Raw genomic sequence first — 72,089 nt, 5'->3', positions numbered from 1 at the left:
ACGGGCGGATCACGAGGTCAGGAGATCGAGACCATCCTGGCTAACAGGTGAAACCCTGACTCTACTAAAAATACAAAAAATTAGCCGGGCGTGTTAGCGGGCGCCTGTAGTCCCAGCCACTCTGGAGGCTGAGGCAGGAGAATGACGGGAACCCCAGAGGCAGAGCTTGCAGTGAGCCGAGATCCCGCCACTGAACTCTAGCCTGGATGACAGAGCGGCCTTAGGTGACAGAGCGAGACTCCATCTCAAGAAAAAGAAAGAAAGGAAGCCCCAAACTAGATAAATTTGATTGCTTCACTACTCATTTGTTGAGAGAAAGAGAGAGATCCTCATATGTAGCAAAATATTTTAAAATTATTTGTGTAAATTCAGGGGTACAAGTCCAGTTTTGTTGCATGGATATATTAAGCAGTGGCAAATTCTGGGCTTTTAGTGCAAGTATCACCTGAGTAGTATTTCAAGAGACAGAAAATTCAGCCTCAAGTGAGAAGGCAAGATCCTTTACCTTGGGGGAACTTACAGTCTTAAGGTACACTTCATAGTTTAATATTTCCAACTAGACAGAATGAGGTAGTATACTTTATAAACTTCTCTTAGCTTCACAAATTTGACAAAAAATACTTGCTTAGAAAACCTGCATTATATTTTCATCAATATTTTATTATAAGGATATGTTTTACTATAATCTTTGTAGGTGAAGGAACTATTTTTATTGTATTATTTTCCAGCTTTATAGCATACATATTCCATACACATATAGTATGTTCAATAAATGTTCCAGAATCGTTAGACCCTGTGTATAAGTAACATCCCTACACAAATATAAATGTTGCTCATCACATACTGTTATTACTAGTTCATTTGTAAAGTTGATTGCCAAAGATGAATGTCTATGAAATGATATTAGTTGTGGTAATGTTTTCTTCATTTCATTTTATGTTTTTAAATTGTGGTCATTGAACATTGTACACATCTTGACTCTCTAATGGGTAGAAGTTAAATAAATATGCTCAAATCATTTACTTTCCTGTTCAATCCAGAATTGATGTGTACATTTGCAATTCATCAGCCAGTATTGTTCAAATAGGGATACAAACACCAAGGTTTGTACCTGAAGTGGTTCATTTTACAGCGTGATGCGTGGGTGACTACGTTATTTTCCTTTGTCCTATATTTAATAGCTTTTGGTTTTAAAATTTGAAAGGCATATTACAGATGCTTTTAGCTTGTGAAGTTTCTTAATATAAGTTATAAAGTTTAATAAACTTTATTAAAGAATATTCTTCTATTTCTACCTGATGGATTTGATAGCAAGTCAAAATTGAACATCTCTAGGATGCCCAGGATTTTACTTTTTTAAGAGAATTTTTAAAATAGTGACGCCTTTATTTTCCTACTAGAAAGAAAAATCAATGCAGACAATTCCATATTATTCATATTTAAGGTACAAAACAAAGAAAATAATAACAAAATAGTTTACTCAGGAGGGAATCAAAACATGTTTAGCGTCAACTTGATAAGCTTCTTCAGTTTCTTTCTGTATCGCATTGTTAAACAGATAACATCATTCTAAACGAACAAACCTGCCTTTTCTTTATTCTCTATGCCTGTTGATTCTTACATACTACAGAAAAGATATTTTTATTTTATTAATTTGCTGGTGATGGGGGCATTGTCGTTGTTGTTGGTTTGGTTCATTTAATAGTCTCATCTGCTAGTGGTTTATGGCAAATTTCCTGTTCTTATCAATAAAATATTAGTTAACCTGACTAATTTTTAATCTCAACAGAAATTGAAAGTGTGTTATAACAGTGCTGGTAATCTGCAGAAACAAAATTGTAACTAATGAAAATCCAATTAAGATGCAAAAAGCTTCTCAACAGCCTATTGACCAAAATATTCTTCAACTCAGAAAATTAATATATAATCCATGGCATAAATGACAATGCTTTGCTACGTAGGTATGCCAAAATGATAGACTATTTTAAATGACAGATTCTGTAGTTACAGTGTGTTGACTAAGACAGTATACAAGCCCAGGAATTCTGACTTCACAATCTATCAATGAAAGCATAAGCTGAGTATTTTCTAACAAATTATTTAATTCCGTATTCTGAAACAATTTATTAATTGAGTATTCACAATTTTTAAAATTACCTGTCTCCTGATTGTAAAATAAGGATATTAATTGTACCTCCTTTTAAAGGTTATTACAAAATAAGAAAATATATGTAAATTTATAGCAGCAAGTATACAAACAATATTAGATATTATTGTTATTACAAGTTTTTTTTTTTTTTTTTTTTGAGACGGAGTCTCGCTCTGTCGCCCAGACTGGAGTGCAGTGGCGCGATCTCAGCTCACTGCAAGCTCCGCCTCCCGGGTTTACGCCGTTCTCCTGCCTCAGCCTCCGGAGTAGCTGGGACTACAGGCGCCCGCCACCACGCCCGGCTAATTTCTTTTTGTATTTTTAGTAGAGACGGGGTTTCACCGTGTTAGCCAGGATGGTCTCGATCTCCTGACCTCGTGATCCGCCTGCCTCGGCCTCCCAAAGTGCTGGGATTACAGGCTTGAGCCACCGCGCCCGGCCGTTATTACAAGTTTTTATGCATTTGAAATAATGGCATAGTATATTCAACCTTCTCATGCTCCTTGGAATCTGGAGAATTAAAGAAAAGGGAAACCCACGCTTCAGACTCTGCCTATATAATCCATATTAGAATAAAAGTTTGCTGCTATAGTTTTTCTTGTGGCTTTGGCATTTTTAATACAATATCTGGGTTTCTAACTGTCAGGCATGTGAATAGGCATCTTTTAGCTTTGCTGGCTAGGGTGGATACGTAAGATCCATCATACTATTTAATAAATTTCTGATATTAATTTGGTAGAATGGTGGTTAAATAAACAGGGGCAGATGGGTCAAGATAATTCTCCAATTAAACTTCTCTCACTGTTGTGGCTGGGAGAGCTAGAATCATTTAGATAGTCATTTATTTACATTTTTCTTGATCAGCATTATTATTTCTAAACAGCCTATAAACGAAGTCTATGACACAGCCTTGATTTTATGCCTCAGAAAGAATTTCTCCTCATATGCATCATTTTGTACTAATAATTGGCATTTTATGCAACTCTCCATGAATCTGTTGAAGAATAAGAGCAGTCAAATGAACCCAACTACTATAACGAAGAAATATCCACAGGTTATTATCAGTTTGTTAGTGCAATCCTAGATTTCTAAAAAATAATATGAAAATATGCCTTGCTCTACCCAAGTAGACCAAGTAAACTTTGAGGTAATAGAGACCTCAAAGTTTAAAAACTAAGGGGTAGATTCACAAGAATATTTATTTTCTTTGACGATAATTACGAATTTACTTATTCCTTTCTTGATGACTCTCCTCCCGGCTTACTTGTGTGTAGAAAGAATTACACTTTGGATAGAGTTAAAACAGAACAGCTTAGCAAATTCAGACTCAAACAAGCACATCTAATTTACATTTTGATTTGGCTGTTGCTTCTCTTCTTGTAAGAGAATTTGGTTGCTCAATTTGGTTTTCACCTAGCACAAGGTGTTTTAACTGTCAGTCATACAAATAAGAGTCAGGAAGGGCCTATTAGGTCATCAAGTCGATTTTTTCACCAGAGTGCGATAGATTACTAATGTTACTTTTTTTTTTTTTCCTCTGTTTTCCCTCAGGCTAGAATTGAACATGATTCTTGCTATGTCTTGAGGGCATAGAAGATAAAAATCAATAATAAAAGTATATGTGCGTTTAGGAGAACTTGTATCTTAGATGGGGAGGGGAATTTCACTTAAGCATTGGTTGAGAACTTTTCATTCCACTGGATAACAAATGATTCCGCCTCCCTCTTTCTTTTACTAGTAAAAAACAAATAGACATTTTATCACTAAGCCAAAGTCAGACCTAGAATTCTATCACAGGCATATGTATTTACCCAGAGAAATAAATCTGCCACAGAATTCCCCTTATCTGATGAAAATCCTTATAGATTTTTTTGTTTAACAGGATAAGAATATTGGATTTCCACATTTGTCTATGGAAGTGTGTGTGCGTGCGTTCGTGTTTGCGTGTGTGTGCCTGAAGTAAGTACAGCATCCCGTATGTATGTGTGGGAGCAAGACACTGATTACTTTATAATAAAACATGATGATGGGTTTTTATTCTCCCAAGAAACATTAGCACTGTAGTAATACTAGGTATAATTTAACCGAACTTTCGTATTTTACAGGGAGTCTAAGTTTAAATTGCTCAATGTCACTGAGGTACACAAAAGATGATTCAGGACTAGGCCAGACTTCCTGATTTCTAGTTAGCTGTTTCTTTCTCTGTGCTACTCTGACTCGATTATTTTTTATTTTCATTGAGAAGAGTCAAATTTCTGAATTATAAATGGGATAGCCTGAAGCCTAGAACTCAAAGAATAAGACCAGAACAGAGAAAAACTTTGGCATCTTAAGTTCAGGTATGCTTTGCTAAGTTCCGTGTTCTGCAGAGAATATTCTTTCAAGCCAGGCATAGAAGGGACTGACATGTTATTTAAATGCCCTTTTTGTGATGTTAGACATCAGGCATTTTAGTAAAGATATAGAAACTATAAGCAGGCGCACAGTTTTAAAGTTATGTAATTTCTTATTTACAACATCCTATCTTGCTGAGATTCTATTGATTAAAACATTAATAAAACTCAGTTTTGATCCTAGATTGATTATAATGATAAATGATATAAAAATAAAATAATGTATGTATTAATAATGTAACAAATTGCTCTAGACTTTGATTCATCTAAACCTATTTATTTAAAGTTCAGTAGCCAATACTGCTGAGTCTCTCATCATATTTTGTTTTCTGTAATAAACAAGCAAGAGAAGATTTAAATTAAAAAAAACTTGTATCTCTAACGGCAGGATAGCCTCAGGATTTATCAGAGTGATGATTCATCCTAGACTTCAACATTATCCTTCCTTATATATCTTCTGTTACAGGAGTGTTCTTTTAACAAGGTATTTTTATCTGATTGTGATTGGGAATAAAATTTTTGATTACTGAGGATAAATTATGAGCAGTTACAAAGACCAAAACTACTGTTTTGCCTAAAAGCACTATAATAACAAAAACAATGATTGCAAAACAAGGGCTTTCCACTTATTGAGAATACATATGATTCCTGTCTTTGTTTTTTAAATGAAGAAACGAGGCTTAGAGGGTTTGTTAACTTACCTGAAGTTGCACACTTAAATTATACAGTTGGCTAAAAACCGATGTAAGTTTAATGTCAAAATCCACAGCATTAAGCCCCATACTCTGTGTTTGTGTGTGTGTTTGTGTGTAAGTATATGGGTGTTCATGTGTTTATGTGTAGAAGAGGGGAGGCAATGTGAGGGAAAGGACGATGAGATTAGCAAGTGGCAGAACAGCATATCTCTGGTCAAAGTTTTCCTTTTTTGATGTTATTGAATAGAAAGCAACAGACTGTGTGTAGTTGGATGACCAAATGGGAAGGTTGATTTATATTATTAATAGTATATTATACCCTCATTTATAATATTAACCAATACCAACTTGCTAAATAACATGATTTTTACTACTTAAACTTTTCCTGTGTTTGGTTGAGTTAAAAAAATATATATAAAGAAATAGGTCTCTAAAATACTTTAATGTAAAATGTTAAGAACATAACTACCATATGTGAAGTGTTTACATTTCTCTAGTTTTTAGCCTATGGAGACTACATTTTCACCATCTTTGGCAAAGGTATTTGACAAAATATAAAATAAAATACTGAAATAATCTCATTTTGAAAAAAATTAAATGGAAATAGAGCAGATGTCATTTTGTACATGGAGAATAAAAAGGTAAAAAGGTTTTTGTTTGTCAGCATATTAAAAGTTTAAACTAGTTTTACTTCATGAAGACAGATTTAAATGATACGCAATTACAGATGGGTGGGAGTAATACAGTTAAATTTATTACAGTTCTAGGGTGACATTTATAGATTTAATGGTTCATATATTATTTATTTGCTAAGGTGACACATTATGCAATTAAAGCTATTTTTGTTTTTCAAATTCTGTATTATGCTACATTTCAATAAAAATTCAGACAATTTAGTCTGTGCCTCTATTACAATAGAGGATAACAGGTGTCTGACGTATCACATAGGTGCTTTGATGTATTTCCAGCTTATTTCTTGATTAAAATATTGAGAATGAATTTTCAATTTATTCTAAAAAGATATTTAAAAGGTATGTATCCAGACAAACTCATTCTCAAAATAAACATTCTGCACCCTCTCCCCCAGATAGTGCATTTTCTGCTACTGACATCAATGAGACTTTAAACAAATACTGAAAGAAATATTTGAGATTTTTAATTATTTGACAACATTCAGTTGTCAAAATCTGCTCCCCAAATGCACACCAAAATAGTTGACTCTGAAGGAGGAGGAAGGTGGCAGAATAGAAGCCTACACCATTCATCCTACTATACCTCCCTACTTGGACACCAAATTTTAGCAACTGTCCCCACCCAGAAAAACACAGTCACAAGACCAAAAATAAGGTGAGCAATCACAGTACCTGGATTTAATTTTGCATAATGGAAACCAGCATTGAGTAGGGCAGGAGACAGTCTTGAATCGCCAGTGCCACCCCTTTTCTTTCTCCTGGCAGTGGTCATGTGCAGAGAGAGAATCTGTGCACTTTGAGGAGAGAGACCGCAGTGACTGGGGGACTTTACATTGAACTCAGTGCTGCCTTGTCACAGCAGAGAACAAAACCATGCTGGGTTCAGCCCATGCTGGGTTCAGCCCATGCTGGGTTCAGCCAGCACTTTCACACAAGAGAAGCACTTGGATCAGCCCTAGCCAGAGTGGAATTGCCCATCCCAGCAGTCAGAGCTTGGATTTCTTAGCAAGCCTCGCTACCACAAGCTGAAGTGGTCTTGAAAGGCAGTAAGCTTGAAACGCAGTTCAGGACACGAGGGCTGTAATTCCTAGGCAACTCCTTGTGCTAAACTGGGCTTGGAGCTAATGATCTAGGTTGGCGCATGAGCTAGGGCAGACACCAGCTGGCACAGTTAAGGGCGTGCTTGCACTATCCCTCTCCCAACCCCAAGCAGTGTGTCTTGCAGAAATTAAAGTACGCCTTCTTTCTGCTTGAGCAGAGGAGAGTAAAGAGGACATTGTCTTGCATCTTGAATACCAACTGAGCCACAGTAGAACCGGGCACGAGGCAGAGTTGTGAGGTCCCCCTTCCAGGCCCTAGGTCCCAGACAACATTTCTAGACACACCCTGAGCCAAACAGGAATCTTTTGTCTTGAAGAGAAGGATGGAATCCTAGTAAGATTCATCACTTGTTGACTAAAGACCCTGTGAGTCCTGAATAACCACCAGTAAATACCCAGAGAGTACACTGTGAGCCTTGGGCTCTGAGATGTGCTAGCTTCAAGGGAGACCCAGCTAATTTACAGCTGTGGTGGCTATAGTGAAAGACTTCTGTTTGAGAAAATCAAGAGGAAAAGTAGAAGTGACTTTGTCTTGTACCCTAGACACCAGCTCATCAGAGTGATGTAAAGCAACAGCAGGCTCTTGGGATCCCCAGATCCAGGCATAAGCTTTTGGACTGCATTTCTGGACCTGCCCTGGGACAGAGGAGAGCCCTGCCTTGAAAGGTAAATCTCAGTCCTGGCAGTGGAATATTCACCAAAAACTGACTGAGGAGCTTTGGGGATTTAAGTCAACATTGGCAGTGGATTAGCAGAACCCCAGTGATGCCTGGCAGTGGAATAGGGACTGTGGTGGCCACAAAGAGAGGTCTCCCTGCCTGTGGCAGTGGGAGGAAGAGCAGGACGAACTTCGTATTGTGGTTTGAGTGCCAGCTTAGGCAGTGTAAAATAGAAATCAAGTAAATTACTAAGGTTTTTAATTCAAATCCCTAGCTCCCAGTTAGTATCTCTGGACACACTTGGGGTGTGGGGTAACTCACTACCCTGAAGGGAAGGAGCCTTGGGCAAGACCCAGTGCTGTTCTGGCTTCAGATCTGAACCAGCACAGTCCCTCCCAGTGGTGGTGGCCACAGGGGTGCTTGCATTATCTCACCCCCAGTTCCAAGTGGCTCAGCACAGAGATGTGTTTGGGAGAAAGTAAAATAATAAGAGTATCTGCTTGGTAATCTAGATAATTCTTCCAGATCTTATTCAAGACCGCCAAGATGGTACCTCCATGAGTCTGCAAAAAACAATGCATTGTTGGACTTGGAACCCAAATCCCTTTGAATACCTAGAAATCCTTCCCAAGAAGGACAGACACTAACAAACCCAGACTGTAAGGACTACAATAAATACCTAACTCTTCAAGGTCCAGACACCAGAGAACATCTACAAGCATCAACACCATCCAGGAAAACATGATTTTGGCAAATGTCATATATAAGGCACCAAGGAGTAATCCTGGAAAACAAAGATATACAACTTTTCAGACAGAATTCCAAGTAACTGGTTTGAGGAAGCTCAACTAAATTGTAAGATAACACAGAGAAAGAAGTCAGAATTCTGTTAGATAAATTAAACACAGAGGTTCAAATACTCAAAAAGAACCTCACAGAAATTCTAGAGCTGAGAAATGCAAGTAACATGCTGAAGAAAGTATCGAAGTCTCTTAATAGTGGAATTGATCAAGCAGAAGAAAGAATTAGTGTGACTGAAGACGAACTTCTTAAAAATCAAGTCAGAAGGGATAAAATACAAAAGAATTCAGCATACCTACAAGATTTAGAAAATTGCCTAAAAATGGAAAATCTAAGAGTTGTTGGCCATAACGAGGAGGTATAGAAAGATATAAGGTTACAAAGTTTATTCAAAAGGATAATATCAGAGAACTTCCCAAACCTTGAGAAAGATAACAATATTCAAGTACTCGAAGGTTGTAGAACACCAAGCAGATTTAACCCAAAGAAAACTACTTCAAGGCATTTAAGAATGAAACTCCCCAAAGGTCAAGAAAAAACAAAATAACCTAAAAGTAGCAATAGAAAGGAAACAGATAATATACAATGCAGCTCCAGTGCACCTGACAGCATATTTTTCAGTAGAATCCTTATAGGCCAGGAGAGAATGGCATGGCATATTTAAGTTGCTGAAAGATGAAAACTCTTACCCTAGAATAGTATATACAACAAAAATATCTTTCAAGAATGAAGGATAAATGAAGACATTCCCAGACAAACAAAACCTAAGGAATTCATCAACACCAGAACTGTCCTACAAGAATTGCTAAAAGGAGTTCTTCAATCAGAAAGAAAAGGATGTTAATGAGCAAGAAGACATAATATGAAGGTAAAAAAACTCATTGATAATAGTAACCACAGAGAAAGTCACAGAATATTATAACATCGTAACTGTGGTGTATAAACTTCTCTTGATTTAAATAGAAAGACTAAATGACGAACCAATAAATAATAACTACAAAACTTTTCAAGACATAGACAGTACAATAAGACATGAAGAGAAGCAACCTAATGTTAAAAAACAAGAAGAATTCAAGTGTAAAGTTTTTATTAGTTTTCTTTTTGCATGTTGGTTTTTTTATCCAATGAGTGTTAAACTGTCATCAGTTTAAAGTAATGGGTTGTAAGACTGTATTTATAAGATTCATAGTAACCTCAAATCAACAAAAACACAAAAAAATAGAAGAGAAAAAATAAAATATATAGCCAGAGAAAATTCTTTTCTAAAAGGAAGACACAAAGGAAGAAAAGAAGGAAGAGAAAATTGCAAAGGAAGCAGAAAACAAATAACTAAAATGGTGGAAGTAAGTCCCTACTCATCAATAACATTATTGAATATAAATGGGTTAAACCCTCTCCAATCAAAAGACATAGACTGGCTGAATGGATGAAAATAAATACAATACCCAATGATTTCTTGCCTACAAGAAAACACTTCACCTATAGAGACACACATGGACTTAAAATAAAAGCATGAAAAAAGATATTCCATCTCAATTGAAACCAAGAAAGAGCAGGAGTAGTTATACTTAAAAGAAATTTCAAGTCAGAAACTGTAAGAAGAGACAAAGAAGGTCATTATATAATGATAAAGGAGTCAACTCAGCAAGAGGATATGATTTTAAATATATCTGTACCCCAAACTGGAGTACCCAGATATATAAAGCAAATCTTATCAGAGATGAAGAGAGAAATAGACCCAAATACAATCATAGCTGGAGAGTTTAATATTCCAATTTCAGCATTGGACAGATCTTCCAGGCAGAAAATCAACAAAGAAATATTGGACTTAGTCTGTACTATAGAACAAACAGACCTCCTAGATATTGACAAAATGTTTTATCCAATGGCTACAGAATACACATCTATCCCCTCAGCATATGGATATATTCTCAAGGATAGACTGTATGTTAGGTCACAAAACAAGTCTTAAAACTTTCAAAAATTTGACATTATATCAAGCAACTTCTATTACCACAATGGAATAAAAAAACAGAAATCAATAACAATAACCATACTAGCACATAGAAATTAAACAATATACTCCTGAATGACCAGTGAGTCAATGAAGAAATTAAAAAGGAAATTGAGAAATTTCTTAAAACAAATGATAATAGTAACAATGCATCTCAAAACATATGGGAAACAATAAAAGCAGTAATAAGAAGGAAACTTATAGCTAAGGGCCTACATCAAAAAAGGAGAAAAATTTCAAAAAACAACCTAATGATGCTTCTTAAGGAAGTAGAAAAGCAAGAGCAAATCAAATAAAAAATCAGTAAATAAAAGAAATAATAGAGATCAGAGCATAAATAAATAAATTTGAAATGAGAAAAACAATGCAAAAGATCAATGAAACAAAAGTTGTTTATTTAGAAATATAAACAAAATTGACAAACCTTTAGACAGATTAACAAGTAAAGAGAAAAAACCAAAATAAATAAAATTAGAGATAAAAAAGAAGACATTACAACTGATGCTGCAGAAATTCAAAGGATCATTAGTGGCTGCTATGAGCTACTATATCCCAACAAATTGCAAAATCTAGAAAAAATGAATGAATAAATTTTTAGACACATAAAACCTACCAAGATTGAAACATGAAGAAGTTTAAAAACTGAACAGACCATTTACAAGTAATAAGATCAAAGCCATAATAAAAATCATCCCAGTTTAAAAAAAATCCTCAGACTTGGGGTCTTCACCACTGATTTCTATGAAACATTTAAAGAACTAATAACAATCCTACTCAAAGTCTTCCAAAAAATAGAGGAGCCAAACATATTTACAAACTCATTTTAAGAGGTCATTATTATCATGATGCCAAAACCAGACAAAGACATATCAAGAAAAGAAAACTACAGGCCAATATCATTGATGAATGTTGGTGCAAATTTCCTCAACAAAATCCTCGCAAACCAAATTCAACAATACATTAAAAAGGCCATTGATTATGTCCAAGTGGGATATATCCCAGGAATGTAACTATAGCTCAACATATGCAAATTAATCAATGTGATACATTGTATTAATAGAATGAAGGACAAAAACCATATAATCATTTCAATTGATGTTTTAAAAAGCATTTGGTAAAACTAAATATTTCTTTATAAAAAAAGTCAAAAAACTGGGTATAGAAGAAACATATTAAAAGCTATATATAACAGACTCACAGCTAGTATCATAGTGAATGGGGAAATACTGAAAGCCTTTCCTGTTAAATCTGGAACATGACAAGGATGTCCACTTTCACTGTTATTACTTAGCATTGTAGTGGGAGTCCTAGCTAGAGCAATCAGACGAGAAAAAAATAAAGACATCCAAATTGGAAAGGAAGAAGTCAAATTATCTTTTTTTGCAGATGATAGGATATTATATTTGGAAAAACCTGAAGACTCTACCAAAATAATATTAAACTGACAAATTCAGTAAAGTTACAGGATACAAAATCAACATACAAAAATCAGTAGCATTTTTACATGCCCAAAGTGAAGGATCTGAAAATGAAATCAAAAACATAATCCTACTTACAATAGCCATACATAAAATTAAACACCTTGGAATTAACTTAACCAAAGAAGTGAAAGATCTCTATGATAAAAATTATAAAATACTAATGGAAGAAACTGAAGAGGACACAAAAAAGTGGAAAGGTATGCCATATTCATGGATTGGAAGAATCAATATTGTTGATTCTTGCTACCCAAAACAATCTATATATTCAATGCAGTTCCTATTAAAATACCAGTGACATTCTTCACAAAAATAGAAAAAAATAAAATTTATATGAAATAAAAAAGATTCAGAATAGACTAAGCTATCCTGAGCAAAATGAACAAAACTGGATGAATTACATTACCTGACTTCAAATTATACTGCAGAACTATAATAACCAAAACAGCATGGTACAGGCATAAAAACAGACACATAGACCAATGGAACAGGAAAATCCAGGAATAAATCCAGAAACTTAAAGCGAACTCATTTTTGACAAAAGTGCCAAGAACAAGCACTGAGGAAAAGATACTTCAATAAGTGGTCCTGGGAAAACTGGATATTTATATACAGAAGGAAACTAGACCCCTCTCTCTCACCATATACAAAAATCAAATCAAAATGGATTAAGTACTTATATCTAATACCTCAAACTAGGAAACTACTAGAAGTAAACATTGGGGGAACTCTCCAGGACATTGTTCTGGGCAAAAGTTTCTTGAGCAATACCCAACAAGCACAGGCAACCAAAGCAAAAAAGAACAAATGAGATTATGTCTAGTTAAAAAGCTTCTGTGCAGCAAAGGAAATTAATGCAATGAAGAGGTAACCCACAGAATAGGAGAAGATATTTGCAAACTACCTTTCTGACAAGGGATTAAAAATCAGAATATACAAGGAGCTCAAACAACTCTAGACGAAAAAATCTAATAATCTGATCAAAAAATAAGCAAAAGCTTTGAATAGATATTTCTCAAAGGAAGACATACGAATGGCAAACACACATATGAAAAGTTGCTCAGTATCATTGATAATCTGATAAATGCAAATCATAACTACAATGTGATGTAATCTCATCCCAGTTAAAATATTTTTATCAAAAATCAGGCAATAACAAATGCTTGTAAAGATGTGTGGAAGATAAGGAACACTCAAACACTGTTGGTGGTAATCTAAATTAGTACAAGCACTATGGTAAACAGTTTGGAGGCAGGTTCCTCAAAAAACTAAAAATAGGGCTTTCATATGATTCAGAAATCTCACTACTAGATACATGCTTAAAAGAAAGGAAATCAATGTATTGAAGAAATATCTGTACTCTCATGCTCATTGTAGCATTGTTCACAGTATCCAAGATTTAAAATCAACCTAAGTGTCCATCAGCAGTTGACTAGTTAAAGAAAATATCTTAGTTGTGCACGATGGTCTGCTATTCAGCCATAAAAAAGAATAATATTCTGTTACTTGGAACAACATAGTTGGAACCAGAGATCATTATGTTAAGTGAAAGAAGGCAGCTACAGAAAGACAAACATTGCATATTCTCACTTACCTGTAGGATCTAAAAATCAATCATAATCTCACTTACTTGTAGGATCTAAATCAAAATGATTTAACTCGTGGAGACAGAAAATAGAAGGATGGTTATCAAATGCTGGGAAGGAAAGTTAGGGGAGGGAGAGTAGAGTGGGGATGTTTCATGGGTACAAAAAATAGTTGGAAAGAATGAATAATACCTAGTATTTGAAAGCACAACAGGGTTACTATAGTCAATTATAATTTAATTGTACATTTTAAAATAACTAAAAGATTATAAATAGATATTTTGTAATACAAAAGATAAATGACTGAGGGCTTGGATACCCAATTTTCCACAATATGATTATTATGCATTGCGTGGCTGTATTAAAATATCTCACATACTCCATAAATATATCCACCTTCTATGTACCCACAAAAGTTATTTTAAAAATCTTAAAAAAGTAGTTGACTCTGAGATGCATCCAGCATATTCACTCTAGATCTGTAAAAGTAAGTATAAGCTTTATTTGAATGGTTATCTTAGAACCTTACACAGCTAAGAACACAAGTTAAAATTTCTAAAATTCTTATGGTCTTTCCCTTTCATAGGATTATCTTAATATTTTGGCTCATTTTGTTATTTCTAAATCATGCTCATTCAGTAACTTCAAACAAAAGCAGTTTAATAACTTTTTTTTTTCAGCCAATGATAAGTTAACTTATTTGAATTTGTGACTCCTAAGCTGTTGATTGGTAGCTAACGGACAGCGGCACGAGAATGGCTGAGATGCCCATATCCCAGCACCTTATTTTGGTGAAGATGCCTACATTTAGCTGTTCATTCACACGTATACAAATTGAGTACAATTTTAAAACTATATTTTTTGTTAGTACTCAAAAAGTACAACCTACATGTAAAACAAATCAAAACAAAACAACAAAAAGCATTTGCTAAATATGTTTTTGTGATGGTGATGCTTTTTCTTTCTTTTCTTCTCTCTTTTTTTTTTTTTTTTGATGAAGGATCATTCAACATTCAATCTTCTTTATCTTCTAGATGGTATCTGAAAATGGTAGCTGTTTAATCCATCAAAGGGTGGTGAAATTTAATTTTGGAGAAAAATTGCTACATGGACTCAAAAATTGTTATTATTTTCTTGTTTCATATCTAAGAGTTTATCTGTAGTCCTAAGTTGTTATTTTATAATTCAAAAAAAGTATGAGAGCTATTACCAGAATAGGTGGTCTGCCACAAGTATAAAACATAGTTTCTACAGTTGTTGTTTGTTTTGTTTTTATTTTTTACTAACAACTAAAACTGAGCTTATGTCTATATCAGATAATGTATGTGACAATAGATAAGCAATGTGATAATGGCAGGAATTTATGGAAAGCAATCCAACACATAGCAGAGTCCAACACTCCTGTTTCTCCTCAAACAATTTTATTTCTATTTAAAGGAAATTGTCCTTATGTAACTGGGTCAAAAGTGCACTACAATTGAAACATTTGTACAGTGAAAGACAGATACACAATATGCCACCCTTTAAACTTGCCAGACTCAGAAGCAGGAGGATGGGAAGAGAGAAAAACATTGATGATATCCACAATATTTTACCCTACCCTGTAGTATATGAGGTGCATCCTCTACCTCTCATGATTTTAATCTCCTCAAAGTCAGAGATTTGGTAAAAGATATTTTGATATCCTCTCCATCAAATAGCCACTATAGAGTAAAATTCAGATATTTTATTTAAAAATTGGGCAAATGATGATCATAACAATAACAATGATAATAGAATGATTAATGGAAGTTTAGACTTTATGAGAACCTACATATACCATTCTAACAGCTTTAAATTTATTAACTCATTTAGTCTTCTTAAAAATCCTATAAGAGAGGTCCTATTTTTATTCCTACTGTACAGACAGGGAAATATTTGTCAATGTGACACATCTAGTAAGTCATGGAGGGGAGATTTAAATGCCAGCATTATGGCTCAATAGACTAAAATCATAATTAACCAGCTTGCTTTCTCCATTATTTTTGCTGTTTAATAAAATTATGATTATGGCTATTTGAGGATTGTATTAGATTTTATCATTGTTATAACAAATTGTGAAAAATTTAGTGACTTTAAAAAACCTAAATTTTTTGTCTTACATTTCTAGATGTTAGAAGTCCTAATATTAAGGTATCAGTGTATCTTTTGTCTCAAGGCTCTAGGGGATAATCCATTTCCTTAGCGAGTAGATAGTGCCCAGATTTCTTGGCTTGTGGCACCCAGTAAGCAGTTGAGTCATTTCAGCCTTTGCTTCTGTCATCATATCCCTTCCTTTAATCCTGCCTTTCTTACTTGTTTCTTAAAAGGACCCCTGTGATTACACTGGTCTTACTTGGATAATCCAGAATAATCTCTCCATCTCAAACTCCTGAATTAATCATACCTGTAAAGCCTCTTTTGCAATGGAAGATAACACATTCACACATTCTAGGAATTAGGATATGGATATACTAATGTCCTTTGAGGATATCATTTTTCAGCTTACCACAATAATTATTTAGTGAGCAAAATTTTTAGTGATATCAGTTATGGTATCACTACATCAGTCAAAGCAAAAAAAGGATAATATGCTTGTATTACCAGAATCTGAATTTCCAGATTTTATGAAAACATTTGAAATCTGTAGTATTTAAACGTTTTTCTTTTCTTACTAGTCACATATTAAAAGATGTGAACTTAATGAAAAAGAAATCAGTAATTTCTTTTTAGACATTTAGCAACAGAATTGGAATAGGGCAATTGCAAATAACTGTGAACAGAGATGCATCACACATACAAAAATCTTAAAGTTCGATATCTGATCTTTTCAACTGTTTGGATCTTACGTCACTTTTTTTGCTCCCCTAGTGTGCCTATCCAGAAGACAGCAACTAAAATATTAGTGAATAAGAAACATGAATATTAAATTGTGAAGCTACTTACAAACTTTTCTCAAGAACCCCCCAAAACCCTTAATGCTATAATTTTAATATTTGGCATTGATTATAAAATGTGAATATGCTTTAATGTATACAAAATATTCTAATGCATATTGCTTTTTTCAACATCATAATACACCTGTGAGTTCAGTTAGGTAACTACCATTTTCATGCTCATCCTCTGGTCAACAAAATTGTTTACCAATATAGACTCTTGGTAACTAGTTGATTAATCTTAATCTACAAAACCAGTTTATGATTTCTAGTCAATTCTCAAATAGATGGTGTGACCTCCTAAGAAATAACTTATTTAATTGCAAAATTCTCCAGATTTACCTTAGTGTTTTGCAAACAATGATGGATTGTTGAATAGCTATTCAATAAATGCTTACTTTAGTTAAAAATAAAATATATGAATGTTTTATAAAGCTACCACTAAACAAAGCAATCATTTAGTTAAATGTAATATAGAGGAGAATTGTGCAGTTATTAATAACACGTACACATGTGTATATTTTATATGTGTATCACACATATATACACACATATATATTTTGTATATTTATTTAAAATAATCAGATACAGAGGTAAAGCGTATATTCTTGAATGAATCATTAATTCTGACAAAATTTTAAAAACATCTAAATGCATCTCATGTTTTCCTCTATTTTTCCTCTCACCTTTTGATTTTCTTGGCTGCTTCTTTTTTAAGGTAGCCTACCATAGTATCTCAGTAGCTTGGTTTTCCCCAAACATTAAGCCACGGTTTTTCCCTTAAGATATAAAGATATTATTATTCAGATAATAAATCATGATGTGTCAAACACTCCAGCAGGCCCTGGAGCCCTGGAGATAGAAAGATGAAGAAAACATCCCCTTCCTTTTAAGAAATTATGAGCCAGAAGGTCAGATTACACATGTACACATAACTGATTACAATAAAAGGCAAAATGTAAGTACAGTATAGGTAAAAAATATACTACTGTGTTCTGTCTTATCATCAAAACATTCACTCCCTGATTCCTTGCTCTCAGGCACCTATGGAGGGGAGATTTCTAATAAACAACTTTTAGCAGTGTGTTAAAATTGTTCCTATCATGTTTATTAATATTTACTTACCTTTAAGAGAAGCCTCAGTCAAAGAGGATGTATAAATATAGTTTGATTTAATCTGAGGAAATAAATCTTACAAAATGAGTTTCAGGTTTGGTGGTGAATTTATAGTAGCCTTGTCTTTTGAGCAGAAATTCTTCCAATTCTCTTCAAAGCACATAGTGAATTTGAATATTTATAGAAGTATGAACCTTGTCTATAAATATTTAGGACATGGTCCTATAGAAAAACACCTAATTCAATAAATACAAAGCAATGAGTCTAAAATCTCATTGTTCATGTGAATCATCCTGAATGCTCATAATCAATGTGGAGATAGCAGTTAGTTAACATTTTTTAAGAGAAGCTCAGGAATATGCATCTATGACAAACTTGTAATAATTTTAATATGTGATTCAATGAACTCATTTTGAAGAAAACTGGACTGAGTATCCACATAAGACAAATAAACAAGTACAATTCTCAATTGCTCTAGCATCATGACCTTATATAACTTTATCTTTCAACAATCTCTGAAATATTCAGCAAATTGCTCAATTTGTTTAGCCACTCAAACACCTTTTATGTCTAAGTGAAGGATGAAGTCCTCAGAAACAACCTCATATGATTTGGCCCAAATCTAAATTCTTTCTTTTGAGACAAAATGATCCATCTAATGATGGATTCCGAATTTTCAACATTTGAGTTTAACAGTCACATTGATATATCTACTTATCCAGTTTTCCATTGATGTCCTAGTCAATATAAAAACATTTTTCATCTGAAAGTTCAGAACAGTCTAGTGCAATGCCTGTCTTTCCAGTTGGTTACTCATGGGCCTGACAATATTTTTTTTTTTAATTGGCAAAGTGACTTGGACTGAATTCTCTAGCAGATGGCTTAGAAGTGAGTGACATGTCACCACCTTCAGATTTTTCAATGCGTGACATGCCACAACTTTCAGATTTTGTATTGCATTGCCCAGTTTCAATAATTCATTAACTATTCATTAACTGAACTCATACAGCTAATGTTGTCCATTGTCCTCTGTATATATTTGATACCTGCGATACCTACTAGTCTTCTACTGACTGAAAACAATATATAATAAACTCAAGCAAGAAAATAAAACAAGTCATTTACAAACAGGCTAACAAATTCTCTATAATTATTTCTAAAAAGTCCACCATCAAAAACAGTACTCTGTAGCACAGATAAGTGATGAAAAGAGAGATGATAAACAGCCATTATTTTTCAATATTATTTTCATTTTACTTTTAAATTCATGTGTATTTTAGATGAATTAAAGTTTTTCTATTTTGTATTAATTTTCATTTACAAAAGAACCTCAATGATAAAAATTATTCCTAATATTTTGCTAATGAAGCTCATATTTTATATTTACTTTTGAAAAGAGCACAAATACAAAGAATGCTAAATGATTTTCAAATAGGTGATTTTCTAGAATAAAAATACGGCATTGAGAAAAAAACAAATAAACACACAAAAATAAAGTTTGAGGAGAAAAGCTACTAGTTTTTATAGATTTTCAGTCCAAGGAAATAATCTGATCTAGTAATCAGAAGACTATTGTAATTAGAAACAGAAGACCTGGTTCTTATTATTATACAACTTATGAAATCTGGATGTGTTTCAATTTCTCTTTTGAAAATAGGCGTCATAATTTCTGTACTGTCCAATTTATAAAGCTGTAGTGAGGATCACATAAAGTCACTCTTTTCTGAACTTCCCTAGTAATAAATATCGCCTGCTGTGATTGTGAAATCTGTAACTGTCCAGACTTCTCCTCTAGAGATTTTTATCTAGACGGGCAGAAGTCTGATCCCTGTATTAAACTATTAACAAAAGGTCCAGGTGGATTTTAAGTTGTAAATTTGTAAACAATACTAAATGGATTTATTTTGGAATTTTTTACTGATAAAAAGTAGTGGCCAGGCACAGTGGCTCACACCTGTAATCCCAGCACTTTGGGAGGCCGAGGTGGGCGGATTATGAGGTGGAGAACTCCTGGCCAACACAGTGAAACCCTGTCTCCACTAAAAATACAAAAATTAGCCGAGCATGGTGGTGTACGCCTGTAGTCCCAGCTATTCGGGAGGCTGAGGTAGGAGAATAAGTTGAACCTGGAAGGTGGAGGTTGCAGTGAGCCAAGATCACGCCACTGCACTCCATCCTGGGTGACAGACTGTGAGACTCCATCTCAGAAAAAAAGAAAATAAAAGAAAGTAGCAAGGGGTTATGGTATGGCTAATATTTAGCCAGAGTGCATTGGCATGACCTTCACTGTTATAATATGGAAATTAGTCTGACCCAGTTTGCCAGTAACCATCCATGGCATCAATTTGTCTCATCCCTAACTACCAAGGTCCTGTTTCCTATTCTCACCCTAAGTAACAGCTGAACTAGTTGGTGTCAAAGTAAGCAGCCCATAAAACTCAGCTTTAGACTTCAGCTGCAGTTTCTCTGTATTGTCCAGTCCCTGTGCCACATTGGTTGGTAAATGTTTATAGTGTCACCTCCTGGTCAAAGCACACGTTTTGTAAATCCATGGAGTAGTCCAATATCTTTGAAGTAAAATTGTGTGTGGTTGCTAGAGTGTCTAAATAAAGTCTAGAAACAAATGCACACCACAGAGACAGAGTGCTTACATTATTTCAGAGGTTTGGTTTGCTTGGGAGCTAGCCTTTTTCTTTCAATTTCAAAACATATTTCAAGGTAAAATTAGTAGTTATTTTCATCCCAAATAAGTGCAATAAAAATGATAATAGTATGAAAGAATCGAAGGACAGTAGATAAGAAAGTGTGGAGCCTTCAAGGTAGATGATATAAATGCTGGCATCTTAATAGTAGACAATCAGTGAAGGGGCGAGTAAAAGAAAAAGGGAGAAAGAGGGAGAACTGGAGAAAGAGAGAAACCCATTCATAAATATATAGAAATGCACAAAGCACAGAACAATGAAGTATGTGAATATTGAAATATATAGAGTATGAAGACTATTTTGCAAAAACAAAATGTATTTTTGAGAAATTGCAGCAAGAGCAACAAAGCCTTGGAAAGAATTATTGAATAAATTAAAAAGCTTTTGAAACTGTGCTACAGTATTCCATCATAAATATGCAAGACACGAATGATTACTTGCAGTAGGATTTAAAAAGCGTAGAGGTTTCCGAATATGGATCTAAACGTATGCAACACAAGGAAAAAACTGGGAATATAATGAACAAACTCTAGATAAATTAGCTGGATTTTTTTTTTCACTGGAAGTGCTGAATGATCTTGAATTGCAGAACAACGAAGGAACAAATGAGAATGGTACTAGTAATTCAAAGAAAGTATTGGTATTAGAACTTGTGGTCTTGAGACTATGGTAGGGCAGAAAGACAGGGTCCAGCATCTAAGAACACAGCTTATACGGTGCTAAGCTGGGATTTCCCCCAAAACCACGCGGAGGATAACAGATATAGGAGCTATTCTCTGCAGGAGACGTTTATAGGATCCCTCTGTCATGATCTGTGGGTATATAAACTGCTTAAATTGCCAAGAACAAATGGAAATGGGACATTAATGATCTCTTACTAACACGCTGATGAGAAGAACACAATTGTTAAAGCTCACTTCAAAATTGAATGTGTCAATGATTAGTTGAGAAGTGTAACTTAACTGCTTAGTAAATCACCTTTTAAGTTTGTATATAACATGATTAGTTTTTCCAAATCATTTCAATTTGCTTGAATTTCTAATTAAAGGAAAAACAAATTAGGTAATACAGGAAACAGAGATACTTTAATCCAAGTGACCACACAGCAATGTAACTACTGGGCTATAAGTGCCCAGAGTAGAATAACTTGATCAGTCCATTTTACATATTCTCCTTTAAATAAACCTAAAAATAGATGATTGTCAAAACATAAAGATGTTAACAGTTAAGTTCTGTTTTGTAATCTCCCTGAGGTTGAATTGTGGTTTTTCATGTTTAAGTATCTTTCTTCTATTCCTGCGACTCAGTAGCTAAATATATTTCATCATATAGTTCTCAGTTTCAAGTTTCACTACTGGTGAAACCCATGTTTACTCACAAACCTGTCTGAGAGAATTCAAGAAAGTAATACACATCCTTATGCTTAAATTCAACAATAGTCTATAAACAGGATTTATTGCTGCTGAGTTTGCAGCATGTCCACAAACCTAATTTTTTCTTTGTTTCATAGTTCAGGTAATATTTTAGGCTGTGATATATGCCTATTGAAATCCTCTCTTCTCCACATCTACTTAGTCACAGAAAATTGCTGCAGTTCTTAATTTTCTATAAACATTGACATGGCTCTTTGATTTTTTTCTCTTCAAACTAAAGTATCACCAAATCTACCGATTTCTGGCAATCTTACTTTCAGATCTGCTTAATGGTAATCTAAGTCACTTGCTTAAGGACGTTTATTTCTCTGTCCTCCAATATCAATAAATGTTTTCTCTAGAGATTTTGCCTTTATGCTAACAAATATTCCAAAGTTTCTCATATATTAAATATTTATGTTCCAAACTAATTTTTGAGACAGAATTCTGCATGGATCTTTCATATTTCTGCATGTCTTGCAAGCCCAGGCATTGATTGATTTTCTTCTGGACTATCTTTTCAATGATTTTTTTTTTTTTAATAACAAGCAGCTTTGAAAAGAGAGAGAGAGCATCTTCCTTTGGAACAAGGAGCAAGTTTCTTTAATGTACAGTGTTATAATGATAATATCTTCAATCATCACAAAGCTCAGACAAGCTTATGGACAATTATAAATGGGTTACCTGAACTCTTGACTCTTTCTCTGTAATTAAACTTAATATATGTGCATGCAAATCACCTAGCATTAGGACCCTAGGTACTGGTGCTAATATTGATAATCCACAGATGCAAAGCTATTGCCGTGAGTAGTAACATTCTCTGTTTCTCACCCAGCAGTCTGTATCTTGTGTCAGCATTCATGAAATTGTAGCAGGCTAAATTATTTTCTAGAAAATACGGTAAATTCTCAGACATTTTTTAGTTTTCAATACAAACATGGCTTCAAGATACCATCTCACATGGTTCTCTATTTTTACTACCCAAATCATCAAAGAATAACCTCCGTGCACCACTTTCATTTCTTCAAGAACCACTTATTCTCGCACACTATTACTGACATTTCTTTCTTTAACAACAGCAACAAAAGAATCCTCTTTTATTATTGAAATCAGAGTTCTTTGAACAACTAGTTGTTTTTTTTTTTTTAATCTCTCTATGGCATTTTTTAAGTTGGTTATCTTTTTTATTTGAAACTCTTCGATTACATTTCCCCTTTTAGCTATCAGTTCCTTCTCAGTCACTCTAAATGACCTCTTTTACTAAAATCTCATTAGGGAGATCATATTCCAATGTCGTAAGACCATAAAGCTCTGTTTTTGATCAGTTCTTTTCTAATAGTTTATTAGTAGTTAAACTTCTTTAGCTAAAAAATTATTCAAGTTTACCTTTCTGTAAATCTCATCTTCACATCTACATACCTGCTGATCACTTCCCCTCAACACCTTCATCTCCAGTCTCACAAACTCAGCATATACAAAGCCACACGTATTTCCTTCAACTTGAACCAAATTACCTATTTCTGAAAAAGATGGTATTATTTACTCCATTTCTCTAATTGTAATATTGAAAAAATCTGATTTTCTCTGCATATATACATTTATTGTTTTGTGGATCCTTCATTATTAAATGTTTTCCTTTGCCTCCTTGTTTAGATTCTTTATTTCATTGTCCTAATTCAGGGCACATTCATTTCTATCTTAGTAGATTCTACAGATTTTCTAACTAGGGATCCGTTCTTTTCTCTTTGATGTATTATTGAACCAGTGATAATTTAATTTTGAAAAATACCACTACATTTTTTTCAAGTTCTAGCTCAAAAAATATTTTTGCCCTTAGAATATCTTGTGTTGAGGATCTCCACAATTATATAACATGTTATTTCTTCATTTTTATCTCTTATCACTGCTCCAAATACATATATTAATTTATTCCAAAAAAACTGATTATCATCTATGTTTCAAGGACATGTCTAGAATTCAGAAAACATATTGAACAAATATATTGCTTGTACAAAATTACTATAATAAAATAAATATTGATCAAAAAATATTATAGGGCAGTGTTAAAAATGTAATTTCCAGTGATTAGAAAATATATACCAGGCAATGTTACTATACCACGCTTTCAAAGTCAAAAACCCTATTGGCTGTGTTTCCAAGCATAGCTATAGAATACCTTTGTCCACAGTCTTGTCCATGCCACCTTCGTGGTACTGAATGCCATCTTTTTTTTTTTTTTCTCCCTGTTTGTGTGTTTTACTCTTTTATTTTCAAGTTAGGTGCCTAGCTCCAGTTTCAATTCTGTATGAGATTTTCCTTCATAACTAGAACTGTATGAATCTGTGGTAGTTAATACCAGAACCACTCAATGTAAACTCAGCCTGAGATATTTTATTTTATTGTTAGTTATTTTGTGACTTTGGTTCTAGCATGTTTAAAGATTATAAATATCTTTAGGCAAGTATATTAGCTAAGACTAGGATTTGATGCTTAGTAACTAACAAAGGGTTTATTTCTCGTGTTTAACAAGAAAGCTGAAAATAAAGATACCTTGTAGTAGAGTAATCAGCTCAAGGATGAACAGGATGAGGTTACAGTGGTAGTCTCAGCCCTTCAGCTATTCTCCCCAAATAAATGGCTGCTCCGACTGTAGCAATAATGCTTTCCTTCCAGTCAATTAAAAGAAGAAACAGTACAGCAGAAGGATTATGACCAAATTGAGAGAGGAAAAAATACAGAGAAAAAAAGTTCAGACAAATTTTTATTTACATCCCAAGGACCCAAATTTTATCAGGTAGCCAACCTTACCTGCCCAGAATACCAGAAAATATAACTTTTCAACCTGAATATGTTACTCATTACAAAACTGCTAAAAAAGAAAGGCGATAATGAACATCTGGTAGGTTACTAGTAGGGTCTGCTCAAGAAGACTATTTTTGCCGTTGGATACTAATAGTCATTCATTGATATTTATGGAACTCAAGATGTGTTCTGTTTTTACTTCCCTTTACTGGTATAACTGCCTGTTTCAACAGACATGCCTAAGGTTTGCAGAACGGCATTGAGTCTATGATCAGAAAAGACAAATGGGATGATGGCAAAAATCTGTACCTTGATCCTCATGGTGGTTATGTGGAATATAAAATTGTTAAAACCTATCAAACTAATATGACTTAACGTCTGTAATTTTCCCAGATTTATTGAGGTACGATTGACACAAAAAATTATACATATTTAAGTTATGCAAAGTAGTGTTTTGATATATGCTCATAGAAACAGAGAGTTAGGAGGATGATTACCAAGGAAAGGAGGAAAGAGGAAATGGGAAAGTGTTAGTCAATGGGTAAAAACTTTTCAATAAGGTGAATATGTTCTAGAGACCTAATGTACAGTGTGGTGTCAATAGTTAATAGTAAATTATTGCATACTTGAAATTTGTTAAGAGTAGATCTTACGTATTCTCACCACATACACACACACACACACACATACACACATACACCTATGTAAGGTGATGAACATGCTAATTAGCTTGATTTTGATAGCCGTTTCACAATGTTACCTATATTTGTGATTTTATTTTATATAACTTTTATTTTGAAAACTAAATTAAAAAGATTCCTTCATCTGCTGTTTGAGGAAGGCTGTATTAATTTCCTGTTACAGTTGTAATATATTACCACAAATTTAGAAAAGTTAAAATACTGAAAAGTTATTTTCTTACATTTCCACTGAGCGGAAGACACATCAAATGCATTCACAGGTTTGTGGTCCTTTGGATTTAGAGAAAAATTCATTTCTTTGTCTTCCCGGTTTCTAAAAGCCACCCATATTTCTTGGCTCCTGGATCCTTTCATCTTCAAAGCCAGCACTCCAATCTTGAGTCATCTTCACATCTCCTTTTTCTGACCTTTACCCTGTTTCCACACTATTATAAATACCATATGAATACATTGGGAACAAGGAGATAATCCAGAATAATCTCTTTATCTCAAAACCCTTAGCTTCGTTAAATCTACAAAGTATCTTTTTGACACATAAGGTAAAATATCCATAGGTTCTGGTGATTAGGATATGCACATTTTTGTGATTGGGGATGGGGAAATATGTGGAATTATTCTGTCTACCACAGAGTCTAAATGATCAGATCAATTAAAAGAAAAATGCCCAGACTCACACTGACATTAACTGTGAAATGAAAGCAGCTGCACACAAATCAGAACCATATCTAATATTTGGATGATAGGCTCATCCAAATATTAGAAACAGGAACTGTTAGCAAGTATTAAATCTGTCTTTGCATGGATTATTTCCATGAGGTGTGATAGGTAGGCTTGGGTGCAAAAATCTCGTGACGTGCAATTCTTGCCGCATGCAGTATGGCCACCTTTAGGAGGTGAGTTCTCCTACACATGTCAGTGAGACTGCAGCTGCTCACCTTTTGGTAGGATGCCCTGCATCGAGTGGGTGCTCAATAAATATTTCACTGTGATTTTAACAAAGAGAATGACTATATTACTATTGATGCCAATTAAATGGTTCCTAGTCATCTTCAGAAGACATGAGGCTGTCCTGAGCACCTGCTTTACTCTTAGGGGCCATTTGGGTTGAAAATATGGCAAATTAACAATATTCAGTCAAGCACCAAGGTATTTTACAAAAATCAGTGTTGTCAATGTGTGATTGAATTTAATTCATTATTTGAAAAAAATAAGTTTTTTTTTTCTTACAAATCAACACTTTCTTCCTACTCGTCTTGCTCCCAAATCATTTTTAAACTATGGATACTGATTCTACAGAGGATAAGAGCTAATTATTAGCTCCCTTTTAACTTACAAGTTTATACTCAGCAAATCTTAATACTTGGAGTCTGTTAAAACAAACTTTCACAGTCACCATTTCAATTAAGCTAACCTGACCAATTTAGGACTTGCAGACACATTAGCTCCACAAATTAAAGTTTCTATTCCTATGAGTCTTAACTGAGCTGATTTATTCAGCTGGTTTTGGAGAATAGTTGTCTGTCAGTTAGTCTTCTTTAAATACATGTATCTCCTGGGGAATTTTGTCTCAGAAGCCTTCAAATATGTAATTACTTATTTTCTTTTCAGAAATACAAAGTATCTTAGTCACTTTTTACTTTTAAAACAATATGTATATTACTGCCCTAGTTTTGGCAATGACAGATCTTTAAATTCACTATTAACTATTTACATCTTTGTACTCCTCAAAATTAGTGACATAAACATTTCCAAATTACTAGAACACAACTGTTTCAAATAATATTTTTTTTTCTCCTCTGTCTGTTCTTGGTTAACCAAGAATAATGACTACAATAACTGCATCTTACGTAATTAAGCAGGTCACTGGTGAATTTAAATTGAGGACAATATTGAACTTAAGGGGTCATTTTTCTAAGAGTCGATAAAAGAGCAGTTTTTTTTGTTGTTACTTTGGGGTCATTATGATTGAGAAATCCATGATAATTGGAAAAAAAATTTCATGTGAAATAGTGGGAAACAGTTTTCTCTCTTACTCTTGGAGACTGCTTAAGATCATGTTTTATTAAGAAATTGTGGTTTGAAGGAGGGTTTTCTAAAGCAATCATGAGAACTTCTTATACATTAAGGAAGGAAATGGCTTTCATATGCCACACCTGCAATTTCATGAAAATTGGGCAATCTTTAAAAAAACTATAGAACTACAATACTGCAGATGGTTTTAAAAACTCACTTAGATCACTGTCTCTTACCCTTTGACTTCAACTTACATTACTTCTAAATAAAACTAGAGAGGCTGAAGTGCTATCCTATTTAGAGATCTTCAGAGGACATTCCAGTCTTTCAGAGTTCATCCCAATGCCTAACAGACCTCGTAATCTTTCTAAGGAATTAATTTCCTCTGGTTTTGCTACAGTGGAATTAGAGAATATTACATTAACATAACACTATAGTGAATTTCTCCAACTAGAGTAATTAAATTAGACCTTTATTTACCCAGCTAAAACTAAGTACTAAGTAACATCCTGCTTTTTCAGTCTCTTTAAACTAGATATTTTAGAAACTCTTTGAAGCAAAACAATGGCTTTAGGACTTTGCAATTTTTTTGAATTTTCTGATTTTGTAATTTTGCTGTGTGAGTTCATCTCCTTCTCAATGTATTTGAAACTCAAATCATCACTTCTTCTTCCAAATTTACTCCCTCTCCTACATTTCCTATTAACTGTCCTAATACTATCATCTTTCATATACACAGGGTCAAACTTTCATGGATATGGACACTGGATTATTTTTTGTCCCATTCTATAGTTCAATCAGTGCCCAAGAGCCTTATATATTTAATTATTATGTTATTATATAATTAATTAAGCCTTATATATTTTCCTTTATTTAGCATCATTTATTACTTTCTCTCAGGAGCTATCTTTAGGATCATGTTGCTTTTTATTGCCATAGTCTCTTAACTAACATACATTTTTGTCTCTTTTACCTCATTGTTCATTCATCTCCACGAGTTTAATTGGGCACCATGGCTCATACCTGTAATCCCAACACTTTGGGATTACAGGCTGAGCAGGCGGTCCATTTGAGGCCAGGAGTTTGATAACAGCCTGGCCAACATGGTGAAACCCCGTCTCCACTGAAAATACAAAAATCAGCTGGGTGTGGTGGCACACACCTGTAATCCCAGCTACTCGGGAGGTTGAGGTGTTAGAATCGCTTGAACCCAGGAGGCATGCTCCAGCCTGGCCAACAGAGTGAGACTTCATCTCAAAAAATTAAATTAAATTAAATTAAAATAAAATATAATAAAATAAAAGCACAGCTAAGGACATACATAGGGGACACTTGTAAAATTAATTGTTAAGGCCTTTTGAACATATTTCTTATATTTAAGGATTTTTTCTACCTGTAAATACCAGCTTCCCAAAATAGAGTCAGGAAATTGCTTTTCCAGACTCCTGTGCAGCCAGGGCATAGACAGGTGACCCAGAGTCCACTAACAAGACTTCCTGGTATAACATTTTGACTCTGAAGTAAGAAAAGTCCGATTCAGACAAGAATGCATTTAAGAAGGTAATGGAGGCACTTGGGTTTGGGGATAGCAAGGACAGCCAGGGATGTTTCTGGAACATAATTGTCACACATGTATGAATAGCAGTGTTCACAGTTAACGCTGATTTCCCGGTCCAGAAAGGTTAACCATACAAAAACTGGTAGTGCTGGTTTTCTTGTAGACCTCTTCTACAGCATTTTCTGGTTTGTTCCCAGAAGTCTACCCGGAGATTCATAATTTAGGGTCCTACACAATTCTGAGCTATATAACACATTTTTATAATAACATTTCCTACAGTTTGTAAGAAAGAATCTAGAGTATTATCACATGTAACTCCCTGCTTCAGAATATTTTATATCTTTATATCTAAAAAGCTTCTAACTTCTAATATTTCTCGAATTCTGCCCTCAAAATCTCACTTAAGTAATTGAGCTCTCTACCACTTCATAGCAATTATACATGCCAGTCAGATTGTTCTAATCGCAGTTCTTTGAAATTAATCTCACGTATCTACTTTTGCTTTTTATTTTTGCCACTCTTCCTACTTTTCTTCAAAAACCCCATTATCTCTCCTTTAATGACTAACTGAAATCCCACCATCTCTGATATGTTTTTTTTCTGAAAAACACAAATAAAAATTTCATTAACACCACTTTGTTAATACCAACTTTTCTTTATAGGTTTTTATGTCACTGATACAAATACCACATATTCTCTTAAAGTACAGATAAATTATCTAATTCATCCCAGTAGACTATTCCTACTACACCCCCAATACAACATAGCCAGGTGCTCAGTAAATATATCTCACAAGAGAAATTAGGTAATGCCTCACCCCTCATGAGGCTTTATTTAATTGGAAAATTAGCTAGCAGGATTTATTAGCATCTTGTATGTTTACTCAGCCCTCTGGAAGGGAGTTACTCAAACAGTAGCTAGATCTAAATTTGAGCTAGATGCTACTCATTATTGCTAATTTATGATGAGACAATCATCTGAATAATATCAAATTTGGTCTATCATGATTCCCAGTTCATTATCAATCAATTTATATTTGTTATATTTAGGTGACATTAGGCATTGCAACCGATCCCAGTGGCTTAACATAGCAAGTGCTTGTTTCTCATTCACATACTATCCCTTGTCAGTGGCCAGAGTTTTCCTCCATGTGGTGAAAAAAAGGGACCTATAGCTCTTCAATTTAATGTCACTGTCTTAACACTTGGTTCCCAACACAGAAAACTATAGGAATACAGCAGCCATAGAAACCTTAAGCTACCTTGGGCCACAAAGGGCATGTGTCACTTTTGTTCACAGTGCATTGATCATAACTAATCATATGAACTTAATGTAACATCATGAGAGAATGAGACGTGCATGAGAAATCATGGGATATAAGATGAGTACTGTGTCTTTATGGCACACAATTTAAAATTAGTGTGTTATGGCACACAGTCTAAAATTAATGTGCTTAATTTTTTCTACTTATAATTTGAGCAATGCCACCAACGAATTTTTCATTAATTCCCAGAAAGATGCCTTCATTCTTCTTCTGTCTCCATACTTCTCCCATAAACTCTCTATGCTACTTTTGCTCATTTCATATTTTATTCTTACCAGCTACTAATATTCTTATCCCAAACTATCCGCCTTCCATCCATGGTCTGTTTAAATCAGAAATGTACCTAATCCACAATCAGTTTTCTTACATTTATGTGGCATCTCCAGATACTTTGGGCTTACTTGTGTACCCTCCACAGATTTCTATAGCACTTAAGCCACAAAATATAAAGCTATAATATCTTATCATTACATATAAATACCAGGTACAAAGTATAATTTAGTCCTAAGGGATTAAATATGGTTATATGTAATATTTTATAGATGACAAATCATAAAAGAACTTATTAAATGATACCAATATTGCTTACCTTTGGTAATGAGAAAATTGACACAAGTAACTTGGCTATATTGTATTATGCTACAAAAATTTGTGAAAAGAAAGTTTTAATGATTGTGTGTGTGAAAGCAGGAAGGGGAAATCCAGAATCAATAGAGATATGAACACAGGAGTGAGATGTAACTACTAGTTATAAACTTGATACCAGGTGGAGACAAGATGTACTGACACAAGCAGGCTACCTGACACTGCCTACACATTTTATTAAGTACACCTGCTCATAACAGCCAGAGCTGAGAAAACATAGGTCTTTGTTTCTTTCAGGAACAGGCTAGTTATTGCAAAGAAGAGGACTGTAACCTGAGAATAAGCTGCTCCAGAAAAAAAAAAAAAAAAAAGAGTTGAGCCACAGAAATCAATCTACATATCGCTATATGACCAATTCATCGGTTAAATCATTTTTCCTTTTATGAGCACTCAGTAAGGGGTTGAGGAAATAAAGGTCCTCTCTAAAACTTTTGCTCTAGGAGAGAATTTCCCTCTCCAGATGAACAGGAAGGTGAGGAATGAATATTTCCCTTTTCAGACGAAGGTATCACAACAGGGTGGAATTGGAGTTGCTCAGTGAAAAAAAGTTGAAGTATGCATTGCCTGATCATTGCTGTAGAGTCAAAGAAATAAAGTTTGAACTTGAACAGCAATGCTTCCTTGGAATATTCTCTCCATGACGGTAAGTTCTTTGTCTTGTTTTCTCCACAAAAATCACTAGTGCCAAGAATTGTAACTTGCATATACTAGGAACTCAGTAAATTGGTTTTGAATGAAAGAAGGTAGCAGCCAGCTGGTAAGGATCTTACATTTGAAAATTTAAAAATAGAATTTTATTTTATAGAGATGCAGTACTAATTTTCAAGCAGGGTCTGACATGAACAAAATGCTATTTTAGGAACATTAATCAGGAGTCCATTATGCAATGGGTTGAATTACCAAAAGTCTAGAAGGAGGGAATTCAATTAGCAGATAATTGCAATAGCTTTAGGATGATCTGATGGTGGCTTTGATTAAAGTAGAAGACGGTGGGCCTCAAAGAGTAAAAGACAGTTATGTAAAACCCCATGGAGGAAAACGGTCATGATTTGATAAATGATTTGAAGAGGGGTGTGTGGGAGGAATGAGAGAAAGATCAACTAACTCATCATTAATTGAGCATTTGTCTTGATGGAGGACACTTGGAGGAGTACATTCAAATGTGGGACATAATTATTGTTCTTTTAGTGGAAACGCTATGTTTTTAGGGAAAAATCTCATAGAAAATAAATGATGCCAGGCCTGGATTTGGGGAGTAACTGGTATATTTGTGCAGACAGTAGCTACAAAAGCGAAAACAAATTCAGGCAAAATGTGTTTTGTAACTAAGAAACTAGAAAACAAAATAAATAATTTAGGATAGTTTATTTTGAATGAAATAGACTCAGATTTTCACACGGTTTTGAGAGTCTTGTGATCTGCTCTAAAAATATGTATCAGTAAGTATCATGTGTCAATGTTGTGTTCGGAATTTATTTCAACCACTGAAACATTCTTTATAAAATATAAATTTGAAATCATCAGATTGGCTGGGCGCTATGGCTCACCCCTGTAATCCCAGCACTTTGGGAGGCTGAGGCAGGCGGATCACAACATAGGGAGTTCGAGACCAGCCTGGCCAGCATGGTGAAACCCCGTCTCTATTGAAAATACAAAAGTATTAGCCTGGCATGGTGCCGCATGCCTGTAGTCCCAGCTACTCGGAAGGCTGAGGCAGGAGAATTGCTTGAACCCAGCAGGCGAAGATTGCAGTGAGCCAAGATCACGCCACTGCACTTCAGCCTGGGAAACAGAGCGAGACTGCGTCTTAAAAATAATAACAAACACCGCATGTTCTCACTCATAGATGGGACCTGAACAATGAGAACACATGGAAATAGGGCAGAGAACATCACACACTGGGGCCTGTCCAGGCATGCAGGGTTGGGGGAGGGATAGCATTAGGAGAAGTACCTAATGTAAACGAAGAGTTAATGGGTGCAGCACACCAACATGGCACATGTATACATATGTAACAAATCTGCAAGTTGTGCACATGTACCCTAGAACTTAAAGTGTATATATACAGAAGAATATAAGAATGGCATGTATAGGGGAAATGGCAGGTATAGAAAGATGCCTGACTCATGGCTGAGATCCAGTTCACATCAGAGAGGGCACAGCCGTGTCTCACTGGAGTTGAAGAAGTCACTGAGGCGTGGCACCAATAGTATTCACTGTAAACTAACTTTGGAGTTAGAGGAAGCTGTCCACAGGAGGTGCTTAGATGGTGACACTCCACACAAAAGTTGTTTGCTGTGGTCTGAATGTGTCCCCCAAAATTCATATGTCGAAACTTATTTACCAATGTGACAGTATTAAGAGGTGGGGCTTTATGAGGTGATTAATTCATAGAGCAGAGCTCTCATGGATGGAATTAGAGCCTTTACAGAAGGACTCAAGGGAGTTTGTTCAATCCTTTCCGTCCCTTCTACCATGTGAGGATATGGAATTTGATCCCTCCAGAGGATGTAGCAACAAGGCAGACAGTAGCCCTCACCAGACACCACACTTATTGGCATTTTGGTCTTGAACTCTCCAGCATTCAGAAGTGTGAGAAATACATTTCTATTGTTTATTTAAAAAAATAATATTAATGCATGCCCATTTTATGACATAAATATGATATTTAAATTTTAAGGTCTAGAATAAAAACAACTAAGTGTGAATATGTACATAGAATTATAAACTTGCAAACAGCGTAAATAATAGTAGTCCAGTAAAGGAACTCTGGGTACATTATAGAAGTTTTTCTTTTGATTAATGAGGTAAATTAAATTTATCTATGAACCTTCCTTTTTGGAGGTCTCTAGCAGGAGTCATTACAAATCTTAAACAAGATGGCACTGAGAGATTTTTACACTCAGAGCGAATTTGCTTTTAGGACCATCTCAGTCTTTCTACACGTGACAAGGGAGAGTGCTTCACACAAAGCTGACTGAAATTTCATAAATACTGTGATGTCTCACATTAGACATGGCCAAAGCAGGAAAGGAGATACTCAGCACATTCAATGTCATGCTGCTCTAAATATATATGCCCTATGGCTTCTTGTATACACTATACATACATGTATATAGGCCAAGGGCATTTGACAGCTGCTTTTCAAAGCAGCAGAGCAGGAGTGCTTACTTTAGAATAGCCAACAGATTCCAATGACATCTGGGTTTCAGTCTATTTTCAGTGAAGAATTGAGGGTTGGTGACAGAGTGGGTAGAGGATATGTTCCTCTCTTCTGTGATCTGAGGAATACATATGCACACAGCCTCTGTGCTTAAAGGTAGAAAAATAGGTTGAATTTTTATTATTTTAAAATTAGAATTAATTAAATGAAATGTTCTAAATTTAAATTAGGTATATGGTAAGATTTCACATTATTTATACTGGGCAAAAGTAGTGCCTTGTTGTTTCATTATTGTCATTTTAATTATTTTATAATTATGTTGTCAAACAAACATAAATCATTAAGATCCAATAGCATACATACATTAAAAGTAAAAATTTGAGCAGAAATGTGTTAATTATGATCACTGCTTTTACATCAGTTTCCAAGTTATTTCTGGATATGCCAGGGCTGTTTCTAGAAAGATTGTTAAGAGTCATTCCATGAGATGTTCTTCACTATTGTTTACAGTGCACATGGGGCTATAAACCTCTACTACCCACAAGTCTCTCCTTTTCCTTTTATCTCATCATATCAAGGCCTTTTTCTCCCGCATGTCATGAAATAAAATAATCCGATTACTAATTTTATCTCAAGGTACTACTAAATTTCAAGAAAATCCCTTGGGAAACACCAAAGTCATCTTTGATGTCTCCCATTCCTTGAGCACCTAGATCATTCACCCAGTTTCATAATTTACCAATGAAGTGCCTCAGATATCTATCAAATCACATTTTATTCTTATTTTCTGTTTCTAATATTGTTACACTTGTCTGGACCAACGTTGCATCTCACTTTTTTTTTTTTTTTTTTTTTTTTTTTTTTTTAGCTGCAATCAGTTTTCTAATCAGTTACTCAACTACCATCTCTCCTAAATTCAGCCGCCAGAGCTCTCACTCCAAATACCGCTTCGTGCTGGGTTATTTCCTGCTCAGAAATCTTTCCTATTGCCTAGCAAATTGAAAATACTCAACTATTAAGGCATTTAAAGCACTTTAAAATATGTTCTCAATCAGCTTATTTACTCTTATCTCTGACTGCTTACCTAAACCGTCCCTAAGCCTTGATCAAATTGTCCAGCTTACAGCGTTTTATCTTCGTATCCCCCACAGCTTCGGATGGTATACTCATCTGGACAGAAGATTTCAAAATAAAGAAGGCAAAGTCCTCATATTAAAAATAATATCTACTCTCACAATATGAAAATATAAGCACAGATAAAAATGTTCTCTTTTCTCTTAGAGTTGTCATTTTTTGATGAGAAGAGTTTTATAAAAATAAGAGTCATATTAGACACATTTGAAATGTGCTAAGTACTATTTTTTGCCTAGGGAAGTACAGAAACAATATTTGATAGAAAAGGTGATATTTGATCTTGGTGGTAAAGAATGGATAAAAATTTGTCAGGTAAAATTGGAAGATCAGGAGAATGGAGGAATATTTTAGGTATGGAGGTGTTATATGAACAAAAGCGAAATTATTTTAAGTGTAGTATATGTTTGGGGAATAATATTGACATTTGCATGTGTCATGTTTCCCAAAAAATGTTTCCAAAAATATCAGTCCTGTAGGAGACCCGTCCAGAAAAATTAAGGGCCTAGTGAGATCCATGCCCAGTTTAAGTTGTGAAATTCAACAACTTCCATATTTTTTTTCTTGGGACTAACAGTGAGCTAACATAGTAAAGGGTATGATAAATCTATAATTTACTTTTCTTTAATGTCTCAAAAATTTTGCAAACATTTTACCTCCCCTTTTAAACATGGAAGCTTTTAATACTGCTTTGAATTAATGTTACATAAAAACTGCTTTGGGGAATAAAACTGAACACACAAAAATTTTGGAGTTTTTTGCATTAAGACAATTGTATAAACATTATGAAAATGATTCTAAATAACAAGGACAACTTTTATACAACCTAAAACACTTGGTAGGAGCACATGCATAGTGTAGGCCTATACAAAGTGTTCTAGATTAAGAACATAGAAATTTCTTATTTACTTTAGTTTAATTTTTAGAGAAAATTTGACATCTTTTTCAGCATGGAAGGGAATGGGTTGGGGGTAAGGGACAGTTGGAGGTAGGAGGTATTAGTAACTGAGAATATACAATAAGTCCGCTGGTAACATTTTACATTAAAAAAAGAGAGAGACAGAGAGAATTACCAGCATCTTCACTGCAAAAAAGCAGAGAGTAGTTTGTGATTGCATTGCTTAAATTGCCCAGCTGTGTATCAGTGAGTACAGAAGGGCTGGAATTGGGCAATAGTGTATTATCCTGCCTTCTCATGGGTTAAGGATTCACTTGGAATTTATCCTCTTCTACCACTCAGTTAGGATTAAATAGATTTTGAAATTCTCCCGAATTATCTTCCCCCTTTTAGAGACAGGTATCACTCAGAAAAATTTTGTTTGACTTTGACATGCAGATGTTATCTGTGTTCTAGTGCAACTCATCCAACATCTGCACTAATTCCTTAGCTGGGAAACATGGGTAATTACAGTGACTACCCCTGTGGAACCTAATCACTCAACACATAAATTATGTTGTTGATCACAATCACAATGGTGATGATGTTGCTAAAGTCATGTTAAGTGAATAGGATTTATACTTTTTACTATTAATAGTAACAGTGTTTGGATTTTTCAAAACACATTATTAGAGCAATTGCAGTTCACAGCAAAACTGAGAGGAAGATATGTAGATTTCCTATGTACTCCTGCCCCCAACACTTGCACAGCCTCCCCAAATATTACCCGCCCCCACCCCCGAGTGCTACATTGTTACAATTGGTGAACCTACCTTGACACATCCTAACCACCCAAAGTTCATAGTTTGCATTAGCATTCACTCTTGGTGTTACACGTTCTGTAGATTTTGTCTCAGTTTGAAAGTGTACAGTGACATGTATCAACCATTATAGCATTATACAGAATATTTTTGATGCCCTAAAATTCCTCTGTGCTCCATCTATTCATTTCTCCACACCTTCACCCCCATTTGTAAATTTTTATATTCCTAATTGTTTGACTTGAGCTATAGTTCTCAATGAGAGCCATTTGATTTGTTTTAAGTACACAACTTTAATCTGTGGAATTACATATATTAACTATTTGTGAAAAAGAGCTTTAAACATAATTCTCTTAATTATAAATGTTAGTTAGCAAGATTATTTAGTGTCTTTAACTTGTCTGGGTCTAATTCCTATGTGTATCTTCAGTTGAAATCATTGTGTAATGAATAGATTTTCCCTGAAATTTGTCTGATGTTTCAACCCGGAAGAGAGAAGAGAAAAGAAGAAAAGAAAAGAAAAGAAAAGAAAAGAAAAGAAAAGAAAAGAAAAGAAAAGAAAAGAAAAATAGAGAAAAAAATAGGAAAACACAGGTGAAGACAATGAACAAATGGCTCCACTTTTGTAACCAGTAGAGGTTGATTTTCTTTTTGTTGCTGCAATTTAGAAATGTATAGGTCTTTTATAATTTATAAGAGTTTAGAACAAGGTACGAGAAGAAAACTAAACCCTTAGCTTAGGTTATATTTTCTGGCTGCTAATATATTTATGATGTTCTCCTTGCAAGACACAGCTAATTATTTGGCCCACTCAGGTTATGTATCTATTTTGAAATGTCAAAATATTAAGTTATCCCTACAGTATGGTAAAGAAAATCTATATAAATCCTGATGGAGGCAAAAGTTCTACTGCTGCAAAACAGGGGAATGTATCTTTCCTGGCAAAGAAAGAAAATTTGAATGAAAGATACACAGGCTTTCCTGAATATGATATGTGTAAATAATATTCTTGTACAATGGGAATTGCTTAATTCAGAGAAGATGAAGTTGAACTCAGTGTTTATTTTCTGCATAATGAGAGTGTACACATATTGGGGTCAGGATCATTGCTGTCCATCACATTGCAATTCTCTTAGCTGTCATGGTCATTCCACCCTTCATTTCCAATTCCTAGTTTTTGTTTTGTTTTGTTTTTGTTTTTTTATGGCTAAATTATTCAAAGATAAAGTACCATACCCTGGATCTTCCTTGAAAGATAGTTTCTCCCTCTAAATGGGAATTACCTTCTCTGTCTAGTTTGAAAGTAGAAAGGGTGTAAACCTTGAAACTCAGTATGGCTGTGCACCCTGCTTTATCAAACTCAGGAATTAGGGGAGAATAGAGAAAATCTAAAAATACATTAAAAATTAATAGGAAAGTTTCTTATTTGCAATGTAGTTATCCCTCAGTTATTCTATTCCTAGAAATTTGGTTAAGTAAATCCATAACTGTCTCCTTTATGAAAATTGCCACATAAAAAAATCTTGAGTAATAGAGTAATGGTAAATGAGTAGTAATTTTATGATCTATACCAGGGTTTCTGAACCTTTTCCTTTTTAGTTTCTAATTATGTCTTGATATCTATATTTACTGTAATTTGAACATATATGAGAAAAACTTACAATCAATTGAAAAGAAAGGATATTCAGTTGTCATATGATTTGCCCAGAATGTTAAACTTTTAACCTTCTTTAATTTATTATTATATTACGATTTTTTCATTGCTACTATTAAGTATATTGCTGAACTGACAATACATGATTTATTGAAAAAAATTAAACAAAATGTACTGTATAGTGTTATGAATGGTATCTATAAAATATTTTTCTTCTAAATGTAGTATTATACATATTCAAATAGTGAACACAATATTTCTCAAAGAGTATTTTAGCTCTGAGATAGTACATGTGATTCTCCAGTTGCCATGATAACTAGTTTTTATTGTACAAAAGCACAGATGTATGAAGCAAGAAAAAATAGACAAGAAAAAAGCAATTTTTCCAGAAATGGTACATTTTGTTTAACCCAAACATTGAATTTCTTTCCTTTGCAACTGATAACTTTTGAATCTTTATTACAAACAAAGCAGATAAAAAAAGATATTAAACTTTAGCTTTTGCAATACATTTTGAAATAAAAATCAAGTAAGTCTGGATGATGTACTAAATCCACTTGGCTGACATCGGAGGGTGCCTAATTACCTTATTAGCCATTTTTTTGCATTATCAGATTTTACTTTGTGCATTGGTACCTAAAGATTATGCATTGAGATTTACAAACTTCTCAAATCCATTGTGTTTATACAGAATGCTCATCCTCAAATGAGATTAGAGACATATTTTGGCTTTGCCTATATTGCCTAAAATATTGTCTTCTTTCTAACAAAGTACCACTGATATGCTCTACTCAGCAAGAAATATCCTCCTCTCTCTAACTCTTCTGTATTTTCATAATACCTTCAGAATAATAATATTAAACATAAAATACTGAAATATGTTTAAATATCGAATAATTGTAAACAATTTTGAGTTCAATTCTAAGGAAGCATTGATTTTTGCTTGAAAAAAGAAACCTCGGTTTGACTTAACTGTGTTTTAGAATTATATATTTTTATGGCTGTAAAAATATTTTGAATCAAGGTAAACCATTTGTTGAATTATATCTTATCTCTTAGCTGTGCAACTGTATGCGGAACATTCTGAAGTAAATATAATTTTACTATTTCCCCAGTCATTATTTGGCACCTGTTTCTTAACCCCCTGAAAATTAAAAAAGCTTCAGGGGGTTCAATAGTAAAAGTTCTCAAGGGGCTTAGAAGCAAGATTTTTTTTGTAAATCGATCCTAGGTTGAAGGTAGTTGAAAGGCATTTTTTTTTCAGAAATCTGTCCAATTGCTGACAGATCAAATTTTATTCCCCCAGGAAATACCTACAGTATTTTTCCACATGAAATTCCATATCTCTGACCAAGTCAATGGAACATTTTCCATTTTTGACCCTTTCATTTTCTCATCTTCAAATTTCACCTCGTGGCCCTCCTTTCCAGAGAAACTGTTGTCAAATCTGTGCATCTGTGCCGACGGTCCCTAAGTAAGCGATGATGATATGTACATTGAAATGTCCAATTTAAGACCATGTGTTTTAAAAAATAAACAAACAGCCAGTGAATGTCTTCTCACCCACATTCTGAAATTAAATAGTCTGTAATGAAATTACAGAATTAGTCTACATGCTATCTATAGCTTTTAAGTAGGAAAAGGTGAGAAATTCTTGTGGAAAATAAAACCTGGTCTGCGAAATGAGTCACAGTGGCATTTCAACCTATTAATTGTGTAGCTTCTGCACTTGGTTTTGAAAATCTGCCTCTCCACCTGCTAGGAGCATAGACAGAAGCGTGTCTTAGAACTTTGTAACTCAAAAGCAGTTTCTGGACTAGAAGCATCAACATCACCTGTGAGCTTTTTAGGAATGTGTAATCTCAAGTCCCGTTCCAGACTTACTTGCTCTGATTCTGCATTTTAACAAAATACTCAGGTGATCTTAAGCATATTAATGTGTGACAAGCATTGTTCTAGAGGAGCTGTAGTGATTTAACACATCACCTTCTTCTACCTACATTCCAGCGTGATCACAAACAAAACATTTGACAACGCAAAAACATATCTCCATGTGTTTACACACATGAACCAATTTGGACTGGAATGAAAAGTGTGAGCTACCACAAACAGTTCCTCTACAGGTACAGTGCTCAATGCTTTTACAAACATTCTCTCATGTAATTATTGTTTCGATCTTTCTTAGGTAATAAGACCTTCTCTATTATTGTTGTTGTTATTATTATTATTATTATTATTACAGTTTGAATATCCCTTATCCAAAATGCTTGGGAACAAAAATGTTTTAAATTTCAGATTTCTTCAGATTTTGGAATGTTTCCATACATATAATATCTTGGGACAGGAACCTAGTCTAAACACTAAATGTGTATATATATATATATACACCTTGTGCACATAGCCTGAAGGTAATTTTTTATAATATTTTAAATAATTTTGTTCATGAAACAAAGTCTTTGAACATGGAAACATCAGAAAACAAAGCTGTCACTATCTCCACCTCCCATGTGGACAATCTGCGTTTTTTGGCATCATCCTCATTCTTGACCCCGACTTTATATGTTACTGATAAGCAACCATTTTCTTACACTTATTCACATATAAGTAATTAACAGTAAAATATACGATATAACATTAATGCATTGAAAAGAAATACATGTTCAGGGTAAGCAGCATAGTAGAATCACCAAAATACCTACATCCACTGTTAAACAAAAACAGGAAGAAGCAACAACAGACTCTACCTATGTTGCTGGTTTTGATTGAAAGGTAACTGTGCACTGCATTTTATTTTGTTGGTGAGAAGAAACAACAGAAGCAGCTGAAGGACCAGGATGCAGGTTCTCTAGGAATGTGGAGGCATTCTAATGGGTAGCTTTTTAAAGTGTTTCCTCCAGAGTTATCTGCCTCATTAACAGTGGGTTTTATCTTAGAAGTATCTCTTGATTCTGCAAACTGGCACATTTTTGTTCAGCTTTGAATGAATGCTGCTCCAGTTCTTCAATAAGCCTATCACACATGTTCACCATACCATCTCTAGGCATTTTTTCTCCAGTGTTAACATCATCTTCATTGTTCCTATTTTCACAATTACCTTAATTCAGAACCATTTTGTCTACTTCACCATTGGTCAAAAAATGAATAACAGGAGCCTCATTATTAATGTTAAAAATTGCTTTGGTATCCACCTTTTCCAGCTTACTGATAGACTCTGAAGGTTATTTTTACACCCAGTCAGACATCACTTTTTCCTTACTTGAAATACAAAATTCTTCAAAGTGACCACCTTGTTCATCATAATCACTGAACATAGTTGCAAGGCAGAGGTTGTTGTCAGGCATGTACAACTATGTCTTTTGTTGCTGTGTTCCAAGTGTTAGCAACAGCATATACAGCATCCTTCACAGTAAACTCCTTTTGAAAACCTTCCACACGCATGCCTCTGTTGACTACTGCTAGCATACTGTTCAAGTAAGTATTTTTATTTTTACTCCTGTTGATCTAAGAATACCCTGGTCACATGGCTGAATTAATTAAGTCACATTTAGGGGAACCATAGATGGCATGAGCATTGTTTTTGATGAGAATTTCAGCTGAAGGGTGAGCAGAATAATTGTAAAGGAGTAACAAAATCTTGCAGTTGTCATTCAGTTCAAATTTCCTCCAGTAAATACAAGGCTTTGGCACAAAATATTTGTTAAACTAATCGAAAAAAATGTCTCTGGTGACCCATGCCTTTTTGTTAGCAAAATAATGGACTGGTAAGTAATTCATTGCTTGAAAATAGAAAGGGGCCAAGCGCGGTGGCTCACACCTGTAATCCTAGCATTTTGGGAGGCTGAGACAGGTGGATTGCTTGAGGCTAGGGGTTCAAAACCAGCCTGGCCAATATGGTGAAAAACCATCTCTACTAAAAATACAGAAAATTAGCCAAGCATGGTGGTGTGTGCCTGTATTCCCAGCTACTCAGGAGGCTGAGGTGGGAGAATAGCTTGAACACGGGAGGCGGAGGTTTCAGTGAGCCGAGTTCGTGCCATTTAACTCAAGCCTGGACAACAAGAGTGAAACTCCATCTCAGTAAAAAAAAAAAAAAAAAAAAAAAAAAAAGTGAGGATGCAAGCTTTTGCCTATTACATCAAGTTTAATCTTACGCATATCTGCTATACTAGCACATCCCATCACAGTTATTCTGTCCTTAGCATCTGTAATTAATGTAGGGGCTGTCTGATCTACCACAGTGTTTTTATGGGAAAATAGTGCCAAAACAATGATATTTCATCAATATTTTAGACTTCTTCTGGCATCATCTTTTTAAAAACCAGCAATGATATTGGCAACCTTATCAACGAATTTCTCTGCTGCTTTATAATCTGCAGATGCTTTAACAACACAAATTTTCAATAATTTAATGCCATGTATTTTGTTAAATTTCTGAGACCAGCCTGTTGAGTGTTCACAGTTCCCTTCAATTTTCGGTTGTTGTGATTTTTCTTTATTTGTTTCATGAACAGCATACCATTAAGAAGCCAGCGTTCACTGTGACACTAAAGGATCTACTTATCCAATACATAATTGAGATCTTCATTTTTAGCTTAATGCAGTACTTTTCTACTGTCATTAACTTCTGTTTGAAACTTTCAGCATAGAAATTTAACAATTTATCTTTCTGCCTTTTCAGGTCACATATGGTGGTCATCCCAACACTATGCTCTTCTGTAAAACATTTTACACTTACACCCTTGTCCGGTTTCTCTCCAACAGCTTGACTTCCTGTGCTATAGATAAATATAAATTCCTCCTCTTTTTTAAATCACTGTTACCCATAAAGATATTTCTAGGTCTCTTGACATTTTCAACTCTATCTTTACACCACAGACCTGAGAATAATGAAAAAATGCAATAAGTAACGCACGTAGTTCTTTTCCTCATGTGGGACATTGCGGGGAACCTGACATTGGTGAGTCTGGCCTGAACATATGCCATTTTATTACCCTTTGTGTCTGTGCTTATATGGGAGAATCCGTATATGTGTAGGAAAGGTCTATCACATCGGAAGGGGTCTATCACAATTGCATGTTGTGAACCTATGTATTGACCATGACCCATCGCATGAGGTCAGTGTGGAATTTTCTACTTGTGGTGTCATGTCAGCACCCAAAAATTTCAGATTTTTGAGCATTTTGAATTTTAGATTTTTGGATTAGGTATACTCAACCTGCAATGTTTATATTTACATAATACTAATGAAAGAGAGGCTTAAAATAAGGTCAAATAACTTTCTCAAAATTGCCGATGGTAAACACTGAGTCATTTTATTAAGATTATTGAGTAGCTTCTTGATTGATCTCAGTGATTTCAATCTCACTGTATGTCATACTGCTAACAGAATAATTTTTTAAATATGTAAATCTAATTCTACCAGTTACCTGCCTAAAATCTCTTGGTAGATTCCCATATGATTTGAAAGTATTTTTCAACTTTTCCTTGCATATTGTTCTTTTTTTGGGGCCACTACAATAATTATGGACTTTTTCCAAGTTAAATTATTTATTGCTCTCATTACTTGTTTACATGTGCTCTTCCTGCTGCTAGAGCTTTTTCCATTCTTTTATTCATATGCTCAATTGCAATTCTTTCTTTGAAACATGTTTCATCACACCTAAGTTGTTTCAAACATCTCGATCTGATATAAAATGAACTCTGTACCAAACTTTATCAACCCTTATCCCATGCTATTAAAATTATTTCTTTTTTACCAGACACACTTTTGAAACTACAGACTTTTGAATATACATATGAACACACACATCCCCCCATACATACTCAATATACTTATATATTCAATATATGTGTGTGTGTGTGTATATATATATGCATTAATCTTTCAGATTTATGCAGTCCTGCAAATTTTTTGCATTTTCTCAGTTCACACAATAAGTACTTATTAAGACCTTGTCGTAAGACAAGCACTGTGCGAAAAACTGTTGAGAAAGAAATAAATTATATATATATACTATACATATCTGTAAATTATATTCTTTTGAGAGTATATATATAGTCATGCTACAAGCTTTTATATTGTAGTTTGATTATATTTATACTTAAAAGACTATAATTTATATATATTATACATGCATAACATATATATATGTGTGTGTGTTATGTCTTTCTCAACAGTTTTTAACACAGTGCCTGGTACTTTATATTGATCAAGTTAATTCTAATTTTAAAATCTTGTGAAGATAACATTATCAGTGCATTTTACAGATCAGTAAATTGAAATTTAGAGAGGTTATTTTGTTGTCCAAGATCACACAGGCTGAAGATGACAGAAGTCAGGACTCAAACCCAGCTTTTTCTGATTAGAATACAACTTTGACAGAACGTACAGAAGTTCTCAACTCTTCTGCCTCATCGCTTTTACTCGGATTAAGCTCTTATACAATTAACCATATTCCTCCATGAAGGATGTTCTTGGAACTATGCAGTAGATAGGAGCAGGGCGGTTCTGCAAATGTTCTGAGCTCAAAATATATACCCACTCTGATTGGGATAAGTATGTGAAGGGAGAGGATCATGCCTTATATTGCAACACAACCTTCACTGATTCCTTCAGAGTGAAATGTCTCAGTTTAAATGTTCAGGTTCTATTTAAGCATTTTGATATTCAGTCACTAAATTTTCTCTGATAACACAAATTGCTTCCCACTTACTCTTAGGCTACTTTCCAGAGACTCTGTAATATCCTTAACTTTTGAATTGAGATTTTTGGAAGTCCAGGATATACTTCACTCCCAGCCCCAGTTTTTATACCTGTAGACATTTCTTTTCTCTTTTCAGCAAATGGAGAACAATGATCCTGAACATTGTGACTGCCTATGCTGGTGCAGATTATTATGATACCTAAGTGAGGTACTAGTAGTCCATAGGACACAATTTTTTAAATGAGTCAAATCTAACTCTGCTGTTGAGGTGTTAAAGACATATATAAAATGTTAAAATCATTTACTTATTTTAATATATTATGTTACTTAATTTTTTTTAGGTTTCACATGCTAAATTTCAGTCTACAATAAATTTTATAGCCAAATTTAAAACTCTCAAAATAAAATTTTAATAGAAATGCTAAGATATTCTCAATGTAGCTGCATAAAATTTGCAGAGTTTTTTAAAGAACCGTTTCCGTCATGGTTGAAAACATATGGCAGGTCTTTTTTGGAAGTCTTCTGATGGAATGTAGAATTTGTAGTTACAAATATTCTGCCATTTAAATAAGCTCACTCAACTTCACCTTTCTGAATTAGCAGAACTTAACTATTCATTGTCAACTGATTCATGAATATAGAACCAAGCTTCATTTGGAACATATGGCTTAAAGATAATAAATTTAAATGCCTGATGTAAAGTAAATTAGAATTGGGATTGTAATGCTGATAGCTTTTTCTACGAGACTCTTATAACATCTGTCCAGAAACCTTAATTTTTTTCAGATGTTTTTCACACATGCTACTTCAAGGCTGTATATGTATACGTACTGTAACTTTCCTTCAAGAGAATAATTAGAAAAGTTAGTTATTATTTAAGAATTCAAAGGTATATGTGTGACAATAAAACTGTGTAACATCACTTTTAGAAGAGCTTAATTGTTACCAATAGACAAGAAAAGAATATTAGAATAAAAAATTAGACATTGGGTTGGGATTTGAACAGGTAAAATGCTTCTAAATAGATTTCTATATCAAAAACAGACACTACTTTAGATATAACAACTCTTGTTTTTTAAGCTTTTTTATATATGACAGGAATTAGGATTTAGAAACTGAATTTCCCAGCATCTCTTGTAAGTATGGTTAGATCTTACCAATGAGAGATAATTACAAAATATTTCAAAGATAGAAGAAAAGTAGAATAATTATCTTTCAGTCAAAAGCTCTGGGCAGACATGTGACTCTGGCAAATGTCAGTTGCCATGAGGTTTTGCCAGCACCTTCCATATGTCCTCCTGAGAACCATTCAGTCTAATATTTTAGGCAGTTGAGAACATCAGTGCTAATTTTCTGCCATTCTTCTATTCTTGGTTTTGTAAAGTTTACTAAAAGTTCCCTGATCTTCACTACTCTAGCCCCTCCAGCAAATATGCAGACCTCTAATTCCCAGTGTTAAATTCTTTTCTATTTGAAACATCTCCAGTACTTTCTGTCTTCATGACTCTTACTGATAGGTTACATCTACTATGTAAGCTTGTGATTTGTTTAAAGAAATTGGGCTAGATTTCTGTCGTTCAAAAGTATTACTATAGATAAAAAAATGTAAAATCTTTTCAACAACCCAGAGGCTTTTAATCAATAGTTTTTATTGATATACGTTTCAAGAGAGAAAAATATATTAATATTTCATTGACATTAATATCATCAGAAATTTCCATTGATATGAATGTATCCTTACAGCACCTGTAGAACTTCACAGCGCATCATTTATATCCCAGGCTAAGAATATGGCACTGCTAAAGTTGTGTAGCACAGTCTGTGTACCACAACCTGTGTAGCTACACTAATGTACCTGTTACAATACAGTTTCTGTTGAAGTATAAAAAAAAAAAGCTCATACTTTCAAATATTTTTTTTCAAATGTAATACAATATACCAATTCAAGTTTTTGCTTTGTTTTGTTTTGTTGTTTAAAAGAGATGGTGTCTTACTATGTTGCCAAAGCTGTATTCAAACTCATGGGCTCAAGCAATTATCCCATTTCAGCCTTCAAAGTAGCTGGGACTACAGGCATGTACCACCACTCACAGCTAACCAATGCAGTTTTTTCAATCAAGTTGAGCCATATTTATATAGTTGACTATAGATCTATAATCAACCACATATGTAGGAAAGTATCTGATCCAGCCTAGGAGCTGTGATATTGTCTGAAATAGTTGAACAAAAAAAAGATGGAAGGATTAGATTAAAAATAAAATTACATTTTAAGACACAAAACTAAGACGCTCATGAAGTGCTGAAACTCATTAGAACAACTTCTGATAAGCTCCTTATTAAATAGACTGGAAAACTCGGGAAAACAGTATGGCTAAATTAGTTAACTTAGTTTTCTTTTTTTTCTTCTCTTTCTTTCTTTTTTTTTTTTTTTGACATGGAGTCTTGTTCTGTCGCCCAGGCTGGCGGCATCTCGGCCCACTGCAACCTCCGCCTCCTGGGTTCAAGCAATTATCCTGCCTCAGTCTCCCAGGTAGCTGGGACTACAGGTGACCGCCACCACGCCTGGCTAATTTTTTGTATGTTTAGTAGAGACAGGGTTTCACCATAGTAGCCAGGATGGTCTTGATCTCCTAACTTCGTGATCTGTCTGCCTCGGCCTCCCAAAGTGCTGGGATTACAGGCGTGCACCACCATGCCTGGCCGTTAACTTAGTTTTTCAATAAATTTTACCTGGAGGATATGTAATGAAATATATCTGAATTTGTTCTGATAAATTCTCTGTGAATATAAAGATTTATTGTAAATTTTACTTTACATATAGCTTAATATATGGGATAGCAAATTGTACAGTAGATTGTAGAGTATTATGCATCAAATTAGTGGTCACTTATAGTAATTCAAAATAATACCTAAGTAAGAAAAGAAAATGATGGCTAGTCTGATGTCATTGCTGATAGTTCAAAAATATTATAAGTAAAAGCATGAGTTTTATTAGTTTTGAACAAAATTCAAAATATGTATACCTAAATATAAGAAAGAGAGTAAATCCATAGAGTGTAGATGTGGAAAAGCAGTCTTTTGAGTTTAATTTTGAAGTGTAACAGTTTTTGTGTTAATGTGTGTGTTTCTTTTTCTTAATGTATATATTATTTGAGAATCTTCATTTATATCAATGAATCTGTGGCAGAGTACAAGATGTTTTAATCTAACATGTTATTTAATGCTCCGTTAAAGAGGTGGTGAACTAAAATTACACATTATTTCATATTTGCTTAAACAAAATGTGTGTAGAACAGAGTCCTATGCTTATTCATTTAATCAGCAATGTATATTGAGTGCCTGTTCTGCACCAGGCAGTGTGATAGCATCTTTATACATAATAATGAATATATCAGACATTTTTCTGTTGCCATAGATTTGTTATTTAGAAACAGACATTAATCACGTGTAAATATATAGATGGATAAATCAGTAGATAAATAGAATTCAAGAGTAATCGATTTTGAAGCAACGTGCTGGGATGCTAGGAGCTATAGGAGTATTTAGGAGATTACCTGATCTAGTCCATAAGACATGAAAAGAGAGAATAACTAAGTAAACATTTTCTTAGCAAAATGACATTTGAGCCAAAATATGACAGATAATTTATCAGTTGGAGTTCAGACAAGGAAGCAGAGTCATTATAATGTTACTGGTGGAGGGTCTTGACTATGAGTCATCCAGATTCTTGGTATGTTGAACAAAGATTTTGACAAAACACACAAAGCAACAAAAGAATGAAACAAAAAATCACAGATTTATTGAAATAAAAATACACTCCACAGAGTAGGAGTAGGCTCAAGCAAGCAGCTCAAGAGAACTCATTACAGAATTTTCTAGGGTTCAAATACCCTCTAGAGGTTTCCCTTGGGTTACTTGGTTACATCCTACATAAATGAAGACTTGACCTGCAACCAGTCTGATTAGTTACAGGAGGTGACCAATCAGATACTGAAGTGAAGTTACAAAGTTACGTTCTGTGCAAATGAAGACTTGGCCCATCACCAGTCTGATTGATTGAGGGTGGGGACCAATCAGAGGTGCTTTCCATTTTTTGTCTGTGATGCAGTGGAATGGGAGGGGGTGTTGCAAAGGGAGTAGCCTCTTATCCCTTTGTTATTTGGGTGTAGAGAGGTGAGGTTTTACTTTTGATTCAGTTTTAGGGAGTCAGTGCACATTGGCCTTAGGTTCTTTGCTTCCAGACCACATTGTCCTGTCTCAATATGAGTTATAGAATTAAAAGTTTAGTACAAGTATTAAACCTTAGAGTTGTGAGGCTAAACGGGAGAATTGAAGGTTGGAAGAGAAGAGTTAGACAATCAGAGAACAAGTCACTAGCTTCTGTCTGAAGTACTTCCTCCCTAAGTACCTGCAGAGGAAAAGCTAAGAAAATCCAATTTCATAAGAGGACTGTGAAGGGAAATTCCTAAAGAATTTGCGAGGAAGCTACTACTGCTGTATAACTCTTGCCTTTATTTTGATCTGGGGTCACTGCTGTTTGTCAGATTATTAGCAATTGGGTAGACAAGACAGACATAGAGTGGAGGAGTTCAAAAACAATCTGAAATCTACCAGGTACCCTTGGGTCTCTCTGCCATCTATGTGACCACAAAAACCCTCTTAGAGGGTAATGGTGGTTACCTCACTTCTCAAATCTTCCACAAGTTTCTCTTTAGGCCAACTCTAATCAAGAACCCAACAAAAAAGGGATTCTAGGCAATGTAGTTCCCCACTTAACCAAGTGGCCAATAGAAAAAATATAGTCTAGATGAGTAAGAGTTAGCTAGATGATAATGATTTTAAGAATAAGAGAAACAATCTAGAGACACAGAGACCTGATGAGTGCTGTATGCATCAATTTTATTAATTTTCTAATAAAGTAAACCCTTACTTATGTGCATCATTTTATGAAAACACTTACGTTTTAGTTTGGTTTTTAAGAGAAGTGGATTAAGCATTAAGCATTTGAATAAATCACATAAAAGTTTTTAGAAAGAAGCAAAAGTTATTTATATCATCATAAACACAGATGATAAAAGGGAAACATCTACTTGCATTTCTGAGTTTTTAAATGAACACTGAAAAGTAGAAGAACAATTTAAGGGTTAAGAAATGATGGTTAAGAGGATCAGCAATTCAGACTTCTGGATATATTTTATGGAAGCTAACATGATCCTGAATTAATTTTCTTCAGAATCTGAAGGCCACATAGTGTTTGCCTTCCTCTGGACAATTTCTTTTTTGTTTTGGGCCATGAAACAATTAATAGATTCACACAATTGCAAAAAGTTCTTATGCATAGTGGGAATAATTATTATGTGGCTTATGCAATTAGGAGCTTTAGAAAGAGTAAAGTCATGCTGATATAATAGGATAAGTATTTATTTGATATTAAGTTCAATTGATAGTATATTTTCTTTCAATTTTTAAATTTTCTTTCTTTCTTTCTTTCTTTCTTTCTTTCTTTCTTTCTTTCTTTCTTTCTTTCTTTCTTTCTTTCTTTCTTATTTGGCTATTGTTTCTAGGCTCTATAATGACTTAGGCAAGTTTTTAATTAAAATGTTGATTATTATACTTATCTGGAAATGGAGATACCATAATCATGAAGGTGGTTTTTCCAGGGTGAGGCTTATCCATTGAACTCTGGGTGTGCTGACCCCTGTGATTTCCCCAAATGTGGGAAACTCTAATGCACAATTTGTGGTGGTGGTGGAGGACTGTGTTCCTACTCTCCCCAGTTTTATTTTTTTCAATATTAAAATTCAATTTAAAACATAAAAAAAATGTTGATTATTATAAATGGGATATGAGACGTTTAAAACATCACTTTTGTACTTACATAGCTATATTAAACAATAACTTGTGTAAGAAACCAGCCCATGCAAAAAAGAATAGACAACTACATCATAAAATTAACGTTTTTATTTAGGCAAGAAGAAATTGTACCATTTGAATTTTGTCTAATATTGATGAAAATATCACTGAGAAATCTCAATACCGTAAGTTTTAACTCATTTGATCAATTGAAATGGAACCAAAAACAAACAAAACAATCAATAAAATATCATGGGAAATAAGTTAGTATGTAATTTAAAATTTACATTGCTAATACAATGGTAGCAGTATCAGATCATCACTTGACTTTTTTTCTACTTTCAAAGAGTATAAAAATAAAATCTTCGTAATTTAAAGACCTCATGAATATTTCACAAATCAGATGTAGGTTATTATGATAATGAGCAAGAAAAGAAGATTTGCTCATATTTATTATTTTTGATGAAATAAAATTATGCCTTTTACTTTCTGCTTTTGTTTCAGACATCTCCAAACAACTATAATACTATTAGCGCCTATACCAATTTTTTCAGTAATATAGTAAACACTAAAAAGAACTAATGCAGTCAATGAACTAATTTTATTTAACAATGGTAGGAAGAGAAACCTTTTATGCAACTTTAACAACTGTTTGCTCTTAATCTCTTTTCTGTTTATATCATGCTTCTAAGAAAATAATATATGACATAAGATATACCAAAATATTTTTAATCTAGAAGGAAGAGTTTCACACAAAACATGCCACAACCTCCCAATAAAGTACAAGATATAAAGTCAATTTTTATATAAATCCATGGGGTGTTTTAAGTTATGGTTGATGGTGAGCGCAATCTCTACTCAAATATTATTGAGAATATTTGAAAAGAAAATCCAATAAGGCTATAGTAAATTCCAGCTAAAAAGCATGTTTAAAAACGCATGCTATGAAACAGCATTACCATTTTATTTTATGTATACCTCCAGCAGCTCCTTTAATATTGTTTTGCTAAATATAATGTACATAACTATCAGCAGACACAGTGTCTCTTATAACCTTCAGTCACATTTGGCTAAACAATTAAATTCCATTTAAGAAATGTGTATCAAGTGCTTACTCTACCATGCACTTTTCTAAGTGTTTGATATAAATCAGTGAGTGAAACAAACAAACTCTTTGGCTTATAATCTTGCATTCCAAATATAACTTTAAAATTTCCACCTAGAATTTTTTCACCTCCAATTCATTCTTATTAAAAATCAAAACAGTCGTCTTTAGTAAAGGTGTTACTCTTCTTGCCTTCTCAGTTTTGCAAAGAGTACTGAGATTTTCAGTACTGAGAAATTCAGCTATTCAAATTTCTAATCTTTTTTACATTTTCTTTTGAAATTGGTTTATAATTCTGTTAAAATATCATTTTTCATCATTATTGTTTTTATAATTATATCTCATCATTATTTTCACATCCATTTTAGTAAATCGAATTTCCCTTTTCCTCTAATTTACTCAATTGTTATTTCAGCCATTAATTTATTTAATGACCATTTGTTAAACATCTGTATTCTGTGTGACATATTAGGACTGAACTATTACAATAGTTTCCTAATGGCTCTCCTTATCTCTTTTCGTTTCCAATGAATTCCACAAGTTATTGCCAGTAATTTTTTGAAACTAATAATAGTTTTATTAATGTTAACTTACCTTCCATCAACTATCAATGACACCCATGTGCCAGCAGGGTAAAGTTCGTAGCTATTAATTGATCTTCACATTTTCTTGTCCCAATGCCTGTTTTAACTTTATAACTCTCTTCACTTACAGGAAATTTTGTCACAGTAGAATGATCTATTCAGTCCTCAAATGTGCCTTTCCAGCTTTGTCTTTTCCATGTATTTTTTTTTTTTCTAATGCAAAAGTACTCTTCCCACTCCTCTTTCTATAAAAAGCTTGTAATTCGCTCAAATTCAAGCTTAAAACCTACTTCCTTCATGAAGTCTTTTCTAACCACTTGAACAGTCTGAACTGTTCTATCCCATTTCAGTGTCACTTAACATCTTATTTTATACTTAATTTCATATGGCTTGCATTTCTATCTATTTATATGTATTGCTATTAATTTAAACTTTGTCTTACTCCTAAATAAGGTTTATCTACAAGGTTATGTGTAAACCACAGACAAAGTGACAAAAATTATTAAGTGAGAAATTTGGCATCTTACGTAAATAAATTTTGAAAAAAGGAAATAAGGATAAAAAAATTTTAGGACAAGAAAATGTCACATGCTTTCATAAACTTGACTGTAAAATTCAAGGAACTCAGACAAAGAGTTTCATGATTGGGAATTTGATAGCAATGTATTAATATAACTAAAATATCACCCAGAATTACCACTCTATTATTGAAATCAAGGGAAAAAGATTCTTATGCATCCTCTTAGAAAGTGCAGTGTATAATTATTGAATAACATTGTCAATCATAAAATACAGAAATTCGTTGCTAAGATTTTTTAATATTAATTTTTCAAACTAGGATAATTAAACCTGGTCAAAATGTATCTCTGTAAATAATATTGCAGTGTGATTATCTTAGTCTTTTCTGTGCTGCTTTAAAAGAATACCTGAGACTGGGTAATTTATAATAAACAGAAATGTATTTATTAGGATTCTGGAGGCTGGGAAGCCCAAGATCAAAAGACTGGCACCTATGAGGGCTTGCTGCATCATCTCATGAGAGAAGGCAAAAGGGCAAGAAAGGGCAAGATATCAAAATCACAACCTCAAGCCCTTTTATAATCAGCATTAATTCATTTGTAAGGGTGGCCATCATGACCTAAACACCACTTAGTAGCCCCCACTCCCCAACATTATCACACTGGGGATTGAGTTTCCAATACATGCTTTTTGGGAGATACATTCAAACCATAACTGGCTTTAAACTCAATCTGTTTCATAAATGCAGCTGTTACATAGCATGGATAACACTAATAAAAACGTTAGTATTATCCAAAGAAGATAAAATATATATCCTTCAAAATTATATTATGTAATAAATTTTAATAGCTATTTGAGATCAATTTATGCCCTACATGCTGTCAGTGGAATTTCAACATACGAAAAATGTGACTGATCTTTAATTTTAAGAAAGGAATTCTTAATTGCAGAGGAAATTGTGTGAATAAATGCTGTTTTAGAATATCTGGATTTAAAAAAATAAAAAATAATACAAAATAAAATTTAAATTTAATTTAACATTATATGGAAAGTTATAATTTTTTGAATGATGTTTAAGTGACATAATAACAGCAACAACGGTATATTGGATCTAAAAGACGAAGCAAAAACTATCAGAGCATAAAAAACTGAAATTGAAAAAAGGAGATAAGACATGTAAATACAATATGTTTTGTATTTTTTATGTATTTGAGAAATATGGTAGCTATTAGCACTTTTGTTGTTTAAATGACTAATAATAATAGGAAAATCTAAAACCAATTATTTATCTCCAATTGCAGAGTTGAGTAAAAAGATAAAATTAAAACAAGGTGACTTGTAGAAAAAGATAGAAATTTAAAAAATAAAAATGGAAAGATATTTTTTAAAAAATCAAAACACAGAACAAGTAAAGCAAGCTAAGAGATACAAGGTTCAATAAATAAGTATGTCTACTAAAATAAAGTCATTTGAAATATACCTTTAAAATGTATGACACTATTAAAGATTTACCTAAAATAAAATATTTTTTAAAAGTTTAATGTAAATGCAGTTCAAACACACAATAAAGAAATTCAGAAAAAATAAAATCCTGGGTCAAGATATTAATATCATACAAATTTAGAATTCATGATAAAAAGCATCAAATTGAACAAAAGAAGTAATTTTTTAGTTGTGGAAGGGAATAATTCAATAAAAATATATAAATACAGCAAATGTATGTGGCAAAGAGGCAATATATGAAGATAACAATGAAAATCTAAGGCCAAATTGAAAACAAAATCATAATAAATGATCATCATACTACTGACATTTTTTACATCAAGTAGAGAAAACTAGACAAAGTTTTTTTTTTTTTTTTTTTTTTTTTTTTTTTTTTTTTTTGATGAGTCTCACTCTGTCGCCCAGGCTAGAGTGCAATGGCGCGATCTTGGCTCACTGCAACCTCTGCCTCCTGGATTCAAGCCATTCTCCTGCCTCAGCCTCCCCAGTAAGTGGAACTATAGGTATGTGCCACTTTGCCGGGTTAATTTTTTATATTTGTAGTAGAGACGGGGCTTCACCATGTTAGCCAGAATGGTCTGGATCTCCTGACTTCATGATCCACCTGCCTTAGTCTCCCAAAGTGCTGGGATTACAGGCGTGAGCCACCGCTCCCAGTCGACAATCTTAATGATACATACACAAGCATATCTTCCAAAGCAAAGTCAGGAATAGGATGCATATTTAAGATAGACTAAGGCATCTGTTCTATATATTATTAAACAATTTACAAGTAATTAACATAAAGTTAATTTTTGTTCTAAGTTAAACCAGTATGTTCCTCTGCCAAAAGGGAAATGTGAAAAGGATCTGTCAAACTTTCCATACTGAAATCACCTCATCAAAATTGCATGCACCTAGAGATGTTCAAGGTGAGCCTCATGTTTTGCCTATTTGTTAGCAATTTGTTTTTTGGGGTTTTTTTCACCTGAATTTGTATCTGACTTTTCAAATCTTTGAGATTGAGCATCTTCACCAGGATATGTTTGGTAGGAGATTAATTATTTTGCCTCTTTAGGTTGATCTGTGATCCATAGATTTAATTTTCCTACATTTTAGTGAAACATTCTTTCATATCTTCAAATGCTTTTTCTGATGTTCTTGTTAGTGCATTTCTTCAAACACACATTTCTTCAAACACAATTGGTGATTGTCTAATCACCAATCTAATGGGTCAGCCACATCTATTCTTCATGTACATTATTTTTTATTAATTTACTTCTTGATACAGTGTATTTAATTCCAGCTGCTTTTCATCATTTATTATGAGTTTTATTCCCAGTAGTATTAATATAGTCCTATATTGATTAACAGCAGGGTTATATTCTGCAAAATGCATCATCATTAGGAAATTTTGTTGTGCAAACATGATAGAGTGTACTTACTCTAACGTAGCTGGTATGGCCTACTACACACCTAGGTTATACAGTATAGCCTGTTGCTCTAGCCTACAAATCTATAAAGCATGTTACTGTAGTGAAAACTGGAGGCAACTGTAGCAAAATGGTGTTTGTGTGTCCAAACATATTTCAACATAAAAATGTACAGTAAAAATATGGTATAAAAGATTTAAAAAGTACACCTGTATAGGACACTCACCATTAATTGACCTTGTGTGGGACTGGAAATTGCTCTAGGTGAGTCACTGAGTGAATGGTGAGTGAATATTAAAGCCTACGATATTGATAATAGTGTATGATATTAATGTACACTATTCTAGACTTTATAAACACTGTACACTTAGGCTATGCTGAATTCATTAAAAATTATTTTTCTTTCTTTAATAATAAATTAATCTTAGCTTACTATGACTTTTTTAGTTTATAAATTTTTAAGTTTTTAAACTTTGTGAGTATTTTGTGATAACAGCTTAAAATGCAAGCGCATTATACAGCTAAATAAAATGTTTTCTTTTTCTTTTTAAACTGTTTTTTTGTTGTTGTTGTTGTTGTTAAAACTAACACACTAACACACATATTAGCCTATGCCTGCCCAGGGCTAGTATCATGAAAATAACTTGTCCGCCACATGTTGCCTGGCTGGAAGGCCTTCAGGGCGAAAACATGCATGGAGTTGTCTTTTTTTTTTTTTTAATTGTGACAGAGTCTTGCTCTGTGGCCCAAGCTGGAGTGCAGTGGCACGATCTCGGCTCACTGCAAGCTCCGCCTCCCGGGTTCAAGCCGTTCTCCTGCCTCAGTCTACCGAGTAGCTGGGACTACAGGCGCCTACCACCACACCCAGCTAATTTTTGTATTTTTAATAGAAACAGGGTTTCACCGTGTTAGCAAGGATGGTCTTGATCTACTGACCTTGTGATCTGCCCACCTCTGCCTCCCAAAGTGCTAGGATTACAGGCGTGAGCCACTGCGCCTGGCCAGAGCTGTCATCTGTTATATTAACAATGGTTTCTTTTGGAGTATCTCCTAAAGGACCTGCCTGAAGATGTTTTACTTAACTTGTTTTTTAGTAGGTAGAAAGAATACCCTCTAAAATAATGATTAAAAAGTATAGTATAGTAAATACAAAAACTAGCAACATAGTTGTTTATTATCAATATCAAGTATTATGTACTATACATAATTGTATTTGCTACATTGTTGTATGACTGTCAGTGCAGTAGGTTTGTTTAGACCATCATCACCACAAACAAATGATGAATGCATTGTGCTGTTGTTACAGCTAGTCAGACATGAGCAGGGCAGGAGAGGGCTAACCCCACATGCTGGGAATGTGAGGCAACCATCAGGTGATGGTCCGGCAGTTATCATACTGGCTTTCTAAAATAATAATTGGCCACAGCTTGTGCCAGAGAGAGGCAATTTCCCAATACATACATGAAATTGGTAATAGACAGCTTCCAATGCCATCTCAGGAAATGAGCAAGTTGGCTCGAGCATGCACATTAAGAGGCAAAGTGGCAGAGCATGACTTGCCAGGGGCACTCCACCGGAAAAGGGGAAGAAAGCCTCAGGTGAGCATGTGTACAGCTCCAGTAAACACACTGTGCATGCTCACCTACCAAGTGTCAGCAGGCCACCGCACATGTGGGCTGCTCACCCTAAGGGAAGAATCAAGGGAAAGGGATGAAAGACTCCAGAAGTATGCCAACATATAAAAACCAAAGTCAAAAGCTCAAGCGCAGGGCGGGGTGCAGTGGCTCACGCCTGTAATCCCAGCAGTTTGGGAGGCTGAGGCGGGTGGATTACGAGGTCAGGAAATCGAGACCATCCTGGCCAACATGGTGAAAACCCGTCTCTACTAAAAATACAAAAAGTTAGCCGGGCATGGTGGCGGGCACCTGTAGTCCCAGCTACTCTGGAGGTGTTATGCCTAGACCGTTTGTTCCTTAAAGAAGACCACCAGAGTCTAGAGTCAAAGCCAAGCAGCAAGGATCTTTTACTGAAAGTTCGAACTTGGTCCCTCCATTCCACAGCATACAAGAGGGCTCCGAACAATGTGAGTGCTTGCCTTTTATAGCCCGAGGTAAATAGGATAGTAAAGTTACAGAGGAACAAGGGAATTCTTTTGGTTACAGCATTACAATTGGTTTACATTTTAAGTTATACATTTAGTAGATTTTTTATTGGTTCCCACGCTTTCAGTAAAACCTCAAACGGCTGTGTCCTTATCGAGGATTTTCCAGGTGGTGTTTGTACTGGGCTCAGGAAGTTGAGAGATATATGGTGTTTGTACTGGGCTCAGGAAATTGAGAGATATATGGTGGGATGTGTTTGTACTGGGCCTGTTTGTGTTGAGCCCGGGGCTGAGGAATGTGCCTGATTTCTTTCATTCCCCCCTTTTCTTAGGTACCTCTAGAGCCAATCTTGGGTCTTATATGTCTGACTCTGTTTCAGCGTTTACAGGTTGGTATTGGGCTCTGAGGACTATGAGCTGTACGATGTCAAACCTTTCTTTGACAAACTGTAGAATTCTGTTAACAATACAAGGTCCTACGGTAAATAGAAATAGTAGACTCAGCAGGGGTCTAAGGAAGGGGGCTAACAGGGAAAACACAGAGGAATTCTACTATTGGTCTGCAGCTGAAGCAAACTGCCGTGTTTTTACTTCTGTGCTTAACTTGCGTAACTGTTGGACCCGGTCCTCTACAAGCCCTGATTCATTTATGTAGAAACAACAGTCTTCTTTTAGAAACATACATGTACTACCTTTTTCAGCAGTGAGTAGGTCTAGGGCCCTCCGGTTCTGCAAGGTTACCTGAGCTAGGGACGTGAGCTGTCGCTGAAGGGAGGCAAGGGACTCAGCCGACTCCTTCATAGCAATGGCAAATTGTTGGTATAACTTGTTGCTTTCTATGAGGGTGTGACCTAGGGCTCCTCCTGCCAGTCCGGCCGCAATGAGGGATGAGGTGAGGGAGATGCCCGCAATGAGGGGGAGAAATATGGCTCGTGCAGGTCTCGGTCTAAGGACTGGGTGAATAGCAGTACTAGTCCAGTTACCGGTGTACCTTAGGAACTCGCCGGCAGTTAGTAGAGTCAACTGGGGAACTAATGTGACAGGAAGACACAGTAGCTTGGTAACAGAGGGACCAGATAGGTTCTTAGATAATGTTCCATTACACCAGAAGAATATGCCTGGTGGAGCCCTTAGGGTGGTACTAGGGGGCGTTGCAGTGATGTTGCAGAGGCTGGAATTAGTTCCTGAGAAACAGTAGGGAAACTTCTCCTGACTGGGGTTTAGGTATAGTGGCACGTTAGGGATAGGGGCATATGAGAGTTTTCGGAGGTTGTTAGCTTGGGCAGAGGTAGAGGATCCTTATGGCAGAGGGACAGCAGTTAGCGGTGGACACCTTAGAGTGGCACACAGAAAGCAGCCAGACAAGCTGTGAAGTCTTGTAAGGTTAGCAAGTTCTAGTCCTTCTTGTAATAATTTTAACCAGGAGAAAGGACGTAAGTCTTGTGTTAGCCTGTTTTCTTGTCGTTGGATATTCCTATGGACCAGGGGCCGTACTTGAACTAGACCCCGCCACAGATAGAGGTGACTGCTAGGCCATGTGGAGGCGGAGGAGTAATATACAGCCCCATGTTGAGGCATGGTCCAGCGGGAGTTCTAGGGGTCTCTGACTATCTATGTATATGAAAAGTCCTCGTCCTGTCTACGATGGAAGGGCCACCTAGGATCTAACTGTTCTTCTTTTCCTCAATAATGGAATCTATGGACGTTACAATAGTTATAAGGGCAGCCAGCATTTTGGTGCCACTAATAGTGTTTACAATTGTATTTAGTCTGATCATACTCAAAGCATATCATTGGTGCCATTGGTTTGGCTATTTGAAAACCAGTAAAATTTAGTAAAATTGGGCTATTGCACCTTGAGGAGGGGCAATCAGCACTGGCCAATAATTTCCCGGGCTTATGAGGTTGCCTAGGGTGGGTTTGGTTTTCATAAAGCCAGAATCTCCAGACAAAGGGATTAGGGGCTGGTTTTGTGTTTTCCCCAGCAGCTACTAGGGCGACTAACGTTAGGGTTAGACTACCTAACTGCATGTTTGCAGTGAGCTATGCTGCTGGCACAGGGTGAGTTTTAAGGGGTTGTTCTTAGCTCCGTCCACAGTCCATGTGGCCGGTGCTTCAGCCGCCACCGTGATTGGTCCTAGAAGGTCAGAGGTTGGGTCCACTGGCTTGACGTGGGTGTAGTGGATCCACGACGTGATGCCTTCTACCTTCAGGGCGGTGGGTGTGGTTAGGAGTACCTGGAGTGGTCCTTTCCACCTGGGTTCTAGGGTCTCTTGTCGGTGTTGCTTGACCAGGACCTAGTCTCCCGGCTGGTACGGATGGGGTGTCGGTGGGGGACCGGTCTCATATAGTTCTTTCAGCTTGGGCCAGATTTCTTGATGAATTTTCTGCAAGGCTTGTAGGGAAAATAAGAGTTCAGAGACATTTTCTGTTTCAGACTTGAGCAGATCATCTTTTAGGCTGGGAACCAGGGGTGGGGGTCTGCCATACATGATTTCATAAGGGGTAAGGCCTAGTCTGTAAGGGGTATTACGGGCCTGGAACAGAGCATAGGAGAGAAGGACTACTTAATTAGCGCCAGTCTCCATAGTCAATTTAGTTAAGGTCTCTTTTAAGGTCCGATTCATCCTCTCTACCTGCCCTGAACTCTGGGGCCTGTAAGCCAATGTAGTTTCTAATTTGCCCTAAGGATGGAAGCCAGATCCTGAGTTACCTTAGCGATGAAGGCCGGCCTATTATCTGACCTTATCTGGACGGGGTAGCCATACCTGGGGAGGATATCTTCCAGAATTTTCTTTGCTACAACCTGAGCAGTTTCCTTTTTGGTTGGGAATGCTTCAGTCCACCTTGAAAAAGTATCTACAAAGACAAGTAAGTACCGATGCCTGTATTTTCCTGGCTTTATCTCAGTAAAATCTACTTCCCAGTAGATACCGGGCCTGGTTCCCCTGAACCTTGTTCCTGTTGCAGCCTGGGATTGGGGGTAGGCGTTGTTAAGCTGGCAGACTTTGCAACTTGTCACGATGCTGCTGGCCGTCTCGACTATATGTCTGATTTTGAGCTTGGAGCGTCTGATCAGGTCTATCATCTGCCGGGCACCTAGGTGGGTGGTTCGGTGGATGTGTTCTAACGCTTGTTGTCCTAATTTTTCTGGTAGGATGGTTTGGTCATTAGTATCAGTCCACCACCTATTCTGGATCTGTTTCGTGGGAAGTTTGTCGATCCACTGGAGATCTTGTTCTGAATAATCAGGGAGATATGGCAAGTCTCGGGGGCCCGGATCAGGGAGCTGGAGTGCAAGGAGTTGCCTGGGAGCCTTTGCCACACTCCTTGCAGTTTGGTCTGCCAGAAAGTTGCCTTGAGCAATTGGAGTGGTTGGTTTCTGATGCCCTGGGCAATGTACAATAGCCAATTTTTCTGGTCTCCATAGGGCTGTTAACAGGGCTAGGATCTCTTGCTTGTTTTTTATCTCTTTTCCTTCAGCTGTTAGTAACCTTCGCTCCCTGTAAATGGCCCCATGTATGTGCGCCGTAGCAAAAGCATATCGGCTGTCTGTGTATACTGTCAGTTTCTTCTCTGCCCCTAAGGTAAGAGCTTGGGTGAGTGCTATCAGTTCGGCCTTCTGGGCCAATGTTCCCGGGGGCAGGGGTTCCGCTAGTATCTCAGTGCAATCATGGAGTGGGGCGTCCAGGTCTGGGTTGAGCAGCAGCGAGGCAGGGTTTAAGGTTGTTGGGGGCAGGAAAGTTATCCTGAGGGGATTTAGTAGTAGCCCTTGGTAGTGGGTGAGCCGGGTGTTACTTATCCATCGATTAGGTGGCTGTTTGAGTACACCTTCGATGGCATGTGGGGTAACGACCTGTAATTATTGACCTATGACAAGTTTATCAGCATCTTGTACCATCAGGGCCATGACCGCAATCATTCAGAGACAAGGGGGCCATCCGGCAGCCACTGGGTCTAATTTCTTTGACAGCTAGGCAACCGGCCTCTGCCAGGGGCCTATGTTCTGAGTTATTACCGCCTTGGCGACACCTTTGTTCTCGTCCATGTATAAGTGGAAGGGCTTGGTGACATCAGGTAGTCCCAGTGCAGGCACAGAGAGTAAGGCGGTTTTGATCTGTTGGAAAGCCGACTCGGCTTCCTCTGTCCAATTAAATGGCTGCTGCCCCCGTGTTGCCTGATATAAGGGTTTAGCCAGTTCTGCAAACCTAGGTATCCATAGTCTACAAAATCCTGCCAACCCCAGGAATTCTCTTACTTGTCGGGTGGATTGTGACCTGGGGATCTGCAGAACAGTCTGCTTCCGGGCGTCTGTTAACCAGCGCTGCCCTCCTTTTAGCAGGTACCTTAGATATGTTACTTCTGATTTACAGATTTGAGCTTTCTTTGCCGAGGCTCGGTAGCCTAGATTCCCTAGAGCTTGTAAGAGACCCTTGGTCCTTTGAATACAAGCTTCTTGGGTTTTAGCAGCAATCAGGAGGTCATCAACATACTGTAGTAAGGTTATTTCAGGGTGTTTGCGTCGGTACTCACCCAGGTCTTCATGGAGGGCCTCATCGAACAGGGTAGGAGAGTTTTTGAATCTCTGCGGCAGTCTGGTCCATGTCAGTTGGCCACTTATGCCCCTCCCAGGGTCAGTCCACTCGAAGGCGAAGAGCTTTTGGCTCTGAGGGGCTAAAGGCAAACTGAAGAAAGCATCTTTCAAATCTAAAACAGTGTACCATTGATGTTTAGGGTTTAGGGTACTGAGGAGGGTGTACAAGTTAGGCACAGTTGGATGTATGTCCATAACCCTCTTATTGACTTCTCTCAAGTCTTGTACAGGTCTGTATTCTCCGCTATTAGGTTTTCGTACTGGCAACAATGGAGTATTCCAGGGCGAGTGACATGGGCGAAGGACCCCTTGGTCGAGGAGCCGGCGAATATGTGGTACAATCCTTTCTTTGGCCTCTAGGAGTATCGGGTATTGGTGTACCCGAACGGGGTCTGTCCTAGGCTTGAGTTCAACAAACAAGGCAGGACGGTGTTTTGCTAGTCCTAAGCCCCCCGTTTCCACCCAAGCTCCTGGATATTGCTGGAGCCAGGTTGCTATGTCCTGGTCAGGGGCCGCTCGCTCCGGTGGGGCCGGTACTCATCTTCTAGGGCTATAGTCAGGACAGACACGGGCTGATTTTGGGAGTTGGTCACGATGAGCCCCTCGGGGAGGAAATGGATCTGTGCTTCTATTTTAGTTAGCAGGTGTCTCCTTAATAGGGGACAGGGGCTCTCAGGGATGACCAGGAAAGAATGGGTTACATTCCTGGCTCTGAGGTTTACTGTTCTTTGTGTTGTCCAGGGGTATTTCTTAATTCCTGTGGCCCCTTGTACCCACGAGGACTTGGAGGATAATTTTCCATTAGCTTTAACTAGGACTGAGTGCTGTGCTCCCGTATCGACCAAGAACTGGACTGGGGACCCCTCCACTTGCAAAGTTACCCTAGGTTCGGGGTGGGGGTCCAAACCCCATCTTCCTTAGTCTTCGTCTTGAGTGACTAGTACGGGTGTAGACCTAGGGGGTCCCTGTCCTCGTTGTTTCTTTTTGGGGCAGTCTCTTACCCAGTGGCCAGCCTCCTTACAGTAGGCACATTGGTCTTTGCTCAGATTATCATGCCTGGGGGACCGCCTAGGTTGGGTGTTCTCTGGCTGTAGATGCTCTTTCTGTACTACTGCTGCCAGGACCTTGGTCATTTTTTCAGTGGCCTTAAATTGCTTTTCCTCTGGAGTATCTCTGTTATTGTAAACCCGCTGGGCTATCTGTAGGAGGTCCTGAATCTGTTTTCCCTCTAAATCTTCTAATTTTTGGAGTTTCCTTTTAATGTCTGGGGCTGCCTGATTTACAAAAGACATTACGACAGCTGCCTGACTTCCTGGAGCCTCTGGGTCTATGGGGGTGTACTGTCTAAAGGCTTCCATTAATCTTTCTAAGTAGGTAGCGGGGCTTTCTGTCTTTCCCTGCAGAACAGAGTATACTTTAGCCAAATTAGTGGGCTTGCGAGCAGCTGCCCGGAGACCTGCCATTAGAGTCTGGCGATAAAGGTGTAGCCGTCCCCTACCTTCTGCCATGTTGTAGTTCCACGCCAGCCTGGTCAGAGGAAAAGTCGCATTTATGAGGTCAGGGTTGGCAGTCGGTTGACCGTCGTCCCCCGGGACCAGCTTTCTAGCTTCTACCTATATTTTCTCTCGCTCCTCCATTGTGAACAAGATTCGGAGGAGCTGCTGACAATCACCTCAAGTGGGCTGGTGGGTGAACATGACACTATCCAGTAAAGCCATTAAATCTCTGGGGTTGTCTGAGAACCGAGCACTCTGAGTCTTCCAGTTATACAGATCACTGGTGGAGAATGGCCAGTACTGGAGCCTGGGGATTCCCGTGTCATCTGGGGGTCCTATTTCCCGAAGGGGTAGAGCCACTGTGGAGTCAGGCAGCTGGGGGGGGGCTAGCCCGCAAAGTGCGTCCTCGCATCCGCCCCGCCGGCCTTTCAGAGTTACTTTCACTTTCAGCGAGTCCGGGTGCGCCGGCCACCTCCCATCCGCCTGCTCCTTCCTGCGGCTCAGCCCGGGGGGCTGGGGCCTGGGGCCCGGAGGGGTACGGAGGGGGTTCTGTGGACAGTGGGTCCCTGCTATTAGGTAGAACAGGATGGGGGGGCAGTCGGTTTGCTTGGATTTTAGCAGCCGTGCAACCAGTGCCTTACAGAGTTCAGGGGCTAATTGGAAAGGGGACAGCCAAGGAGGCGGGTTCTCAACAAGGTCCTGCCATATGAGGATATATGGGATTTGATCCAAGTGGCCTGCACGCCCAGGTAGGAAAATCTTGGACTTTACTCTAGTGATGACAGGAAGTCAGAACGTCCCTTCGGGTGGCCACCTCACATCAAAGGCAGGCCATTCGGAGCGGCATAGAGTAATTAGCTTTCCCTTCCTGATTTCCATACTAAGATCATGGCCCCTTGCTCTAACATCCTTGAAATTACTTGTAAGGAGAGATAGGGGAGTGATCTGGGTATTACCCATCCTGTAATAATTTGTAGTCTCTTCCTGTAAAAGAATATGGGTTAGAATTCCTGTAAAGGGAATCTGGCGTATAAATAATATCTAGCTGCAAGCGCGCTCTGGAAGCCCGGGTCAGAATCAGTTCAGATAAAAATCTAGATCAGACGAGAGCCAGGGGACCTCTCCCACCGGTCTCCGCTGGCTGTGCTATAGCGCGTCCGCCAGGACTGCGTCAGCTTCAGTTTCAGACCTTGCGAGTCACAGATACAGGTTCAGAACAGACACAGACAGACAAACAGAGACGAGCTGGCTCACCTATCAGCAGATCGATCCTGGTAGATCCATTGACCAGGGGTCTGGTGGGCTTGGGGAATCCCGGACGAGCCCCCAGAGGTTATGCCTAGACAGTTTGTTCCTTAAAGAAGACCACCAGAGTCTAGAGTCAAAGCCAAGCAGCAAGGATCTTTTACTGCAAGTTCGAACTTGGTCCCTCCATTCCACAGCATACAAGAGGGCTCCGAACAATGCGAGTGCTTGCCTTTTATAGCCCGAGGTAAATAGGATAGTAAAGTTACAGAGGAACAAGGGAATTCTTTTGGTTACAGCATTACAATTGGTTTACATTTTAAGTTATACATTTAGTAGATTTTTTATTGGTTCCCACGCTTTCAGTAAAACCTCAAATGGCTGTGTCCTTATCGAGGATTTTCCAGGTGGTGTTTGTACTGGGCTCAGGAAATTGAGAGATATATGGTAGGATGTGTTTTTACTGGGCTCAGGAAGTTGAGAGATATATGGTGTTTGTACTAGGCTCAGGAAATTGAGAGATATATGGTGGGATGTGTTTGTACTGGGCCTGTTTGTGTTGAGCCCGGGGCTGAGGAATGTGCCTGATTTCTTTCAGAGGCTGAGACAGGAGAATGGTGTGAACCCGGGAGGTGGAGCTTGCAGTGAGCCGGGATCCCGCCACTGCACTCCAGTCTGGGCCACAGAGCGAGACTCCATCTCAAAAAATAAAAAAGCTCAAATGCCATACTTGTCCTTCAAGTTGCCCACTTGAGCCCCTCCCAAGTGTACTTTATTTTTCTTTTCTTTCTTTCCTGCTCTAGAGTTTTTTAATAAACTTCCACTCCTGCTCTAAAACTTACCTCAATCTCTTTTTCTGACTTGTGCTGGTCTGTTGAAGTCTTTCTTCTGAGGAGGCAAGAAATGAGGTTGCTGCAGAACCATACAGATTTGCTGCCAGTTACTCATGTATTTGTCACCCCTAACACTACAATACCTTAAGGGCTATGAAGTGACTAGGTCATAGGAATTTTTCAGCTTCTTTATAATCTCATGAGACCACCATCATATATGCAGTCCATCACTGACTAGAATAATATTATGTAGCATATGACTATATTTTTAAAGTGAATTCTGAAACTTTTCTAATTCTCCTTTTACCTCTTATTTCATAGGGTTCATTAAAAAGTTTTATGAAAATGCAATGATATGCAAATATCTTCATTTCCTACAGTGTCTCCTTCGAAAGTGTGTTTTCTGTCATTTGCATGCTACAAATAATAGCATAGTCTCACATATTTTTTCTCTTGCTCCTAACAGTATATGCAATTTTCACTAAAAAATAAATTCTCTTGGTTCCCTTCCCTGTTTACCTGGGCATGATTCGAGTCATCTCTGAACCACAGAGGAATGCTTGAGTGCTAAAGAGTTCTCAAGACCTATTCATCCATGCAATTGCTTGCAGCAAGTGTGAAAGGATTGAGATTTTCATAGTAGCAGATGGAAAATTATCTCTCTATGTACTTTATTTTTTCTGTGTTAAACCCTCTATATTATGGGACACCTCCATTAAAAATGGATATTCCATTTAATGTATGTGTGTAGGGAACTGGATTTTTTTAAATTTATGTTTCTTCATTGCTTTAAATGTGTCAACCTCTTTAGTGGGAGGTTGAGTATGAAAATGCTTTACAATTCGTTAGATTTTTGCTTGGTTTCTCACATCTAAATAAAGTATGAAAAAGTAAGTTTGCAATATGACACCAATTTGGTTAATGAGAATAAAGTTGAAAAGCAATCAATTAAAAACAATTAGCATTAATCACAGAAATGCAACATTATAAAGCAATGGTAAGGGGCTGAATTTATAATAGGGTGCATCTGCAGCAAAATCAAATAGCTTTAAAATATGGAATTAAAGTGTATATGATCTTGTGCTTCATAATTATATATATATGGGAAATTTAAAATTAAAAAATATATATAAATAGGGAAAAAAGTCCTTGATATTGGTCTTGCTAGTGACATCTTAAATATCACACTAAAAGTTCAGGCTACAAAAATAATAAATGGGACTATATCAAAGTAAAACAAATAACAAAACAAAACAAAAAGCTTCTGAAGAGCAAAGAAACAATCATAACAAAAAAGTGAATCCATGGATTGGAAAAATATATTTGGAAACCATACATCTAATAAAAGATTAATAAGCAAAATTTATTTCAAAAAAATGCATCTGATAAGGGGTTAATATGCAAAATTTATACAAACACTCGTACAACTCAATAACAAGAACACATATGGCCTAATTGTAAAATGGGCAACTGTTGAGGGAAGTCAGGGACCCCGAATGGAGGGACCAGCTGAAGCTGCAGCAGAACATAAATTGTGACGATTTCATGGACACTTATTAGTTCCCCAAATTAATACTTTTATAATTTCTTATGCCTGTCTTTACTGCAATTTCTGAACATAAATTGTGAAGATTTCATGGACACTTATCACTTCCCCAATCAATACTCTTGTGATTTCCTCTGCCTGTCTTTACTTTAATCTCTTAATTCCATCATCTTCTTCATAAGCTGAGGAGGATATATGTCGCCTCAGGACCCTGTGATGGTTGCATTAACTGCACACATTGTTTGTAGAGCATATGTGTTTGAACAATATGAAATCTGGGCACCTTGAAAAAAGAACAAGATAACACCAATCTTCAGGGAATGAGGAAGATAAGACTTGGAGCCTGACTGCCCCAGGGAGCCAGGTGGAACAGAGTCATATTTCTCTTCTTTCAAACACAAATAGGAGAAATATCACTGACTTCTTTTTCTCAGCAAGGAACATCCCTGAGAAAGAGAATGCACCCTGAGGGTAGGTCTATGAATGACCCCCTTAAGGCGGCTGCCTTTTATGGTGGAAGCCAAAGGGATGAAATAAGCCCCGGTCTCCTGTAATGCTCCCAGGCTTATTAGGATGAGGAAATTCCGGCCTAATAAATTTTGGTCAGACAGGTTGTCTGCTCTCAAACCCTGTCTCCTGATAAGATGTTATCAATGACAATGGCTGCGGGAAACTTCATTAGCAATTTTAATTTTGCCCCATCCTGTGGTCCTGTGATCTCGCCCTGCCTCCACTTGCTTTGTGATACTTTATTACCTTGTGAAGCTTGTGATCTCTCTGACCCACACCCTATTCGTGCACTCCCTCCCCTTTTGAAAATTGCTGATAAAAACTTGCTGGTTTTACGGCTCGGGGAGCATCACGAAACCTGCCGACGTGTGGTGTCTTCCCCAGACACCCGGCTTTAAATTTCTCTCTCTTGTACTCTTTCCCTTTATTTCTCAAACCAGTCGAGACACATAGGAAATAGAAAAGAACTCACGTTAACCATCGGGAGTGGGTTCTCCCGATAGGCAACAGACCTAAACAAACACTTCTCCAAAGAAGAAATAAAAATGGCCACAGCTATATAAAAAAGGATCTCGACATCACTCATTATCAGGGAAATGCAAACCAAAGCCACTATGATAAATCAGCTTACACATGTTGAAATGGCAATGATGAAGACAAAAAGATAACAAGTGTTGGTGAAGGTGTGAAGAAAAGAGAACCCTTGTACATTGTTGGTCTGACCATTTTGGAAAGCTTATGTGGAGGTTCCTGAATAAATTAAAAATATAATTACCATACGACCCAGCAATCTTTCTTCTGGGTATACGATAGCCCCTCTTTTTCATTGTTTCACTTTCTGTGGTTTCAGTTTCCTGTGATTAACTGGGGTCTAAAATTGTTAAATGGAATATTTGGGGAATAAACAATACACAAAGTTTAAAATTGTGCAATGTTCTGGCCGGGCGCTGTGGCTCACGTCTGTAATCCCAGAACTTTGGGAGTCTGAAGCGGGCGGATCACAAGGTCAGGAGATCCTGGCCAACATGATGAAACCCCGTCTCTACTAAATATACAAAAATAAGCCAGATGTGGTGGTGGGTGCTCATAGTCTCAGCTACTTGGGAGGCTGAGGCAGGAGAATCACCTGAACCCAGGAGGCAGAGGTTGCAGTGAGCTGGGATCGCACCACTGTACTCCAGGCTGGTGACAGAGGGAAACTCCATCTCAAAAAAAAAAAAATTGTGCACTGTTCTGAATAGCATGATATCATCCCATGCCATTCTGCTTTCAACCATCCAGGACATGAATTATCCCTTTATCTAGTAGATCCACACTGTATATGCTCCCTGCCTCTTAGTCATTTCATAGCTGTCTTGGTAATTAGATGAACTGCCACATTACGGCAGTGCTTGTGTTCAAGTAATTCTTATTTTATTTAGTAGTGGCCCCAGTGTGCAAGAACGGTAATACTGGCAATTCAGACATGCCAAAGAGAAGCCATAATGAACTTCCTGTAAGTGAAAATGTGAAAATTCTCAACAATGAAAATAAATTTATATATATATATATATATATATATATATATATATATATATATATCTGCCACGTTTGCTAACATCTATGGTAAGAACAAGTCTTCTATCCTTGAAATTGTGAACAGTATATTGTTACAATTATTCTATTTTATTATTAGCTATTGTTTTTACTCTCTTACTGGGCCTAATTTATAAATTAAACTTTTATCATAGATATATGTATAGAAAAATCATAATACATATGGGTTATTATATATAATATATATATTATATATATTATATGTAATATATATAATATGTTATTATATATAATAATGCATATGCAATACTGAACATATATATATATGTATATATGGAGAACCTGGGAGGCAGAGGTTGCAGTGCAATGTGGAGGTTCCTAAATAAATTAAAAATATAATTACCATATGACCCAGAAATCTTTCTTCTGGGTATACAGTAGTCCCCCCCTATATATATATGGGTTCAGTACTATTCATGGGTTCAGGCCTCTGGTGGGGTGTTGGTGTATAGCCTCTGAGAGTAAGGAGAGAATAGTATGTACTCAAAGGAAATAAAATCACCACCTTGTAAAGATGTCTGCATTTCCATATGTATTGCAGATACATTCATGATAGCCAAGATATGGAAACAATCTAGGTATCTATTGATGAACAAATGGGTAAAGAAACTAGTATACATATAGAGTGGGAAATAAGTCAGCCATAAAAAAGAGGAGATCCTTCCTTTTGCTACATCATGGATGGACATAGAGGCCATAGACTAAGTGATGAAAGCCAGAAACAGATAAATTTTTAAAAATTTCACGATATCACTTTTATGTGGAATCTAAAAAAAAAAGTCAACTATACATGAATAGAGAATAAGAAAGTGGTTATCAGTGTCAAGATGTGGAGGAAGAGAAGGAATTGGGGAGATGTAGATCAGAAGATGCAAAATAGAAGACATGCAGGATGGACAAGTGTAATAAATAGTGTGCAACATGAAGGCTATGTTTAATAATAGTGTATTGTATTCAACATTTTCATTAAATTAGTATATTATAGCTGCTCTGCCTCAGAGGAAAAAAATGAGTGAACTATATGTGATGATATGTTAATTTGTTTCACTATAATAAACCATTTTATTATATATGTATCTCAAAGCATTGTGTTGCATAATAAAACTGGTAAAACTATATATACTTGGTCTTTATCCTCTTCCTTGGCAATCAGCTTTCACAATTTTGGGGGTCTCTGAAGTGATGTGTCTTTTTAATAAATGATGGCTTGGGGCTTCTGGATAAACTCAGGATGGAGGCTGGTTGCCAGAGAAACCAACCATGTGATTAAGAGTTGGGGTTTTCAGTTCCACCCCTCAACCCCTGGGGAGAGGAGAGATGTTGAAGGTTGAGTTTGTCATCAACTCAGCTTCTTACCCTGTGCTGTTTCTCTGGGCTAACAATCACTGCCTCCCTACCTACCAAATCAACCTTCCTAACCTAGCTCAGAATCATATCTTATGGCAATTCTACTCTGTCACTCCTGCCAGACAGCTGATTAACCAATCCCTCCTCTGTGGTGCCTTTGTATCTTGTACCTATTTCTATGATTGTACTTTCTACTCTATTACAATTATTTGTATTGTATGCTTTGAGGGCAGAGCCTTTGTCATATTTATCTCTGTTCTCTCTAACATGTAGCAGAATGCATGATAAATTATAAGTACTCAATAACTTGGTGAAATTTAATTACACTTTTTGTTAACTAGTAGTATATAAGGAGACAAAAGAGAAAAATTCTCCAATATAGGTCAATGATAGGGTTTTTTGTTTGTTTGTTTTGACCATGCTATACATTAAGCTGAATAAAGCTAATACAAAAGCCCTTTTTTTCATTGTTCTAAAAATACATTATTTTGTAGAAAGGAAATAAAAGGAACATGATTGTTTTAGTCTGTTGTCTGCTGTTATAACAGAATACCTGAGACAGGGTAATTTATAAACTACAGAAATTTATGGTTCTGGAGGCTGAGAAGTCCAAGAGCGTAACACTAGCATTGGGCCAGAGCCTTTCTGCTGAGTTATCCCATGCAGAAGGCAGAAGGGCAAGTGAGCACATGAGACAGAAA

At 36.0% G+C, this 72,089-nt stretch overlaps 1 non-coding gene across 1 annotated transcript; it reads left to right on the top strand.

Annotated features, from left to right (window-relative positions):
• The first annotated feature begins 50,754 nt into the window (after positions 1 to 50,754).
• On the top strand, positions 50,755 to 50,921 carry LOC112425881 (U1 spliceosomal RNA). The gene has a single exon (XR_003017068.2). It is a non-coding gene; the product is annotated as a U1 spliceosomal RNA (small nuclear RNA).
• Positions 50,922 to 72,089: the final 21,168 nt, after the last annotated feature.

This window comes from Macaca nemestrina, chromosome 2, assembly GCF_043159975.1.
Source record: "Macaca nemestrina isolate mMacNem1 chromosome 2, mMacNem.hap1, whole genome shotgun sequence".
NCBI classification, from domain to species: domain Eukaryota; kingdom Metazoa; phylum Chordata; class Mammalia; order Primates; family Cercopithecidae; genus Macaca; species Macaca nemestrina.
The sequence above is the reverse complement of the archived record's forward strand: the minus strand, read 5'-3'. Positions and strand labels throughout refer to the sequence as shown.